At 40.2% G+C, this 72,089-nt stretch overlaps 1 protein-coding gene and 1 pseudogene across 1 annotated transcript; both read left to right on the top strand.

Moving 5' to 3' along the window:
* The first annotated feature begins 11,245 nt into the window (after positions 1-11,245).
* LOC147444312 (uncharacterized) lies at positions 11,246-19,786 on the top strand. The gene is made up of 11 exons (XM_086528095.1): positions 11,246-11,525; positions 16,717-16,916; positions 17,945-18,235; positions 18,315-18,404; positions 18,476-18,574; positions 18,669-18,737; positions 18,848-18,952; positions 19,034-19,114; positions 19,202-19,276; positions 19,352-19,414; positions 19,514-19,786. The coding sequence occupies exons 1-11, from the start codon at positions 11,246-11,248 to the stop codon at positions 19,784-19,786; spliced, it is 1,626 nt and encodes a 541-aa protein (XP_086384221.1).
* A 26,356-nt stretch (positions 19,787-46,142) lies between these two features.
* Positions 46,143-46,992, top strand: LOC147444311 (uncharacterized; annotated as a pseudogene).
* The last annotated feature ends 25,097 nt before the right edge of the window (positions 46,993-72,089 follow it).

Genomic DNA, 72,089 nt, shown 5'->3' with positions numbered 1-72,089 from the left:
CCTCCGTAGGCCTACTACTAGGCTTGGCCTCGTCGTCGTGCGACACTCTAGCTCTTTTAGGAACACTACCCTCATCATCAGATGTAGGATTTTCTTGAGTCCTTTTGGGTGCCATAACTTCTTATTCTTATTAAAAAGGACGCCTAATCATTAGGTAAATTATCAAGAAGCTAGACCTAACCTTTGTATTCAATCGTAACCCAATCAAGGTTAAATTTGTAGCCTTAATTAGTAAATTCTTGACCTAATAATTTTTTATTTGCCTATACAGATATGATAACGTTTTCCAGAGCTTCCCTAAGGGTTTTCTAAGCTCTCTTAATTTTCTATATCTTTTTCCTAATTTTCCCATCGAATTTTAAGCTTGGAATCTGCTTATTTTGAGCTTAATATTTATTCTATTTATTTTCTCTTAAACATTTCATTTCTTCAGCTTTATATCACTGCTTTACACTTACTCTAATTTTCTTAAAAACTCTTGACCGCAAAGTCTATTTATTTTAATTAATCTTTTGCTAAAAATAGGACTCTTAGTCAATTATAATTTTCTAAACTACCTAGTTAAGTATGATATAATTACCACAAGTAGATAATAATATTTTTTATCTCTAGTCATTATCTTATAATATTTCAACTTAATTATCTAATTTTCTTCTTTAATTTTCAGCTAGAAGTAGTATAGTTTGACTTAGATAAATAGCTATATTTATTTTCTAACCTTAAGAGAATTATCACGCCTTTTTTATCATGTAAAATAACTCTAAAAAATAGCACCTGATTATATAACATGATTTACTAATTTTCTTGTTTAAGTTTTAGCTAGAATTAGTGCAATTTGACTTAGACAGATATCTATATTAATTTTCTAACCTTAAGAGAATTATCATAGATTCTTTACTATATAAACTAACTCTGATAAACAACACCTAATTATCTAGCATGATTTACTAATTTTCTTCTTTAATTTTTAGCTAGAATTAGTATAATTGACTTAAATAAATATCTTTATTAATTTTCTAACCTTAAGAGAATTATCACGGATTTTTTATCATGTAATATAACTCTGATAATAGCATGTAATTATCTAACATGATTTACTATTTTCCCCCTTTAATCTTCAGCTAGAATTAGTATAATTTGACTTAGATAAATATCTGTATTGATTTTCTAACCTTGAGATAATTATCACGGCTTCTTTATCATGTAATATAACTCTGATAAATAGCATCTAGTTATATAACATCATTTACTAATTTCCACCTTTAATTTTCACATAGAACTAGTATAATTTGACTTAGATAAATATCTATACTAATTTTGTAACTTTAAAATAATTCTCATGACTTGTTTATCATGTAATCTAACTCTGATAAATAGCATGTAATAATCTAACATGATATACTAATTTCCCCCTTTAATTTCTAGCTAGAATTATTATAATTTGACTTAGATAAATATCTATACTAATTTTCTAACCTTAAGATAATCATCATGACTTTTTTATGATGTAATCTAACTTTGATAACTAGAACCTAATTATCTAACATGATTAACTAATTTCCCCTTTTACTTTTCAGCTTGAATTGGACTAATTTGACTTAGATAAATAGCTATGTTAATTTTCTAACCTTAAGATAATTGTCACGACTTCCTAATGCTGTTTTTCATATTTGCTAATTTCTCTTTCCAATTTATAGTCAAAATAAAAAAATGTTAGCTAAGATAATTAGCTCAACTGATTATCTGTGCTTAAGTAATTATCCCAACTTGCTAATGCTGTTTTCCATCTCTAGTAATTACTATGTCATTATATAAATTGATTTAATAATTTTTTTTTCTAATTTATAGTCAAAGTCAAACGATACTAGCTAAGATAATTAGCTAAATTAATTATCTAAGCATGACCTATTTATCTCAGTTTCCTAACAATCATTTTTACCTCTGATAATTACTATATAACTATTTAAGTAGTTTATTTGACATTTTTGATTTAATTAATTTGATAAACTAATTTTGTGCGCATGCTCTAATTATCCTGCTTCCTAACATTGATTTTTTTCTTTGATAATTACTGTATAATTATCTAATTAATTTAACTAATTTTCTCTTTTAATTTATGCTAAATATATATATATTTTGAGCATGTCTAATTAATTTGATAAACTAGTTTTATAGGCATGCCCTAATTATCCCAGCTTGCTAACATTGATTCCTATCTTTGATAATTATTGTATAATTATCTAAGTAAGTTAACAAATTACTCCTTTTATTTATGATAAAAAACAAACAATTTTAGTCTAATTAATTACTTAGATTAATTATTTAGTAATGAAAAATTTATTCGATGTTTTTGATAGTGTTTCTTAACTATGATAATTAACTTAAGAATTTTTGAGCTAATTAAGTAGATTTTCCATCAATGTTTTGATTAAAAACAACTAATTTTTGCCTAATTAATTACAAAAACTAATAAAAAACTAAAAGATAATTTTTTTAGTATCTTGACAGTCTAATCTAACTCTGATATTTTTCTTATAATAATCTATGTTTAATTAATATAATTACTCTTAATTTATGATTAAAAAAATTTATTTTCATCCTAATATGGCTTAATAATTAATTATATTAATATCTCTAATCTTAATCTAAGTAATCAAAAAAATATTAATAATTAAGAGAGTAATTTAGAATTTAAATAAGTTTAATCTTCTTAATTAATTAGATTAATTAAAAAGATATAGGTAAATTAGCATAATTTTGCTAACTAAAAAGGGATTAGGCTAATTATCGTGGATAATCAGCTTGAGGTTTGCTCTCTGATGGGTAGAGTTTCTCTCTATGTGAGAGAGAAAGGGCCAGGACTCCGAGTCTGAGTTTTTCTTGTGAAGAGAGGGAGCCTATTTATAGGTTTTTAGGATTCATAGGCTCCTTTTAGCAGTTACTTGCACTTCAAGGTAGCCCCTAGCCTTCCCCTAGTGCCACTTGCTGCTAAAATTGGCTTGGGTAGGTTCATGACTGCTCCACACAGCCCCCAGATGCACCAAATCAATTTTTTGCTATTGTCTGACCCTTTTCATGTGATTAATTTTGAAAATATCTGCAAATAAGTAGGCATTTTATGACAAAAGTCGTTTGTAGTAATGATTACCAACACCTTACAATTTATTTCATTAATTTAATTAACAATGTAAACTTCCAGGGCCCATAACTATGACAGTTTTTATCAAATTTCAATTTTGAAAATTTCAAACCATAGTAAAGTCATGATTACGGTTCCAAAAATAACAATATTTTCCAGGGTTGGACAATTCTACATTGCTTTCTTAACAAACAGATCAATTTGATTAGGCTTTATACAATTTCTAAGGTTTCAAGAACTGGAAACCTTATAGAAATGATATCTGGTTGTTGGTAAAAAAATTGTAAATCATTAATACTAAAGAAAGCAGTTTGCATCATACTACCATATCACACACAATTCAAATAGCTTTTTAAGAATAGGCTCCCTTACCATAGAGCTAATCAATGCTCTTCGTTCTTAGATCATAAGTTAATGGATGAAACATCTTTCCTGCTTAATCATTTATTTATTTGTGGACTTGAAAAATCGTCTCAAACTTTTGTATTTATTTGCAAAACATGAGTTTCCTCTTCTGAATTCCAAGTATCGAACCACTTAGAGGAAGGGACTTATTTGTGGACTTGACAAATTGTCTCAAAACTCCTATATTTATTTGCAAAACAGGAGTTTTCTCTTCTGAATTCCAAGTATTGAGCCACTCAGATCATGAGTTAATCGATAAAACATCTTTCTTGCTTAATATTTATTTATTTGTGGACTTGACAGATCGTCTCAAACTCCTATATTTTTTTGCACATAACAAGATGTCCTCTTTTGCATTCCAAGTATTGAACCACTCAGAGGAAGAGATTATGAGTCATGCGATTCAGTTCTCGCTTGAAAATGATACGTCGGGACCTACTAGAGACACATTCCCATACCTTATGGGGAATTAAAAAATCCATAAAAAGGAATTGTGTTGGATAACCAAGGCACATGACTGTATATTTCCCCCCTAGCGCGTGATACTCAATTCATCCATTATGAAAGCTCTAGATATTGGCTCCATTGAATACACAGAAGGACTACATTAGGAACTACATACATTTTCTAAAGTTAATACTAACTGTAATTGAGAACGAAAGCTTCTTCGACAGCGACAACAACACGGACCACCTATGAAAATTAATGCCATTCAAATATAGACTTTGACATAGAGAACATGTAGGATCTCAAAATTACTCTCAAACTAGGACACAATCAAGTGGAGGTGACGACAATGCATTATTCGGGTGCTCAAGGTAACCTGATCTCTTACAGCCTATACAAGAAACTTCAATTTGACACTCAATTACAGGAGACAAAACAAAAATTCCACAGCTATTTAGAACACTCGATCAAGATAATGGGATGGACAGTGCTCATGGTACAAGTTAACCAATATGTCCACTATCTGCACAAACTTTATGTGGTAGAAGATAAGCACACACAACATGCCTTATTGCTAGGACAACCTTGGCAGCGAAGGTGTAATGTACATATTTACTAGAGCTACAATACAATTAATATTCAATCCGCTTCAGAAAAACAACAAGTTCCTTTTGCTACAATAGCCACAGATAAACCATCAGTAATGCACCTGATAGATAAAGGTAAGCATGAAGTGCGTGAACGAGAGCGTGTATGAGAGTGTGCAGTAATGGAGAAGAGAGGAGAAGAGGAGACCTTGTGTTTTTAGGGGCTAAAACTCACCCTCTACATGTGTGAGCCCCCTTATTCTATTATGTACATAATGAATAAGTATAGTGGGCGGACACCTAGCCTAACCGGCCACATGGGGCTTTACCCCAACAACCTCCCACGTAAAGGCCAATGTGGCCATGAGAGAGAAAAGAAAACCGTACAAAATCTGTACAAGGTCATCACAAGTATGACCTTAGACAACACCCACTGGCCCACTGAATCTGTGTGCATCCAGCTCTAATTGTAGAGAAAGTATAGAGCGATCGACACCATACTCCTCACCAAAGCCGCACACATCTTGCAGGTATCTCACCATACGTTGCAAAGTACCCCTATGATCAAGGCCAACATCAGTCACTGCATGACTAACTGCTCCCACTACAAATGCAACTACTACAAATGCAATCTCGGGTCTCAAGATCAATATCTCGTACATGAGACTCCCAAATGCTGATGCAATCCTAGAAATATCTGCTAATTCAACCATCTATGTCAAATATGGCTCAGAACTCCACTCATGGAAATCACCCTGACACCCGAACTCCGATCCTTGGAATCCATCCTTATGTCCATCGCATGTCACATGCGCACCAAGAGCATCTGTCTGTCCTAAACCCTATGTGGTAAGAGCAATGCCTAGCTTTAACTCACACACATCAGCCTCTGGCCTAAGCATATCCATGAATGAGTTGAATCACAGCTGAATCCTCAGCACTCAAGTCATCCATATCCGTCGTATCCACGAATGACATGCCCTGCTGTACAACTATTTGCACAACTGTCTCAACATGCTCACAAACTAGAGCATCATGCAACCTATCCGCAAAGGAGACATGACTCATCTCTCTGCATGCCTACGTACTCACAAAGACTGTGCCGTCTCGTACGTGACATACTTGCATTGCATGAATCGTGTCAACACTAGCACCTCTCGCTATGACTAGATGTCCAGGATGCAATCTGAAACTATGCTTGTCCAACACTACTTGGCATCCACTATCTCATAACTGACTCACAGAGATCAAGCTCTGCATCAAACCTAGCACATGGCGTACATCTCGCAACACGTACGATGCACCACTCGGCAACAATAGTCTGACATCTCCTACACCAACTATGTCATGCACTGAACCATCAGCTAGACACACACGTCCAAGCATACGACTAGCATATGTGCTAAAACACTCACGAGTCGGCCTGACATGAAATCTAGCACTCACATCTAGTATCCAATGCGAAGGTAATGTGTCGTCAAAACCCGACATAAGAAAGTCAAGAGTAAACATGGAAGTAAAGGTGAAATCTCCATCATGCATAGCCACATATGCTACATCTACTCCCACATCATCCAAAGTGATAACATCCCTCTTGTGATGTGTCTTGCGCTGTCTCATCCATTGAAAACAATGCCTACGTCCATGCCCTGTATGGCCACAATGCCAACACACAACATCTCTATGTTTGCAAGATCGTCCTTTGATTGTAGACATCTCTCTAGACTCATTTGTTCCAAAAGCATTGCACAATATTTGTCATAACTCTCTAGCTGTACAGGCATCCAAACCAATGCGATAGTTAGACTCAACAAGGTGTAACATGATCGTTGAATGTGAAAGCTCATCCAAGTCATCCCACTCATTGTCAGTCATAGAATCTGACCTAGCATCCATGCCCTATAGTGGCAACAGTTGGCCCAACTGAGTCAATGCATCATGCATACCTTCTTTCCAATGCTCAAAGTTTGAACCATTAAACTTTGTATGGAAAAGCATAGATCTTGATAATGATGTACATGCCAAATCCATGGCGATAACTTGTGAGAAGATCGAGCACAAATCAATCAACTGACAATAGCCAAAGCGTGGCTAACTCATACACCAAGTACTGTGAAAATATAACATAAGCTGGCATAAGTTGTCTAAGAGAAGTGTCAACAAATATGGCAATCAATGTAACAAACAAGTGAGCAAAACCACTCAAATGATGCCAAAACACCCGCTCTAATCCAAGAGCACTATGTGGTAATCGATGAAACTATCATCAACAATCTCCCTCCTGAAGAGATTACCACATATATGTCAAATGACATAATCCAGTGAGTAAACACTCTCACGATATGATGCCAAAACACTATGGCAAAGCAACCACTGAGTGTCAAATGCAATCAAAACACAATTGCAAACCATGCACATAAACAAATAAACTCGCAGGAAATTCGTTAGTATTTGGCTATCTAACCATAATGACCATACATGCCATAAACATGCTCAAAACCATGAGAAAATCATGCGCAAAATCCGCACTCAAGCATACATGAGCTGCCCCAAAGTCTCAACTCCGTAAACTTGAAAAACAATCCTGTCCCCCGAAACACAAAGTGCATCGACCGCACTCTACAAGCGAGGCATATACTAGCATAAAATTGGATACAACCCAACCAAAATATGGCACAGATTGATGCTCAAAATGACTGAAAATCAGCCTACATATACCATTGCAAGGCGAAGAATACCATCCGCCGAAAACGCACATCATGTGCATCCGCATAGCAATATAAACGAACATCAAGCCTATACCAAATGTGTATCAAAGAGCATCGAAATCAGCGGAAAATTCAGGTCACAATCATTCTAAAAATTCTTGCAAATCTCTCTGCAAACTCATGCACCACACTTTGTGAATCTGCTCAATCGCATAAGTCATTGCACATAACATGTGATGAAGCCACTCTCGAATCGTGAGAGTCCATAAGAATGCATACATCCACAAAGTGTTCTCAAAGTATGCGCATAAATGTGTTGAAAATATCAACCTACATTCTCCTTCACTGAGAGAAAAATATCAATGTGAAAAACAAGAGAATGACAAAAGCTCAATTCGAGCTCTTCGAATGTAGCAAATCACCACAATAGGCATACATAATCTTCAACTTTTCGAATACCCTACAGCCTGTCAGCCCATATCTTCCAAACCGTTCAGAATTTGCAAAAACTTCCTTTTGCAAAGTTGTAGACCACATGAAAACGGTTGTGAGTAGCGAGAATGTACTGTTTTTACAGGTGGAAACAGATCTGTAAAAATCTACACCTGTGTACCCTAGACGTGCAGGCAGTTTGAGTGACATATTTCAAAATTGGTGAAGATTTTGAGAAAATTTTCTTATGCAAAGTTGAAGAGGAAAAAAATAGATCAAGAATCGTGGAAATCGGCTTGAATGAAGACGTTTTGGTAGGCCAAAATAGATCTGCAAAACCATGCTGTAGTTCTTGCTGCTTCTCTGCCTGCCTCTCCACTGAGCTCCAATGGTGCTCCCAATCCCTGAGCTCTGATACCAGTTGAAGTGCGCATGCGAGAGTGTGTGTGTGTGTGTGTGTGTGTGTAGCAATGGAGAAGAGAGAAGAAGAGAGGAGACACAGGTTTGGGTGGACTCCAAACACAATAGGGTTAGGGTTATGAGTCCTTATTCTTTTATGTAGAATGAATGGTCAGTGTTAGTTCCCGATAGTCTCTGGCCACCCAACACTTAGGCGCGGCACATTGGGCTTTACCATCCCAACAAAGAAGCCCTTACAAACCACCATTGTTCAACAATGGGTTCCAAAGAGACCTTTTATGTAGGAAAAGCAAGTCAATATGGCAAATACTCTTACCCACGACGTGAGTTCGACGAGTCATAAGCAATCAATGGGAATTCATGAAAGCGTACCATGATGAACCCAACCTATTTTGTCCAACAAAGCTACCAAACAGATATGGATCAGAAAGGATCAGGTTGCAAAGTTTGAGAAGAGTCAATTCTCAAATACCTATCCATAGAACTCCACTACAAACAACAAGCTGAAATCGAAGTTCCGCCACAAACAGATATGGGTACCAAAGCAATTACTTATGGCTCAAAGTAATCATGCAAAAATCTGGATTTGAAAACAACAACCTTAGGAACTACCTCAAGTACACTTCTCCAACAAACAACCAAAAACATGTTCCAGTCCAACAATACCCACAATTCAGATTTGGATACCTAAACAACAAACAACCAAAGATACATAGGTGATGAACAACCACATGGTTTCACCAACTCTGTTGTCTATCAAAGAAAGAACAAAAATACTGGAGAGCTTATTGTTTCACCAAGATCAATATTTCACAAGGAGCTTCAACATCGAATGCCAATAAGCATCATGCTTATATCTTCCTCTTGCACAACATTAATTTTTCCATTCATTGCTTGAGTATGCATATAGGGCCGCATTACATGGCCATCATTAGCACCTTCTTGATTTCCATACACAACACATACCCTCGGGAAATACACCGTTGTCCAGGAGGACTTCAACTAGGAAGCGGGGAGGCATTCTCAATGCGGAACCGACACACTACAAGCGTTAAAAAAAGGACACTTTTTTGAAGACTTTACGGATTTTTTGTGTTTGATTGCAAGAACTTTGGTTAAACCGAGTATATATGCCTTTAATTAATGTGTTATAAACAGGAGACAAAGGACAAACACCAAGATGAGTCTCTAGGTGTTTGTATATATGTAAAAATCACAGTTTTGATGCTAAAAAAGTGAGAAAACGGAGAATTCTGGCCAAAAATACTACGAATAGATGTACATAGTGGTTTATTATGCTATTATCTAATTATCTTGATTTTTGGATATTTTTTGGTTCAAGTTAGCTATTTTTCTTCTATTTTTGTTAATTTTTGAAAACATATATAGAAAAAAGTAGGTGAAATAGTGACATGGGGAAAAAAGAAAAATATGGGAGTGATTAGTAAGTGAACGACAGCTTCTGGTGAAGACAGGGTACAAATATGAGAAAAGTTGCAGAAAGCCGATTTGGCCAGTTTTTGGATGAAATGACAAATTTTATGAGAACAGAGCAAACAGAGTCCAAATGGAGAATTTTTTGAGCCTGAAGTACATTTTACAACAACATAGGACCACATGTCAAATTTGGTAAAAAGTGGTCCGGGAAATCCCGATATAAGTTTATTTGGGCCACTTATTAGCTCTTTTTCACTGTTCACAAGTGAGAGAGAGCTTGAGAGACCTAGAGCGCGTGGACCTTCTACGACTTCCTACAACACACATGACACACTGACCGATGCCAGATATGAGAGGTAGACTTGTTACCATGTGCTCTTCTTGTTCTATACTCTCTTCCGTGAAAAAATCCAAAAAACGGCAATGTGGCAACGCGGGAAAGAAACCGAAATGGGGTTGTAGCGAACCATTGACCTGGTAGCTACAAGACTTGATAGGGGGTTAACCCTAACCTAATAAAACACCTCTATGACCTCCAATGTGGGTTTAGGTCAATAAGAAAAACCCTAACATCCTCGGGCACGACAAAAGTAGATCGGGAAGGGATCGTTGAAATGACGCAAAACTTAATGAGAAGTTATGTCTCAAGCATGTCTATAAGCCAAGGTAACCTACTCCCAAATATGTCATCAAAAAGTGGACCAAAACATTGAGTTAAGTTTTGGGCATTATACGAGGGCGTATCTTGCTGAGGTGCTAAAGCCTACAGACCAGATGATGGAGAGAAGCGAATTACAAGCTACCCCACATGGTGGCACGAATGCAGTGGATGCAACAAATAAGCCTACTAAAAATCTTGGCAAGGCAGAGGGTGGTCAAAATAAATTCAACTCAAATAAAGATGTGGAGAAACAAGATCATGGCAACCGGGGTAAGGGCAAGACCACCCAAAGCTACCGCTTTTCATCCACTGCTCAGCAAAGAACGGCCACTCCAGTAATGCAGAAGATCGTGATGTCTCCAACTCATAGGTCAAAAGATGAGGGCTGGCAACAAATATCTCATATTTCATGTAAACGGTTCAAAGCGTAGGCTAGGGCCTTGGGACAAATCAAAGGTCTCCCGCCGGATTTCCCAAAGCTTCCTTTCCTATATGACAACTTATTCGAAGTTTCGGGGAAGACGAATCAAGAGGACCTTTTCACTTCTAAGCTGCTGGATACCATGCAGGTTCCAACAGAAAAGGAGCCAATGGAAGAGAAAAACTTGAATGGGAACTCTGGTGAAGAGTTCTTAGAGGCAGAAGAATTTGTCCCCCTTTCCCAATGATGAATACTCTCTCTATTCAATCTTGGAACGTGAAGGGATTAAAAACCCGGAAGAAGGGCACTCTCTTCTGGGAAGAAGTGAAGAAAGAGAAGGCAGTCAATTGCTGGGCCATCCAAGAGCACCATTTGGATCCTCGTAGCAAGAGAAAACAGGCTGTAGGAAAAAAACTTATCTTTTATGGGGAAGGAAGTGACGGTTTTAGTGGTGTCTTGTTCATCGCTGACAGAGATTTGGAGCCAAAGATGGTTCTAAACCACCCCTCCGGAAGATTCCTTGGTGTTAGAATTAGATGGGATGATCAACCTATCACCATAGTAAATGTTTACGGCCCTTGCAACACAATGGATAGAGCTAAACTGTGGATGCAGCTCAGGAATACTCCGATCAAAGGGGAGCGGCTGATAGTTGGAGATTTCAATATGGTCAAGAAAAGCAAGGAAAAAATAGGCTCCGCCAGTATACAGGCTGTCTCAAAAAAGAAGTGGGCTATGATTGACTTGTGGGAAGTGGGACATGGAACATCATGCCTGGATTCACCTATACAAGCCTTCCGTATGTCCGCACTGCCTCCCGGTTGGACAGATTCTTTTGCTCTCATCAAGCTGACTGGATCTCATCGACGTTAGAGATTAAGGTAGTCTCAACAAAAAGCCTCTCCGATCACATGCCATTACACTTATAGCTCAAGAAAGATAAAGGAGGGGGGGGGGCAATCCCCGAGAGGGGAGAAAAAGATTCTGGTTACAGGGACACACCTGTTCAAAGACCCTCTTTTCAGAAGCATCACCAAGAAAGCATTGGGAAAGCTCAAGAAAGATGTGGGGATGAATAAACCTAGTGCTTGGAATCTATTTGTTCAGAGTGTACAAAAAGCTATCAAAACTTCGGGTCCTTGGGTTAAAAAAGCCAATGAGCCACATATCAAACATCTCACAGAGGAGGTAGCACAATTAGCCTCTAGGAAGGCTGCCGGACTGGCTATCAAGGATGAGCACAAGCGATGGCTTGAAGCTAAATCTCACCTGGCCAACGAGCAGCTGGAGGAAATCAAGAAGGCAAGATTGCTCTCTAGGGAAACTTTTCTTCAACTAGAGCCTTCAAACCAAGCACATTTTTTTAGGACTCTGAAAGTGAGGAAGAGTCGAGGCCGCGTGCAAGTGCTCGATGATGAGAAAGGGAATTCAATTCAAAACCAAAATGAGATGGCTGGACTTATGCTCAGTTATCTCAGCCAGATTATTGGCCACCCAGAGACACAATCTCAAGAAGTGGAAGAAGACCGAGCGTCTTTACTTGGGAGTGTGGAAAAGAAGGTTCCCCAGGAGGAAGCCAACCGCATGGAAATGGCCTTCTCTGAGGAGGAATGCTCAGCGGCACTAAAAGCTCTTGGCAATGAAAAGTCCCCCAGTTGGGATAAACTGAAGGCTGAATTCTTCAGGGAATTTTGGGATGATCTCAAGGGTCCAGTCACACGGATGGCCAATCAAGTTGTTTTCGAAGAGTCGTTGTATGCAAGTGTTAAGAGAGGGCTTATCAAGCCCATCCCCAAACAGATCTGCTGCTCTCAACTTAAACATTGGCGTCCCATTACGATGATGTCAGTAGCATACAAAATTATTGCCAAGGCGATAGATCTCAGACTTGCCCCCCTCCTGAGTTGGATCATTCCTCCCCATCAACATGGGTTCGTTAAAGGGAGATCTATACATGACAATATCTTGGCAGCAATAGTAGGAATAGAGTATGCATCCTTCTCCAAGCAAGAGTGCATCTTTCTGCAGCTGGACCTCGACAAAGCCTATGATAGAATAGAATGGTCCTTTATAGAAGAAGTCATGGGAGCTCTAGGCTTTGGGCCTCGCCTTTGTCGCCTCATACGCACACTAGGCATTGGTAGCCAATCAGAGCTCCTGTTTAATGACAGAATTGTGGGCTCTTTTGAGGTTAAAAGGTCTATTAAGCAAGGATGTCCCCTGGTCCCCTTGCTTTTCGCCCCCCATCGGGTTGCATCCTCTCATTACGATGCTCAAAGCCAGTGTTGCACGGGGAGAGATTCAAGGTCTGGCATTACCGGGCAACGACCAGCTATTGGCCAAAATGTTCGTAGATGGTTCGCTCCTATTCTTGAAGGCGTGCCCTCAAGTTTTCAGGATAGGTCTAGAGATTGTGCAAACATTTTTCATGGCCTCGAGATCCAAGTGCAATATAGAGAAGTCAAGACTTATCTCCCTGTAGAAGAACGACTCTTTTGACCCTGCAATCTGGACATGAGAGATTATCTCAAAAGGGAGTGTATTCAGACACCTAAGAGCCCCCGTAGGGGTGGACGTAACCCACAGGCAAAGATTTCAATGGGTCCTTGAAAAAATAAGCTCAAAAATGAGAAGATGGGAGTTTGTTCAGCTCCCCTTCCAAAGCCGGATTAGAGTAATTAATGCTTTTATGATCCCGTATATTGCTTTCCTCAGCCCCGTGCTCAAGATGGCTAAGTGTAACTGGAAAGAATTCTTAAAACCAGTGAAAAGGTTTCTTTGGAAGAACAACACAAAAACCTCCCGACCATGGCAATGGGTTAGATGGGAGATAGTTGCTCGCCCGGTAGACCAAGCAGCCAGATACTTTAAGAACTCCATATTACACTGGTCCCCTTGGCTCTCTAAAATATTGGAGCCTCCACAAAGCCCTTATTGGATAGAAATAGCCAGGAATGTGAATAATAAGGGGCTCGTTCAACTAGAGCAATTTTGGGATGGCAACAATAATTGCTGGAAAACTCTTGACTTTTTAGCCATCCAATTTCAACTGAATGGCGTTGAGATCTTACTAGTCTACAGGGTGATGAAAGAGCTTGATAAGGTGGTGATTCCAACTTTGAATGGGATGCTTGGAAATGGCCCAGGAGTAGCCTCTTTTGGAAACCACATTCTAAAGGCAATTACCATGCATTAATGCACGAGGAGAATTGGTGTAGCCCCCTCAACAAATTATGGAAGAGGCATTGGATGGAAAAACGGTGGGAGGGAGTCATGGAGAACATCTGGAAGCCAAGGTGGCCTCAGTATATGAAGATATTTCTATGGAAAGTGATGTGGGGTGCTCTGCTGATAGGCGTAAAGATACAAGAAAGATGAATCGGGTCTGATCGTTGTTCAGGGTGCAGAATAGATAGTGAAGACCTAGCCCACCTTTTCATGGGATGCCAGGAAATCAGTGGCATGGCTGGGAAAGTATGCAAGTGGATTCAAAGGACATGGCAAATGAAGTTCTTCAAGACTGATCTGTTCTTTGGTAGTAGAAGGTTGGGAAGTCCTGCTTTTCTTGTCTACACTCAAATAATCAGGTACTACTTCTTTCACCATATTTGGCAAGTAAGAAACTGCCACGTGTTTGAGGGGGATATGGCTGTGGCAAGCTTTTGTGAAATCATACGAGAGAGCAGATTGAAAATCCACATGATCGAAGGCAAACAAGCCTCAGAGGACTGGTCTAGAACAATACATGTCATGATGACATCTCGTAATAAGTAAAGCCTTGGACTAGTTGTGGTTTCCCTGTCAAGGCTCAGTCTAACTCGAGGTTGGTGTATATTTCTGATGTTCTTAATACTATCCACTCACAATTGTGAGTTTTGCAAAAAAAAAAAAAGTTTCGGACATGCAAAGCGTCATTTGGTCCTCACAGCCAAGCAAGGTGTCCGTTTGCTGCCAAACTTCACATGCAAAAACCAACATGTAAGGTCAAAAATCAAGAAAAATTGTTGCTGACCATCTCCTCATCAAAAGACGCTTTTTGAGCGACAAATCACCAAAAAGGGTATCTGTGAGTTCAAATGATACATCAAATAAAGAAATATATTTCGAAGATTAAAATTCCAAACAGGGAGTTTCTAAGCTGAACATTTGACTTTTTGAGTTGAAAACAAGCTAGTAGGGATGGGGGACACAAGCACAAGACAACCCAAGGCATCAAAATCACTTTTTATCAATAGAGACATCATACACATATGATGTCTCACAGTCAGGTTTTCCACAAAAATCACTCGACTTCACCAACCCATTTTGCATACCCTAAACATGGAGCGCATAAGATTTCATGAGATTTGGAGCCAAATAGAGTACTCAAGACCCAAAAAATGCAAAGTCTCATCCTAATCCCATTATTTGACTTTGGACTTATCAAAAGTGCTTCAAATCAAGTGAAATTTTACACACAACATGTACATAGACTATACATCATATGCCTATGCTCAGAAATACATTTTTCAAAAGTAGACATTATATGTGTATAAAGTCTATACCTGTCACAAAGGAATTTTGCCAGCAATTTGAACATCCAAAATTGTGAAGCATATCACATATAGCCCCTACACCAACTTTGGGCATGTTTTGATCACCACTCACATCAATTTCTAAATCAAAGTGTTATAAATTGTTCTATGACCTTGAGCTCATGAGCACTAGTCCAATTTCAAATTTTCACCTATCAGAGCCATGCACACATCAAGAGCTACCTCTATCACAAGTTTAAGCCAAAAATTCCAAAGTAGACATTATACGCATATAATGTCTAAAAGTCTTGAATCGATAGGATGTTGTGGTTTTGAAAACTCTAACTATTTATACACATCATTATGAGCTCCTTAACACATTTTCATCACAATTGGATGTACGTCTTTTGACCTTCAATCATTCAAAAGAGCGGAATTCTGTGTGCAAAAACCTCTTGAAGCTCTTTGACACCAATTGACAAGCGCAAATTCAAATAAGTGATCATGGACATCTTGCAAGCCATACACAGCCTACCTATGGAATCTCAAGCTATTTTGTATCAAAAGACTTTATACGCGAATAATGTCTAATCTCTTATACAGATGCCAAAATCCACATTTTTCATCAAAAGCATGTTCACCATATTGTATAAAAGCCATGCATTCAATTTTGGACAAATTTGGGCAAGGTTATGACCACTTGGAGCCCAAAATCAGAAAATCCTGGCAAAAAGAATGCTCTATGCCCCCAAACACATGACTCATATCCAAATCAAAATATGAGATGATCAAAGGATTCCCAATCACATGGGGGTGCTACAAATAAAGTCTGGGCCAAAAATATCAAAAGAGACATTATATGCGTATGATGTCTCCAAAGGGCCAAATGATACTTATGGCGAGATTTCTTACTTCCAATGTCTTTATCCCATTAATATTAACCCAAAGCCCAAGTATCATCAAATTTTGTATTTGTATACCCATCTTAACCCAAGCATCGGAATCCAAAGCTCTATGATTGAGTATTGGCGCGCTCCAAGCACATGAGGAGAAACCCAAATCAACTTCTAATATCACAGGAGGCTATGCCATGCTAATGCCCACTTACACTTTAGGTTTGAGCCATTTTTGACAAAGTAGACATTATACGCGTATGATGTCTCACTAGCCAAAAAATGAATCTAAAGACTTACTTGAACCCCTCTTAGACTTTACAACATGATTATGAGAGCATCTACCTAGTTTCACCCCATCTGAGCCTCATTTACTCAAAACTAAGCCAAAATCCAGCTTCAAAGCTTGTAGGGAGTTGTAATGGTCATAACTTGTCCAAATAACATCCAAATTGAAATTCATGCATATACCCATGATGTACATGATAAGAGCTATGCACATGTGAAATATCACTCAATTTTGAGCACATGAATATTATACGCGTATAATGTCTCACAACATAAATCTGTACCTAAAATGCAATTATGACCACATGAATTGAACCCTTAGGCCCTAATTAGCTTGTGTTTCAATTTTGAAGTCCTATTGCAGAAGTAAAGGCGTATGACAAGGTTCTCTTCAGAGGGGAAATATACAAAGTTGTCTCTGATGTGGTGGTGAAGGTTGATGATATAAATCAACAAGTAGAGGAAAGGGGCCATTGGAAAGCTTGTATAACTTCTTTTTTCTCTATGCAGCATCAAGGAAAGTCCATGCTTTTCTTTGCAGGGAGATACTATAAGCAATGCATTGTAGGTGATACTCATTCAGAACGATTACTTATTGATACAGTTACAGGAATGAGTGTCCTTGAAAAGATACCGTTGCCCTTCACTTGGGATTGTATTCGCCCAATCTCATCTTTGCTACATAAGTTTATTCCAATGCCATTATCGCGAGGACATAAGTTCATAGCTTATGAAGTGAAAGACTTAAAGAGAAGGGATAGATTGCTAGAGGAAGGACAATGTGGAAATGTTCCTTTATGGCTCCAAGAGCATGATATAGTAAAAGTATGCATCGAAAATGGAGGTGTGGAACAATTGAAGCATGCCGTGGTTAGGGAAATAAACTGTGAGGAACAAATGGCAAAGCTTGCTATACTAAAGCCTCCTATGCATCAAAGCAATATTTGGAAAGTTCAAATAGAGGAGAATGAATGGAGAAGTTGGGATAGTTGTCTGTTTCTGCTCGAAGGTTGGGTTGTAGTGAAGAAGAAAAAGATCACTAAGCTAGGGGAGCTTGATCATTGGGTACCTATTATATGGCGCTCCAATGAATGATTATATTTTGTAATTCACTATTTGAACATGTCTAAAATGTGTCAAGTTTACATTTAATTTTGTACCCCACTATTTGAGCATGTATACAATGTGTCAAGTCTATATTTAATTTTGTAACCCACTACTTAGATATGTCTATATTGACTTAAGTCTCTTTTTTTTAAAGTGATTTAACTTTTTTTTATTGGTGGTTGTTAATTATTTTTATATGTGTGTGCTTGTTTGACTTTGTTAGGGTAAATATGAGTTGTCCGCAATCTATTTTAGCTGCATTGCTTTCGAAACCTCATGATGAAGCTCTCAAAGAGTTGAGTGTATGGAGAGCCAATTATGCTGGGAACAAAAGAATTTTAGGAAATCCTACTAGCATTACTACACATGGGGATCCACCTTGTGCAACTAAATATGATCCAAAGATATATGACCAGGTGTTTAGACCTCCACCTCCCACACATAGAGATGCAGGGAAGCTTTATGGTAGAAATTTTCTTTTGAAGTATCATCCGGATCAATATAGAGTGTTTTACTCTAACTATGGGGAGGTGGGAAAATGGTTTGCAAAAGTTGACTCTATTGGTGACCTTCGAAACAATCTTGAACGAAAGAGTCAAGTTATGAGCATCATTGAAGACAACATAGGCAAACTCAAAGACATTGTCATAGATGGAGCTTCTTATCCTTGGAAGGAGGAGGATATTTATTTATGGTGTATCAAGTCTCTTGCCGCTAAGCGCAAGTATACCAAACGAAAGGCCCACCAATCAACGTCTTCCTCGAGTGGATCTACGGTATGGTTATTTAATGCATTAATAAAGATATGTTTTTTGTGTGTTTTATACTTACAAGATATTTTTAATGCAAATATAGGCCATAAATAATGATTTACATGATAAGGATGTTGGGATGCAACATGGAGAATCCAATGACTTGGATAAAGATGATTCTCCTAACAAAATGGTAAGATAGTTAGCATGAATACTTAGTGGCTTATTTGATGCTTTTTTTTATCTACATTTTATTTTCAATAGGTAGAGAATGCTCACGATGACAATGCTTTGGCAAAGCTTACTGACATGGATACTATTGTGGTAATTGAAAACAAGATGGAAAAGGAGGCACCAGCTAATGTGAGTCATTGGTTACTACACACTATTCATCTTGAGCTTCTAAATGTGTGTTCTTAAAGTTAAATTTGTTTATGGTTTATTTATGAAAACTTAGGAAGATGTAGAAGTATATATTCCAGAAATTCCTTGGCAAAATAATGATGAAGAAAATGATGCTTATGAGGTATGTTCAAAAGTACTCTCTCTCTCTCTCTCTCTCTCTCTATCTATCTATCTATCTATATATATATATATATATATATTTCACTTAAATTATGATTATTTTTTATTTAGGAGTATCAAAGATTTATATCAGATGGGAGCTTTGGGGTTGCTTTGGAAGAAAAAAAATCTTATGAGAGTTCACATGGTGTTGATCATAACCATGTAGAGAACAAGGTTTGAGTTTGAAGTTATGTTGTTTGATGCATAAAATACATTTTTTGTATTGCTTGATTATTGTGATTGTTTGGTATATAGAAAATGAAAGATAACACTTCAAGTGAATTTTGCGATTCAAATGTAGATCTGCTCCCTAGAAAAAGTGTGCGAAAAAGAAAGGTATGCTAGTAATATATTTGTGTTGAGTAGCTTGATCGATATTGGATTTTACTTTCTTTTATTAGTTGTTGTGTGTCGTGTTTTTAGGCTACGAGTAAGCTTCAGGAGCTTCTCAAAAAAAAGGAGAAAGCTTCAAAGGTTTCCAATAACAAAAAGAAAAAGGTAAATTGGTTAAGTTAAGCTATATAAATGAAATCTTGGTAACTAGGATTAAAACTATATTGTTTTCATGTTTAGGAACTATCAAGTGGATCCAGAGAAGAGAGTATTATTGATGAAAGATCTGTTTTAGAAAAAAAGGTGTGTATTTTGTTAGGTGTACTACTTGCACTATACTTTGACTAATACACATAGAGTTTAACTAGATGATGACTGATACTCTTTGTTATTTTTTTGTAGGCACGAGAGTTATGTGTAAGTGATAAAGAAGCCATTCTAATGAAATGGCTTGGTACTAAGAAGGTTGAAGACATTTATCATCTTGTAAAACCTACTTATACTGCTCTCAAAAAAACACATTCCTTCTTCAAGAGGAAGGCGGGTGACACCAATTCTTTTACCATGTGTGAGGATTTAGTGACTTGGCTCTTAGTGAAGAGCATAGTTTGTATCAATTTTGATAAGGTAGGAGCTTTGTCACTCAAAGATGTGGAGTTGGAAAATGAAGATTGAGATTTGTATCTTTGAAACTTCTATGTGTTTGAAAGTGACATTATCTTATTGAACTTTCATATTTGGTTACATGTACCTCTCTTGTTAAGTTGATTAAATCATTTCCTGAATCACTTAAAGATTTGACTTAGCATACATTCTACTAGTTTAGATTTTCTATATGTCTACCTAGTTTAATAAATTTTCTAGGTCATTAACTAGTTTAGATTTACTTGGTGACTTATTAGTTTGGATTTGCTAGATGATTAACTAGTTTGACACAGTAAGGTCAAACTAGCAAGTGGGAAGAGTTTCTAGTTAGATCTAGCAACTTAGCTACTATATGGTAGTACCATTTTCCATATAGTAACAAAATTACTAGATTGACCAACTAGAAACTGTCTCACAGTTGCTAGTTTGCACTTTTACTAGTTGTGTGTATTCAAACTAGTGAATCATCTAGCAAATTTATATTTTTTTCTATATGGTAACATGTCAAAATCTCCTTGTGCTTCCCCTACCGTGGCCGATGCTCCCCTGCACCTCCTTGTAATCTGCACCCTCCTCTTGTTTTTTCAGCCCCCCTCCTTGCCAGTTGCAGCCCCGGCTCTCCCCTTTCAAACTTTTGCACCGCCACCCTTGGTTGCTTGCTGGCAAGCCCTGGTCGCTCCCCTTTATGATCTTGCCGAGCCTGACTTCAAAAGCTCTCTCTCGGCCATAATTAGCTGCCCATGCTCATCCCCCTTCTGGAGTTCCTCTCAGACCTGGCGGTGTCCACGTGATGAAGCCCATCTCGCCATCATTTCTCCATCTAGTAGGGTTGAAACCCACCTTCGACCTCCCAAATGCCACACTTTGCATCCATACCTTGGCGGCGCCTGCTTTATCTTGCATCATGTACTTGCACAAGGACTCTGCCATAACCTTGGTAAAGTTCACATACATGAATTTGGTTTATCGATGGGTCGACTGGATCTGGCTGCACTAGTGTGTCCTATGTGTCTCGTGACATTTCAAACGCGTTTGGTCTAGTTTTGGATAGCATGAGCATCGTAGGTTGAGTTGCTTTCACTAGTGCATAGAACATTTATATTTAAATTCCTTGAGTAGAGATTGTCTTAGAAGGTCGAGAAGGTGCTTGAAATCCATCTTCTTGTTTCCATGCACCTACGGGTTAAGTTTCATTTTTGGCTGACATAGAGTTGTTGGTTTTGTTCTTGCTATGCTAGCGTCCGCTCATGGCATATTTGCCAACAAAAAGAGAAGGGGAAATCAACACCAAGAAGCGACAATGATGGCTTCACTCTGTTAGAGAATACCATGTACAACAAGATCCATTAGTAGCATGGCCTTGAAGAGCACAAAAAACACGACCCGACAGCCCTCGTTTGCACCTCCTCTATTGGAGCTCTCCTCCTTGTTCTTCTTGTCGAGAACCTAAGAAACCTCCTCCCTGGAGCTCACATTCACCAAAAAAAATCCCCAAATGCAAAAAAATTGGCCCTTTAAGGGCGTGTGAGCATCTTGCTATCTGTTACCAATCTTTCCATTCTTAGTTTGGCTTTGCATGTGATCAACCCCTTTTTTCTATTTTCGGATCACTTGGAGCTCTTGGTATGCATGAGCCTACCCTTGATTGTCATGACGTTGAAAAGGGGGAAGGGGGTACACTCCTGTAACAAAAAATGTGCGCCTCTCTACAGCCAAGGTAAACACAACATCGCAATCCACTAGGATTCATCTTCAAAATCCACTAGGATTCACCTTCAAAATCCACATTATCTCACCTACAAATGCTCCTTTTGACACACCAATGCACGCACATGCTTCACAAGAAGTTCTACCACATATCACACACCCAACACCTCTATTCTAGAATCCACATTGCCGACACACACAAACCCGTCTCTCTCTCTCTCTCTCTCTCTCTCTCTCTCTCTCTCTCTCTCTCCATACACGGACCTCAGTTCGGGGTTGCACTCAACCACACTGCAATCGACAACACAAGAAAAGTACACGAGCAAAAGAGGGAGGGGGAGCGGGGAATCCACACCCATTAGAAAATTTCGGAGGTCATTTGGAGGGCCTTGTAAGAAATTGTGTTTCTCTCTCTAGAAAATTTTTTTAAAATGCACTTGCACCTTGTGAGTACGTCCAAAAGGACAACCAGACACTCTAAAAAGTAGATTTATATTCTCAATCGTCCTTGAAAACGGTCACTTTTTTATTTAATGTGAGCGTCTTTTTCAGGAGGCAGGTACGATGCATTCAATGTAGCTTACGTCATCATTGGAACTTGAAAAGTCACAAACTGGGAAATAGTGATAGATTTTGAGGCTTTTGACACCACCACTGTGTTCGGAACGCCAAAATACCCTAAAAACGAATGTCTACTTGTCTCATTCCGACATCCAGAGAGGCAAAAAATGTCAAAACACCCCAAAAAATGGGCTTTTTACTTAAGGCGCGCGAGGAGGCATTCTAAAATTCTAGAATGCTCCCCTGCGGGCTGTTAATAAAAATCTCTTTTTAGTGGTTTTTGGACACTTATCTTTCAAGAAAGCCCCTTTTTAGAGGTTTTTTGACATTTTCCTCTCAAAAAAGCTTCCTAAAAGAGGAAGAAAGGGGCTTTTTACTAACGGCGCGCGAGGAGGCATTCCACAATTTTGGAATGCCCCCTCGCGCGCCGTTAGTAAAATGATCTTTTAGGGGTTTTTGACATTTTTTGCCTCTTTGGATGTCGGAGCGAGGCAATTGGACATTCATTTCTAGGATATTTGGGCGTTCCGAACGCATTGACAGTATCAAAAGTTTCAAAATTTTCCACCACTTGATAGTTTTGTGACTTTTTGACTTCTAGTGATGACATAAGCCGTATCAAATGCATCGCATTTACCTTCTGAAAAAGGTGCTCGCATTAAATGAAAGAGAGTGATCGTCTTCAAGGACCACTAGATTATTAAATAAGGAGAGGGACACCTTTTATATTTTTATTAATATCAATCTATTTTTCTACGTAACGCAAGCTCTTCTCTCATTGGAGGAGCTTATTTTCCTCTCTCTTCCAAAAGGCCCTCCAAAAGACCTCCAAAATCTCCTAATGAAGAGGGGGGGAGGGGAGGGGAAGGCAAACTTCTCCTTGAAGAAGCTTACAAAGACGCCATAGCTTACATAGAGCAAAGATCCTCTTTACTTGTTACAAAAAACTGCTTGGCAAGAAAAAAAGCACTCTTCACTTTTCAATAATCCCTCTTATAGAAAGGCTTCTGTTAGCGGGTCGCAGCGACGGATGTCTGCAGCATAGCTCTTTTGTACTAACATAATGTCAATATGCAAGGAAGCGACTTGGGATGCGACACAGACTTAATGAGAGTGTCAATCTCACCAAAGTGAACTCAGGGGCTACTCGTTCTATGACAAAAGCAAATCAACCACTTCCTAGTCAAACAAATTAGTATGCGTCCAATCTCACCACTCTAGGTCATCACGCCTTTCGGCATCTAAATGAACTTGGAACGCCATGAAACTTAAGGAGAGGTATCACAACACTTAAGGGCTCAATCCTACCAAGTTTAATCACTTTTGCTATCATTTTAGATGCTTCCTTCTTGTTATCTTCTAACTTCAGCTCTCTTAGATTATAAAGAGCCCTTTGACATTGAAATTTTAGCTTGATCTGCTCTAAGTGAGCGTCAATGTCAAAGGATTTGACTATCTCCACTCCTTCTTCCATGGCCGCTTGTGAGCGTGGCGATCGTGGCCTATGCTGGCCTTTTTGGCCCTGATCTGATTGTTCAGCCACCTCAGCTTGCTTTTCTATTTCCTTCGAATCTTCTAGAGCATTAGAGGTTGTGGCAAGCTTTCTCCGTTTCTTGATCCGTTTTGTGTTTTGCTTGCTTTCCCTCCACCCCTTGCTTTGGCAGTCATGCAGTTTCTTCTTTCTTTTTTTTCAAAGTCTCTGGATGTGGCTCAGCATCCTTGGGAGGAACAAGGTCTTGACCTTGTTAGTCCTGTATGTCATGCTATTCCTCTCCTTGCGAGTGACTTTCCTCTTTTTTGCTTTTACTAGATTCATCAAATGATTTGAGATCATCGACGCGTGGATTCTTTGATTCTTCTCTTTGCCTTTGCTCCATCTTTCGCTTGAGCTCATTGTGAATGTGTTGCTGCATGGCACTGGCAATCTCCCGTTTTTCTTCAGCTTCCTACCTCTTCTGTTGCTTGATCCTTTCCAAAGTCTCTGTTTGCCTGCGTAGTAGCTGAATATTCTCGGCTTCATCCTCTTCTTGCTCATCATCCGCTTTTGTACCTTGGGTTTGTTTCTGATCTTGCTTTTGTTGGCGGAGACTTTCCCTTAATGCATGATCTTCTTCCATTGTTCTCTTGGCCTGTGTAATGGGAATAGCTTCTGCCACATGTATAGCTTTCTTCCACAAGCGTGTATATCCCAATGTGTATGGGCTATCATGATCCTCCTCTGAAGACTGGTACTCCGAAGGAGTGTGTCTTGGGTGGGACCCTTCTTCCTGGCTACTCCGAGCATCTGACTCGGTCTTCTCGCTGTCAGAATCCTTTAACATTGCTCTTTGCCTCGTTTTGTTTGACTTCTAGTTTTGGCCTTGTAGAGGGTCCTGCCATTTGTCTTACAGCTCTTTTAGATCTGTGGATCAGATCTATCTGTGCTTCTGCAGGTGGTCGATCCTCAATCATCCCCAGTGCCTGATAGGCTATACATGTAAGCATTGGTCCCCCGTTCATGTAGGCTTTACTTCTTTGACTCCCCTTCAGGTTTGTCTCCACAATAGTGTCAAGAAGATAGTTGCCAAAGTCACAACTGACCACCCTGCCTTCAGCCAAACCCATTAACGGCCATGTGCAACAAAGGTTATGTATATCTAGGTGGCTTTTGCAGCTTGAAATGTTGCAATATAAGGCGCAATGGCAGTTCAGTTTTTGAGTAGATGAGGTCTTGATACGTCAGCTTGTGGCCTCGTTGCTTCAAAAAAGATTTATCATTGTCTATTGCCTTTGTCTTTTGCAAGAGATTGTGCGTCCCTTGCGACAGGTGGAGGGCTTCATTGATAATTTCCACTGTGACCTTTACCTTGATGACTGCCCCATCCTTGTCTGTTAGAGTTGCTTCCTCATTGTACTGAATTGAACTGATGAGCTCGTGAGCTCGTCTGAAGTCCATTCCCCAAGGAGGCAGTCGAAGGAAGTTGTCTAGCTGTAGACACTTGCCCCCTGATTGCACTTCTGGTTTTTGGTGCAAAGTTCACATTTCCTGTGGAAAGATTCTGGCCTTTACAATTTTTCCGTCTGCTACTTGAAACCTTCCGATGAAGATGTTCACTAAAACTGCTTCGAGTACCTGTTCGGTGATGTGAGCTTTCTCATTCCATGAGATATCGGTTATCTCATAGGGTGCCACATTCCACTCCCTTTGTGCTTTCCTTCAAGGCATTCGGTTGCCAATTTTAGCATGTGAAAATAGGTTTTAGCCATTGATCAAAGTTGTTAGAAAGTGTAAACTTGACCATAGAATGCAAAAATGACCATAACTTTGTCAAAACTACTCCAAATTTGACCAAATTTCATCAGTGCATCTAGGATTACTATAGGCACAAGACTATAATGCAACATATGAATTTTGGCAAAAAGGAACATGGATCACAATCCATGTTGGGATGCATTTGAAAATTCTAACTTTGGGAAGTCATTCCTGGGCATATGGAGATGCTACTGAGCAATTTTCTCTGGATTTAGGGTTGAAGGTACATGGATCGCGATCCATGTTGGGCAACATTTTGGAAATGTGATGATACCATCTGGTAGGGTTCATCTAGATTATGCCTTGGTCCAAAAATTTTGGAATTTGGATCAATGGTTTGACACTTGGGCTAAATTTGGAAACCACTTGCAGATTTAGAGATTTTTAGCATTTTGAAGTGGATTTTGGGATTCAAATGGTTTGAAACTTCATGGCTTGGCTTTCTTGAACATACTAAATCAGATGGCATGGTTTTTACTTATATTGGGCAAAAAGGTACATGGATCGCTATCCATGTTGGACATAGTTTTGATACAAATCTTGTGCACATTTGTTCCCATAGGTTTTCCTAGTACACTGGTGAAAATTTTTCAACTTTGGACACATTTTTCCTTAGTTTGCCCCCTTTTTCAGTTTATGGCCATGTTTTTTTCCGTTTTGACCATGTCTATTTCTGGCAATCATTTTTTGGACTCATGTTTTGCATGAGATCTTTCATTGTTTTGATTTCTGATGATTTAGGTCTATAGTTCATAGCTTTGCGTGTTTCCTTGGCAAATTCCGCCAGACATTGAATTCTTTTGAGAAGACAAACTGAATCCTGTAATTTTCACCATTTTGCAAGTAAACTTTTGCTTAGTTTTGATCCTACCAACATCCTTAGGTTACAATTGCTTGTTGATAGGCTCCGAGGAGAGTGTGAAGTCTCCCAATTGACTTTAGCAGTAATTTGAAAATTTTTCAGGACTCTATCTTTATTCTTTAGGTCTTGTTGGCATCCCAACATCTGCCCTCTCCTGAGTTTTTCCTTGGGATTCCACGTCTTTTCCTGTGAAAATGACCAAAAGACCATTTCCAGAATGAAAGTAGCAATCCAGGAGGGTTTGATGATCTTTAGAGCACTTTTTGTGATCATTTTGCAACACTAGTACTATTTGTACATTGTCCAGCTAGTGAGCCACTTTTATCCTGATTTTGACAAAAAAGGGGGTATGGATCGCGATCCATGCTGTTGAGATGTAGAGAGAAAGAGAGAGAAACGAGACAAGAGACACACCATATACGCTCCCAAAGACTGATTCATATTGAGGACAAGATACAAATATATAGGTGAGACCAAGTTGAGTAGAGTGAGCCATATATAGCTCCAACAAAGGTCTCTAACTTTGGATAAAAAAACCCTTGGGGAGTTCAAGGGAAAAACCCAAGCCCCTATACAATGTGAAAATATGAACCAGCGATGATGATGTGAAAGTGAATTGTGCATCTATGTACAAATATTCAAGTGACTTAGAGATCACAATGTGCAAATGTGGAGTGTGCATAGTGCATGGTACCTAAAAGATTACAATGTCATATGTACAAAGCTATTACAATAGCAAAGAAGCTAATCTAGAAAGAGTGAGGTCGAAGCAACTCCAAGCTCCGAGCGCAAGAGGATGAAACGTGACTCGTTGAGGCCTTTGGTCAAAATGTCTGCAATCATCTGGTCACTTGGACAGTGTTCAACCATAATGGTTCCTTTACGTACTTCATACCTGACATAATGATAATGGACAGCAATGTGCTTTGACTTATTATGTTGAACATAGTCTTTTGCAAGACTAATAGCACTTTGGTTGTCACACCGCAAGGGTGTGCTAGAAAGAGGAGAGTGACAAATATCAACCAGCATTTGTCGAAGCCAAATCAAGTCACGAGCTGCAAGTGATGCCGCAACATATTCTGACTCAGTCGTAGAAACTGCAACACAACGTTGTTTCTTGCTGGTCCAAGAAACAAGACAACCATTTATAAAGAAGCAATTTCCACTAGTAGATCGCATAGATAAATGTGAGCTTGCCCAGTCTGCATCTCTGTAACCCAAAAGAGAAAGAGATTGCATAGAATCCGATGTGAGTTGTCGTCGATAGACTAAACCAAAATCTGTAGTGCCTTTCAAGTATTTCAACACACGCTTTGCAGCAGACCAATGCTTAAGAGAAGGACATGCAAGATGTTGTCCAAGATAATTAGCAGCAAACAGAATATCAGGACGAGTGTTCATGCCAACAAACTGAAGACATCCAATCAAGTTAGCATAAGGTTGATTTGTGACAAGTTGACCGCCATTGTCAGAAGTGTTCTTCGTAGAGCTCGCAAGACAAGGTGTGTTGGCTGAATGTGCAGATTCCATACCAAATTTTTGAATAGTATCTGCAATAAACTTTGACTGTCGAAGGAATAAAATACCTTTTGTACGGTTCCGTTGGATTTGCATGCCAAGACACGAGTGAATCTCTCCAAGATCTACCATATCAAATGCAGAAGACAATAACTTTTTCACTTGCTGAAGAAATCCCAAATCATTGGAAACAAGGATGGTATCATCCACATAAAGAGCAAGAATCACAAAACTGCTACCTTGGCGTTTTATGTATAAGTTGGGGTCTGACGAGCAAGAGATGAATCCTTTAGAGGTGAGAAAAAGATCAAATTTTGTATACTAGGCTCGCGAAGCTTGTTTGAGACCATATAGTGCCTTATGGAGTTGAGCAAAAAGGTCTTCTTTACCTGGAATAACAAACCCTTCTGGTTGTTCCATATAAATTTCCTTGATCTTCCAAGTCACCATTAAGAAAAGAAGTTCGCACATCCATTTGATGAGCTTCTAAATCAAATTGAACAACAAATGCCAATAAAACTCGAACACTTGTAATGCGAACAACTGGTGAAAAAGTCTCTTGATAATCAACACTAGCTACTTGGAAGTAACCTTTTGCAACTAAACGTGCCTTGAACTTGTCAAAAGATCCATCTGCTTTTACTTTTTTCTTATACACCCACTTACATTTAATAGCTGTAAGACCAAGAGGTAATTCAGTTAGTATCCATGTACCTTTAGAGATAAGAGAATCATACTCTGCTTCCATAGCCTCTTGCCATTGATCCTTTTGTGGTGAAGAGATAGCTTCATAATAAGTAATGGGATCTTCGGAAGTAGAAAAAGCATTATCAGCAATATCGTCATCATAAACATGACATGAGCCATGTTCCAAAATCAATAGGCAGATCAACAAAAATATCAATATCATCATTGGCAACATTTGGAATGGGTGGTTGTGAAGAGGAAAGTTTCTCTATAGGAAGAGTTTCATCTTCTGAAAGAAATGGAAAAGCCTGAAGCAATGATTTAGTATCATCAGAATCATCCATGGACCATGAGCCTCCCATAAGCTGTTCGTTAAAAGTAGCATCACGATTCACAATTACTTTCTTGGAGGAAGGGTCATAGAATTTGTAGCCTTTGGAAGTGTCAGAATATCCAATAAAAATAACTTTAAGACCAGGAGCATCAAGCTTTGTTCTTGTTTCTTTGGGAACATGAATATAAGCAATACATCCAAAGGTTCGAAAATGAGATACAGAAGGAATGTCACCTGTCCATGCTGTGATGGGTATCTTACCAGAGGGTGCAGTAGTAGGAAGATGATTCTGAATAAATACTGCTTTCAAAGTAGCTTCAGCCCAGAAAACACGAGATAAGCCAGAATGAATCAGCATACATCTTACAGCATTGAGAATAGTGCGGTTCTTTCGTTCAACAACACTGTTCGGTTGAGGCGAATATGGAATAGTGTGTTCATGATGAATTCCACTGTCAGCACAGTAACTCACAAACTCTCGAGAAACATATTCGCCTCCATTGTCACTACGAAGCTTCTTAAGGCGACGACCAGTTTGAAGTTTCGCAGCCTTGTGGAATTGTTTGAAAATAGATAAGGCTTCAGATTTTTGTCTAAGTAGAAATACAGTCGTATACCTTGAAAAATCATCAATGAAAGTAATGAAGTAATGATATTGTGATCTCGAAGAAGGTAGAGGTCCACCTATATCAGTATGAACAAGATCCAATATGTCATGAGAATGAGCTGTATTTGAAAGAGGAAAGGGTTTGCGATTGTGTTTCCCAAGAGCACAAAATTCACAAATTCCCATATGGGGATGGGCTTAAAGATCCATGCCATGAACAAGATCACGACGTTGAAGATCAAGGAATTTTGAGAAATCATCATGAACGAAACGGTGATGCCATACTTTGCAATCATGATCACCTGGAGCAGTGACAACATATTGAATCTTTCAAATCTATTATTAATCAACTTGCTACTGCCGGTGATCCTATTCCACAAAAGCAATTGATTACACTTCTCCTTGATACGGTGAAGGACTCTTCTTATGATAACATTGTTACTATTCTCTCTAATAAAGATGGTCTTGATTTCGACCAAGCCTGCATGTCTTTAATTGAATACTCTCAACGTCAAGAACGTCGTAATGCTGGTCATGATGCAACTATGATTTCACAAGAGGAGACTGAGTCACAACAAATGGGACGGGCTTTTTATGCTTGAAGGCGTGCATTTCAACGAGGAAACCGCAGAGGTGGCCGTCGTGGTAATATTTTCTCTCGTCTCAAATTTCCTAATAAGCAATGTTCTTACTGCAACAGAAATGGCCATACTGAAGATGATTGTTGGGCACGTCAATATGAAGAAGAACACAATATTACCACAAAACAACCACGTTTATCTAGAGACTCTTCTTCTTCTTCTTGTGAATATTGTGGACGATCTGATCATCCCACTCATATGTGCTATAAGCGTTGATTCGACATAGATCGGAATAGAGCATATGCTATTGAACATCGAAACAACATTGTACTAGAAACAAGCTGCGTCCTATGTTCAGTTGCTCCAGATAGAATACTTCATGTACGCGATGGATCACTTTTTATTGTCGATTGTGGTGCTACAGAAAATATGACATATCAGTCTAAGTGGCTCCATAACTATCATCCACTGCCAGTTCAACGTGTTGTTTATCTTCCTGATGATACTACTTGTCAAGTAAAGGGTATTGGAGACTTATATCTTGGTACCTTATCTTCTTCCACTCGAATTTTGCGAGGAGTATTACATGTACCAGATCTTCAACGTAATCTTCTTTCAGTTGCTAGACTTGTTGATCTTGGTCTGTTTGTTGGATTTGATCATACCAAATGGAGAATTGAGAAAGATGGACAGACTATAGCCACTGCTCCTCGAAATGGTAATTTGTTTGAACTCTCTCTCAACGATGCTGTAGCAAATGTTGTCACTGCTCCAGGTGATCATGATTGCAAAGTATGGCATCACCATTTTGTTCATGCTGATTTCTCAAAACTCCTTGATCTTCAACGTCGTGATCTTGTTCATGGAATGGATCTTAAAGCCCATCCCCATATGGGAATTTGTGAATTTTGTGCTCTTGGGAAACTCAATCGCAAACCCTTTTCTCTTTCAAATACAACTCATTCTCATGACATATTGGATCTTGTTCATACTGATATATGTGGACCTCTACCTTCTTCGAGATCACAATATATATCACTACTTCATTACTTTCATTGATGATTTTTCAAGGTATACGACTGTATTTCTACTTAGAAAAAAATCTGAAGCCTTATCTGTTTTCAAACAATTCCACAAGGCTGCGGAACTTCAAACTGGTCGTCACCTTAAGAATCTTTGTAGTGACAATGGAGGCGAATATGTTTCTCGAGAGTTTGTGAGTTACTGTGCTGACAGTGGAATTCATCATGAACACACTATTCCATATTCGCCTCAACCGAACGGTGTTGTTGAACGAAAGAACCGCACTATTCTCAATGCTGTAAGATGTATGCTGATTCATTCTGGCTTATCTCGTGTTTTCTGGGCTGAAGCTACTTTGAAAGCAGTATTTATTCAGAATCATCTTCCTACTACTGCACCCTCTGGTAAGATACCCATCACAGCATGGACAGGTGACATTCCTTCTGTATCTCATTTTCGAACCTTTGGATGTATTGCTTATATTCATGTTCCCAAAGAAACACGAACAAAGCTTGATGCTCCTGGTCTTAAAGTTATTTTTATTGGATATTCTGACACTTCCAAAGGCTACAAATTCTATGACCCTTCCTCCAAGAAATTAATTGTGAATCGTGATGCTACTTTTAACGAACAGCTTATGGGAGGCTCATGATCCATGGATGATTCTGATGATACTAAATCATTGGTTCAGGCTTTTCCATTTCTTTCAGAAGATGAAACTCTTCCTATAGAGAAACTTTCCTCTTCACAACCACCCATTCCAAATGTTGCCAATGATGATATTGATATTTTTGTTGATCTGCCTATTGATTTTGAACATGGCTCATGTCATGTTTATGATGACGATATTGCTGATAATGCTTTTTCTACTTCCGAAGATCCCATTACTTATGTGGTATGAGTAATTTGGCTTTTTATTAGCCTTAAAACGCCTGTGTACACGGAGGCGGTTTGCACAAAGAGAGAGCTTTGTCTATGGCGGCGGTGACTGGCGCAGGCCTCCCTAAAAAAGAGTATCTACCTTCAGCGTTTTTTTTATAGAAAGTTGCGTCAACAATGGTCGTGCCGAGCTTACTGATGACGAAAGCCAGAAACGCATAACTAATTGCGTGCAGTTGTAAAAGTTTTGGCTATTACTCTAGGATAGTCTCCAATTGTAAAAAAGCGACCGTTGTTTCTGTCTTAGGGACTTTCTCAGTAGTAGGCATCGTCGGCCAGCAAGACCTGCACACTGCATCGCCGCAACTCCTTGCGACACAGTCAAAGCAAACCTTGACCTGCAAGCTCTCAATGCAAAGATGGTATAGGCATCGACGTAGACTAGGAAAGCCGACTGCAGAAGGCGCATTCCTATATAGCAGCCAACACACACCTACATCCTCCAAACGTGATGCCGCTTGTATGTTGCCAAGCACACCACTCCTTTGCTGTTGAGAAGATCTCGTCTATGGTACTTGTGAAGATCAAAGAGATTGCTGAGGCTTTTCTTGGAAGTACAATGCAGCTGTCACTTTTCCTGCCTACTTCAAGGATTCTCAAAGGCAGGAAACCAAGGACGCAAGAGTTATCTTCGATTTGAATCCTGAGTGCAACTGTGCCGATTGTATCCATCTTAAGTCCTGACTGTAGAGAGCATTCATGGTTGCAAGAACTTATTTCACATGCTATTTTCAAGTTTTGTTTTTTTTTTCAGTACAACGAGCATGCATGACCACCTAGATATTATAATATTATGCCTAGCTGAGTTGACGTGCGCTATGGTATTACTTAGATCCTTTCTCAACAAGCACAATTTTCTTGCATCTTGACCTTTGCCTGATTATATTAGTGGATTGCAAGACCTACTGGAATTATTAGCTGAGCTGACAAGTCTATTATTAGCAGCTTATGAGACGTGCAGGCACTGGAAAAACAGAAACCACGAAGGACCTTGTTGAGACACACTCAAGGATACACTATTTTATGTAAGGTCCTTGACTCATTAGGTCGTAGCCTAGATGTGATGGCCGAAGACATCATTGCGGATAGTTTATGTCTAAGGTCTTGATGGGGAATAAGATGTAAATTGCAATTGGAATCAATAGAAGATTAGAGACCCATAGGCATCTAGGACATTGACCAGTGTGGTCTTTGAGTGATGTGATGCATGCTCTATGGTGGTAGCATTGTGTGTATGGATAATCAAAGAGCATGTTTGCACGATGTCAGTGTCTGTTCAGGTGATGACCGCCCATGGTTTATTGAGTAAGTTGATCTCTACTCTCACGAGAGTAACGTCTAGCTTCCATGGATTTGACATGAATGGTGATGAGGAATGTCATATTTGGTTTATTCATGAGTAAGTTGATCTAATTGGTGCTGACTGTAGGCTCTGCAATAAGTTTGTAAGAAGAGGTTGTAGTTTGCAAATCATATAGTTTCTTTCATTATATTTTGATTGAAATTATAGACTGAGATTTGATTGAGCAGGCCCTTGAAAATCATGTAGACAGAAAATTGTAGGGGTTACGTTCTTAAGGCTCCTTTGTCATATGTGAGGCTTATATTTCTAGCTGGACTTTATAAATTTGTCAACCATAGATTTTCTTTCATTATATCTTTGCACTACAAGAGGTTGTGTGCTCTTGTGACGCTGTTAGCGACGGAAATACACTGGGTTTTTATAACCCCCGGCGTCGCTAAAACCGTCACTACGAGAGCGTCGCTATATTGCGTCGCTCATAGCGACGGTTATAGCGACGTTTACACAGAAGTCTATAGCGACGCTCATAGCGACGCTACAGAGCCATAAATAGCGACGGTTATAGCGACGCCCGAGAGAATTTTTTTTTGGTGACAGGGCATTGAATGCCCTGCCACCCATCAACCATATTGTACTTGATTCACTTTTTAAAAAAAGTGCAAGGGTAGATAATAGACCCAAAATAGTCACCCACAAGACGCATTGTTTGCAAAATTGACAAGCGTAAAATTGACAATTGTACACATCATAGGCAAAATGAATTGATTGGCAAATGTAATAATGACAATTGTACAACATCATAGGCATAAAGAATTGATTGGCAAAATGAACTCCGGTGACAAATGTAATAATATACATGGTTCAAAAAGACGTATAAAATCCGTCTCATGATACATAAGCTATGAGAAACCCTAAACTAATGCTATCTAGCTACGGCTAAATTGACGTCGTCTAGTCAGACGTCTCATCGCGTCCAAACGGCGTATCTGTCGGATTCTGCAAAAAAAGACAATAAGACAGCTTTCAGTAAGTATAAACATATAACAACATTTATAAAACAATACAAAAAATAGAAAAGAGTAAACCCTAATACTAACCATGCCGCCGCGAGAACTGAGAATGTCCATCAGGGCGTTTAAGCCCTTCCTGCCTGCGTACTCGCGCTCGTACGGTGTGGGATCACGTCCTGTCATCGACCACTGTCAAAACATACAAAGATTTCATTATGTTAGAATTAAAAAACTCATAAACCCTAAACTATCGAACATAAAGAGCAATGCGAAAACACTTACAAAATCGGCCTCAAATGATGCCCATCCACCGCTGCCCAAGTGGTGCGAGCTCCCTGCCTCTACTCGCGCTCTGGCTGCATCCTTTTGTTGCTTCCACTTGTCGGGATTCTCGCGTGCTGCTTTCTTCGCATTCTTCCAATCTTCTTTGGCTAGCCAATCTGGCCTGTTTCACCCATGCTTGATTGCTTTTTGCACTTCGGAACGCTTGTGTTTGCAGTATTCGCGCATTCGAATCTTCATCAGGTCTTCATTGAAGCGCTGATCCCGTGTTGGAACGGGAAACTCATCATGAAGTATGCTGATGACTCTGGCTTTTAAATCACTTGGTACTTCACTCCATTTGTTTAGTATGTAGTGTCTAAACAACTGAAAGCAAAGACCACGCATGCGCGAGATCACCTTCTTGCCGTCATCATCCATGATGATGCCGTCGCTGAAGTCGACGGAGTAAGGTAAGCCCTCTGGCCGGTGATGCGTGAACCTGGATGTCCCGGCAGGGGTCTCTAGCAGCGTGTCGATGGGGGTACGGACGTCAGGTGTCTCCACCGACGTCTGGGCCCCGAAGCGAGAAGTGTCGAGTGGGGTGGCTCCTGGCGGAGTAGGTAGAGGTGTGTAGCTGCTAGGAACAGTCAGCCGCGCAAAACCTGGCTTAGATGGCGATGCTGTGACTAGTGTGGGGGAGGGCAAAGAAGGGGAGGGTAAAGAGCCTCGTCGAACACAAGGCGGTGTGGAGGCATCGGCGGCGGAATCCCCACAACAACCACCACCGCCACCACTAGAGCGCCGGTGTCTAGACGAGTGTGAAGATCGTCTCGTCGACACCAAAGCTTTGGAGCGTACCGAATGCTCCGAAAGAGAGGGAGATGCGGATGGAGTAGGAACGCGCGATGATGCACCAGAGCGATGACGCTCCACGTACCACTGTCTCTGCTGCGGTGACAAAGAAGAAGGAAACTCCTCATCATCCATACCTGCATTAAACACACGAATATTTAAACTTAATATTGAATGAATAGAGTAGACAATGACGCAAAGACCATTAAATACAATGACGTAATGACGCATATAAATACAATGACGCAATGAATTGAGTGATAGAAGAGGCAAGTCGAAAACTCAGAATTTTCAATCAAAAGATGTGAGCGCGAGTAGAAAAGAGCGTTATACACCATGGAAGGTACTTAGAGAGCCAGAGCTTTTACAACACGGAGAAAAATTGTTCAAATACAATATTTGTGGCTTTAAGAGATCTCTCTCTCATCCTCGCATAACTTAGCATAACTTCCTATATCTATATAGAGCTCTCCGTTTAAGCACATATCCTCTGTTTCATTTTGTAGCTCCTCTGCATGCACCCCATATAGAGTAGTAGCATCTTGATGCTCGTCTGGCACCACCGCAGCGGCTTTTGATTGAGCATCTTCTCTGATCTCCTCCATTGATGCCGTTGTGATTGGCACATGGTAGCCTTCATATGTCCTTGCACTACGAGGGGCTACCTCTATGACGTACCACCAGTTTGATGTAGACTTTGTAGGATGAAATATTACCTGCCAGAGCCACATAACTTACATGAGAGCTTTCAAGCACATAACTTGTAAAAGGGGGATGTTAACTATTTACATACTTACTTGTTCACAATGCTCGGGTAGTACGAAAGTGTCTCTTAGGTCATTCCATTTCTTAGTAGAATCCACCTCAAGAAAACCAGACTCTCCTCTACGCACAGTAGCGTTGCGACCCTCCATGATTATCTTGAACCATTGCGCGTCGAACAAGTCGACAAAAAATCCTCTGTAATCGATCCTCAAAATCTCTTGTAGCGTGCCGAAGTAAGTGAGTTCCGCCACCACAGGATCTGCATCAGAGGAACGTCGTCGACTAGACTGTTCAAAATTTGCCATGATTCCACAATCTTGAGTAAAACGCTTTTTGTCGATCCGTTCCACCCTAAAATGTCGACCTTTACACCATGCTGCTGTGTATGACTTATACTACAACGAACAAAGATTATGAGTGGCTGTTCAAACGTTTAGAAATAAAGTCACTAGCTAGTCGTACATTGCAAACTTACCTTGGTCGCACAACCCCGAGAGTACTCCCACTCTTCCTCAGTCACTTCGTCACCGCATTGTTGTGCGCTTTTCAATTGGTTGTGCAACCATCTTAAGCTCATGAATGTTGGTAGGCTCTCCAGACCCGTCGGATAGTGCATCGGTGGTCGTCTTCCCCATCTACACTCGATTCGTGCCCTTTGTCGCTATTGCTTTGCATCCTCATATTGTGAAATCCACTTTTGCATCACTGGATTGTGAAGCATGCAAAATCAGTTGATTTTAGCCTCTAGATCTTCCGTCATCTTCTTCTCAACACCGAGATTGCACATGACAATCCTAGATATGCGCTCATCATCTATGGTTCGCCATAGCGTGTCCCGGGCTTTATCAAATCCGTCTAGCCACTCTCCAATGTACACTAGGGACTCTAATACCAACCAACCTTCTGCCATGCTACCCTCTGGACGTGCCTTTTGACGCACATATCCCTTAAGCGTTTTCATGAAACGTTCTAAGAAGAACATCCATCTGGAATGAACTGTGCCAGCTATTTCCACCTCATCAACTATGTGAACAAGAAGATGCACCTGAATGGTTAGCATGGTAGTAGGAAAATGTTTCTCAAACATGCACACAAGCTCCGCAGCATTTAGTTTGGTGAATGGTATGGAGTCTACGTTGATCTCCTTTTGTGAGATCCATTGCACCAGCTTTGCAAGTTTGTAGATTGTGTTACGGATGTCGAGAGACAAACATCCCTCAATGGCAACCGGTAAAATAAACTGTAAAGTATGCGCAGCAATGATATTAAAGTCCACATTTTATGCAATGATATTAAAGTCCACTATAAACGTACCTGACACATTTTATGCCAATCGTGTGACTTCAAACCGGTAAGCTTTCCTTCTTTAGTAAAACACGTTCGGAGCGAGTGCATTACGCCAGTGGGGGTCCGCAAAGATCGAATGGTCTCTTTTACTTTGCGTTCTTGGGCTCCTGTGAAAATCCATGGTGCTTTAGGGAGTTTTATCGATCCATCAGATGCTGTTTGCGGCCAATATTGCTCCATACGATCCACATTTCTAAGGTCAACTCTGGCTCCCAAAGTATCTTTCTTGCCGGTCAGATGGTCCCATAGTAGATTACCCACATTCTTGAATATGTGCATTGGATCGAGCAAGTGATTGATCATGAGTCGGGGCCAGTATGGTAACTCGTACCATAGAGATAGTCTCTTCATCCCTGAAGGCAATCCATCATCGCACATCTCCTTCTGCTCTAACCATGCTTGTGCAGACATCCTTGGTGGCTCTCTTCCCAAAAAGCTCTCGCGTAACACATGATTCTCTGGAAGATACGCTTGATGACCTTCGTAGATTTGCTTCTTCAGTGAGGGCGCCCTACGTGCATTCAGTCTAGGTCCACATGTGACACATGCTCTGTATCCGCTTGTTTGAAGCCCTGCATGTATACACATGATAATAGATCAACTATGGGAAAAAACAAGATTTATAGTGTCTGAGTGAGGAGTGTCAATAGATCACCTGAGCATTCTGTTAGCCCGGGATAGTCATGCATGGTCCACATTAGAATGCCTCTGATCAAAGCATTCCGTTGTCTTGTGTGTCGGCTCATATCCACCACCTCTATGCCAATCCACAATTGTTGTAGCTCTTCCAATAGCGGACGAAGATACACATCCATATTCTCCACTTTATATCGCCCTGACACAATCAAGCTTAGCCATAGGTGCCCCTTCTTCGTAGTCAACCACGAGGGAATGTTGTAGTTGACGATGACAATGGGCCATACACTGTAAGATGTTGATCTTTGACCAAATGGATTTACGCCATCCATAGCCAGGCCTAAGCGCAAATTTCGAGCTTCCCTGGCAAAATCCGACCATGTTCCATCTATATGTTTCCAGGCTGCGCAATCTGCAGGAATTCGTAGCACACCATCCGAAGATTTATTCTCCTCATGCCATGATGCTAGGGCGGCCATGGACTTACATTCGAAGAAATGCTTGATGCGAGGAAGCAGAGGAAAATGTCGCAAAACCTTTTGTGGAATTTTTGTCCTGTGGAGATCTACTCGATATCTTTCGGAATCACATTTCGGACACTTCTCCATGTCTATGTATTCCCCTTTGAAAAGAATGCAGTCATTAGGACAAGCGTGGATAGAATTGTAATCCATCCCCAAGTTTCGCAAAATCTTTCTTGCTTCATCTCGGGAATCTGGCATCACATTGTCAACTGGTAGTATGTGCTCTTTAAGCAATCTACACAACATAAAAATACGATACAGTCGTGTAAAAATCTATCAGATCATTATACATTTAGAGTTTTATTAAAGTAAACTAATTGTAATAGATCACCTGAAAAGCGCTGTGACGCTAGTGTCACTCCATCCAAACTTTGCCTGCATGTTGAGAAGAACCAGGAGTGCTTTCAATCTAGACATACGTGCTCCATTATACAATGGCGTATCGGCTTCACTTTTCATATCATCATAGATAAGCCTTTCTGAATCCATGATCGTCTTGATCATTTCATCAATCTCAGGCTCAAACATTGCCTCGTTGGGAATGTGCTCTGCATGATCATCCCCCGAGCTGTCAGAGGCTACATCTTGTGGCCTCACATATGCTGCTTGACCAAAGCGCCTGCGAACACGTCTATTGGATTGCAAGATTGATGCTTGTTGGCCAGCATCAGAGTCCGACGAGTTATAATTGACAACAACTCGATCTATAATAGATGGATCGAACTCGCCAAATTCGCGAACATGATGCAAAGAAACACGTCTTGTCCGTCGCACAACATGCTTGCATTGATTACAAGGACATAAGACCCTAGTTGAGAGATAGGTGTTTCGGTTGAACGGTCCCACATCCTCGTCACTACTCATAATGAGGATAAAAATCTTATAACATAGACAACAAATTTAATATTCTATTGGTATTCTTCGTCTTATCTCTCTCTCTCTCTCTCTCTCTCTCTCTCTCTCTCTCTCTCTCTCTCTCTCTCTCTCTCTCTCTTTACCTCACATTCTCTAGTCATGTCCAATCCCCGCACACCTCGGTCTAGAGGTGCACGGAGATCAGAACCACCGGGTTATAATCTCGTCTTTATTGGTCAATACCTATATTTGTGGGTACAAGAAATCTACAGACCCACGTCTACATGATACTGCATGTAGTGGACAAAACCCCTTTGCCTCTTCTCCAGCTGTAGCACTTCATAACATCTTAACATCTTTTCACAGTAGATCTTTTCACTGTTCGTCTAACTCTAAACCCTAAACCGTAAGTAATTCTTGCGTGGACTCGATCTAACGTAAATAAGCGTAAATCTAACTAAAAATAAACCTAAATTTAATTTAACGTAAGTCTACATCTAACCTAATCTTTAACGTCTTTTGGGATAGTTTCCTACGACGTTAAAACTCTCTTCTTCTTGTGTGTGTGTGTGTGGGTAAACCTAAATAAACCTAAATAAACCTAAGTCTAATCTAATATAACATAAATCTAAATCTAACGTAAATTATGTTATATTAAAAACAAAGAACTAAACTAACAGGGATTATAAGAACCTTAAAACTGATTTAACACATAATTTTTCACATAACTCGGCAAGAGTTGGCATTCTCATCACTAAAGATGTGAGAGTTAACTTCCGGTGGTGACGCTGCCTCATCTCCATCCACATCTGACGACAGCAATTGGCCCTTTGGACCATTCTTGCTCTTGTTACTAACTTTGAAGTTGCTGTTGAATGACTAGAGGTTGTCTAGATGGTCATTGTCGGGGATGTAGTGACGTTAAATTAGTTTCTCTCTCTTTCTCTCTCAATGTGTGTGCGTTTTTTTGTTTATGCATGTTTTCTCTCTCTTTTCCTCTCTCAATGTGTGCGTTTTTTGTTTATGCATGTTCTCTCTCTCTTTTCCTCTCTCAATGTGTGCATTTTTTGTTTATGCATGCTCTCTCTCTCTTTTCCTCTCTCAATGTGTGTGTGCATTCTTTGTTTATGTATGTGTGTGTGCATTTTTGTTTATGTTTGTACTCTTTCTCTCTCTCTCTCTCTCTCTCTCTCTCTCTCTCTCTCAAAAACACTATGTGTGTGTGTGTGTGTATGTGTGAGAGAGAGAGAGGGAGAGAGAAAGAGGGGTAGGGAACATGAGAGTGAGGAGAGGGAAGGAGCATACCTGGCTCTCCTTCCTCTCCTCGTGTGTGTGTGTGTGTGTTTGTGTGGAGAAGAAAGAGAGAGAGAGAGAGAGAGAGAGAGAGAGAGAGAGAGAGAGAGAGAGAGGGAGAGCGTTACCTGCTCTTTGCTTGAGGACGCCGAAAAACTCAGATCTGAGATTTGAGTTTTTGGGCGCTCTCTGTTATTTTTTTTAGCCCAGCCGGCGTCGCTATGAGCGTCGCAAATTTACTTGTAAATTTGCGACGCTCATAGCGACGCCGGGATTTTTTTTTTTGAGCGTCGCTGTGTGAGTGTCACTAATATGAATAGCCTCTTGTAGTGTTGATTGACATTGTAGAATTAGATTGACTGAACAGACCCTTAAAAATCACGTGGACAAAATTGTTGGCGTGGGTTATGTTCTTAGAGCTCTTATGACGTACGTGAGGCTTATGTTTCTAAGTAGACTTTGTGTCATATTTTACCACTGAATTCATTCAACAGAGAGGAATTTGATATCAACTGACTTTGATCCCATGGAATATTATGCCCATGGATTTAAGTATTACTGCTTCATATGATGATTTGCTAGACGATGTGTTGAATATTTTAACTTCAATTTATGATGCTCCAAGGATTTGAGCATTAGTGCTTGGTATGATGGTCTACTAGACATTGTGTTGAATATTTTAACTTCAATATATGATGCTCATGTAGATACATGACAAATATTGGAGAGTTTGATGCTCTATCACTCGTAAAGAAATTTATATAATTTACAATGAATTATTACTAAAATTCTTGATGAAGTAATTTACTTGATTTTGTGCCTTGATGATCATTCTATAGAGTTGAATGCGTCATCTTGCCACCTAAAAACTTATTGTTATGGAAATCACTTATGAATATCATCTCAAACATCGTCATTGTCATGCCATTATTGTTATGCCCATTGGTATGAATATCGTCTCGGACATCGTCATCGTCATGCCATCATTACTATGGTCATTGTTATGAATATCTTCTTGGACATCATCTTGTGTCATGTATTTATGTGCACACATACATTCTTATTTTGTTATACATACATATGTGCTATCTAGCTGATCATCATGCCATCATTGTTATGGCCATTGTCTTGAATATCATCTTAGACATCTTCATCCTCAAGTCATCATTACTATGGTCATTGCTATGAATATCGTCGTGGACATTATCAATCGTCATGCCATCATTATTATGGCCATTGTTATGAATATCGTCTTGGACATCGTCATCGTCATGCCATCATTGTTGTGGCCATTGTTATGAATTTCGTCTCGGACATCGTCATCGTCATGCCATCATTACTATGGTGATTGTTAAGAATATCTTCTCGAAAATATACTTGTGTCATGCATTTATGTGCACACATACATTCTTATTTTGTTATACATACATATGTGCTATCTGATCATCGTGAAATCATTGTTATGGCCATTCTTATGAATGTCAGCTCGGAAATCTTCATCGTCATGCCATCATTGTTGTGGCATTTTTCTTTGAATATCGTCGCGGACATTATCAATCGGCATGCCATCATTGTTATGGCCATTGTTATGAATATCGTCTCGGAAATCGTCATCGTCATGCCATCATTACTATGGTCATTGTTATGAATACCTGCTCGGACATCATCTTGTGTCATGTATTTATGTGCACACATACATTCTTATTTTGTTATACATACATATGAGCTATCTTATCGTCATGCCATCATTGTTATGAATATCGTCGCGGACATTATCAATCGGCATGCCATCATTGTTGTGGACATTCTCTTGAATATCATATGGAGATCATCTCGTTATATATACATATGTACGCACCTATACTTTTGTTTTGTTATACATGCATATGTGTTATTTGATCGTCATGTCATCATTGCTATAGCCATTTTCTTGAATATTGTATGGACATCATCTCATGTCATGTATTTATGTACTATCCATTGATATGTTACAAAAAAGGACAACATTGCAAACCGTCTCTTATGACATTTTGACTATGATTATTTTCATTGACATTGCTAAGATTTTATCGATTGTATTTCTTGAGTTTATGATATTTGCAGGTATGACCAACAGTTAAAGTTTATCAAGACATTTTCTAGTGAAGAGATTATGGCAGAATAATGAAGTTTATGAAGACATTTTTGGTGAGCAGATGTTGGCAGTCTACACAAAGATATCTCTCTCTTGAGCCTTTTAAGGCCATTGTTGTACTTGATAGGAGTGATGTAGCTCCTCATAAGCATCCATTGTAAATTCAATGATATTATTAATATAATGGTAGGTGTATATAGAGCTGTGGGTTTTTCCCTTGAGCCCCCAAGGGTTTTTTCATCCACAGTTAGGGACCCTTATTTGAGTGGGGGTGTTGAGCTCTAGCTTCTTAACACAAAACAACCACAGTTAACAAGAATCAATGCTCAAAAATAAAATTTGTAGCAATTTTTGAATCTTACATGCAAATCGCATACACATATTGTTTTGTCACCATGAATTGAATCGGCACGTGATCGTTACTGCTCTGATACCATGTTGAGATGTAGAGAGAAAGAGAGAGAGACGAGACAAGAGACACACCATATACACTCCCAAAGACTGATTCATATTGAGGACAAGATACAAATATATAGGTGAGACCAAGTTGAGTAGAGTGAGCCATATATAGCTCCAACACATGCCAGTCATAGGAGTTTGTTCCTGGCCCTCTATTGTTGCTCCTGTAGAAATTTCCATGATTTTAGGGTTTGGGGAACATGGATTGCATCCATGTGCCACCACTTTTTTCTGTTGTTTTACCTTGGCTGATTCTGTCAGCTAGTTGGGGTCTACTGATGAAATATTTCTGGTCTACTGATGGACTTTCCCATTAGCCCTGTTAGTTTGCCAATTTTGTGACCTTGTACTGCTTTGATCTGTTGTTTTAGCACTGTTGATGCAGTATGGGACACACACACATGCTCTTGCAAGGTTAATGATCATGCCTGTCAAATCTGGTGTAGTAAGATCCACTGAGGTGGTCGTAGTGGGCAGAAGCAACTCCGAAAACTCTATGCTGGTGTGGCTCTCTCTCTCTCTCTCTCTCTCTCTCTCTCTCTCTCTCTCTCTCTCTCTCTCTCTCTCTCTCTCTCTCTCTCTCTCTCTCTCAATGAAAATGATCTTATGTTGCCCCATTTGACTATATGTTCCCAGTCTACCCGGAGTTCTCCATTTATACTTACCTCCATTGATCATATCTTGTTGTTCATATCACCTGTGGGTCGAACCGTTCGTCATTCAGAGACTCGGTTTTCAAATGACGTTCGATCTGCAGTTTTGATCCTTCAGAAGTTGGCTCAAAATTCATGTTGTGTCGAATTTTTCCATATTTACCATCTTCGAAGTCCTTGCTTTGAAGTTTCGGTGCTTGCTTTCAAAAGTCAATTTTGACTTTCCTGGCTCGGCTTATCAATTTTTTGTTGATTATCTGTCGTTTGTTGCTTTTTTGTAAAAGAAAATTATTTACAATGATTATTAGTTGGCCAAAAATTAGCCAAAATTAGTGTCGCCTCCCTTATATACATACTCTTATTTTGGTATTAGATGGTGACGGTATGGCTCATGATTATGTCAACTAAGATTCTGTCAGGCTCTGAAAAACTTGTGTGTTTTTTAAAGAAAAAGAAAAAGAAAGGAAAGGAAAATAAAAAAATAAGTAAGATGATAATAATAGTATATACAAATGATAGTCCCGACGCATTTCCCCCATTTCTACAGTGAGTCGTCCCCGACGAACATGTGTCAGAGTGCTTGGGAACAAAGCGCGTGTCTATGCATAGCCGCATAGTGTGGCTCTATGATGCTAATTGAGGATATGCATGGGGAAACAAAATGCTGTGCAAGAGAGAGGTGTTGAACAATATGTTCAGTGGCTATTGGTAGCGAGGTTCCCTAGAAGCTACGTGGTCCAAACAATAGTAATTGGAGAAGACGCGCTCTGTGTTTGACTGTGACCTTAAAAAGTTTTGATGCTGATGGTTGGGTTGCTTTTTGGATTTGTTTGGGTTGCCACCGAAAGTGCTTGGGTTTGGATTCGCTAGAAGAGGTATTGTGAAAGAGAGGTTGTTTTGGTTGCCATACCCATTTGACAGTGTTTGGATGTCGAAGATAGTGGTCCATTGGGTTAGGTCGTGGGACAACAACGGTGTGCAATTTGTGGTGGTTTAATTTTTGTGTAGGCAATGTAGGCTCACGTGTATTGGTTTGTCATTTAGGTATCCACAATTGTCTAGGATTGGTTTCCATGATTGATTTTCTGACCCATATTTTCTTAACCATGGTGGTGGAGTATCGTTGAGCTGGTGCATGTGGCGATGGTAGAGGTTCCCATACATGGTCCGTTTGTATGAATGGCGTGGCAAAAGATTGGCCCTCGTGTTCGAGGAGTAAGGTATTGTCCTGCCAATTTGGCGTAGCTTGATAAGTGCGCATCCATGGCACTCCTAGAATAACGTCTTTGTTAAGATGTTGATCTTTGACTACATGAAATTGATGCAGATAAAGAGGTTCCAACAATGGTGATTAGTAAATTTATGTGGCCCAAACTGTCCATAGTGCCTTTGTTTGCTACTTTGAACCCCATAGTGTTGGGCATTAGAGGTTCCTACGTGATTTTTTCGAAAGTGGAGTAGTAAACCACATTAGCTCTGGCCCCTGTGTCCACTAAGGCTCTTTTGGTGGTGCCGTTGGCAAGTTATAAATGAATGCATAGATCCATTCCTCCTCACCATGTAGCTGCTGTTTGTATGGATGCTATCGGAGCATTCTCAAAAGAAACGTCCTGTTATGCTTTCCTCTAGAAATTTGCTTGTTCTTTGCGTTTTAATATTTTGAGTTTGGCTTCCTGCTGTGCTTGTTCCCGAATATCCTGTGCTTGACGTCTGCGCTGAGCTGCTGCATCGAGTGTTGCAAGTTCTTTTGGTGTTAGCGGAAGAAGATATTTCTTTAATCTACTACCACTTGTCCAATTAAGCATTTTCTCTCCTACTAATGTTGTAAGCTTGATGGCGCCACTTTGCAATATATCATGTATTACAAAAGGCCCCATTCCTTGCTTTTTGAGTTTTTTGGAGTGCTGTTTGAGGGTATACATGAGAACATAATCCCCTTTTTTGAACTCCTTTCCAATCACGTGTTGATCATGGAAAGCTTTCATTTTTTTTTTGGAGCATATTTCCCAGCTATCGCTCTAGGTATGGTTTCATCTAATTGTTCTAGGGTGTCTAGTCTCTCTGATAGCTCATGGCCCGTCCATCCTAATTATGTTGCCACTCCTAGGTATTTGATTAGGAATTCCAATGGTAAATTTGCATTAATCCCGAATACTAGGTTAAAGGGAGTCGTTCCAATGGAAGTGTTAAAAGCTACCTGGTAATCCCATAAGGCTGTGTGTAGCTTTTGATCCCAATCATTTTGTGAGTCATTGACTATCTTGGTGAGCACGATGCATAGGATTTTGTTGGTACTCTCTGCCTGCCCATTATCTTGCGGGTGATAGGGTGCCAATTTGTGATGGAGCACCATAAAATCGTCAAGGAGGCTTTCAATGACGTCGTTCAAAAAGTGTGTTCCCCTATCGCTCACTATTTTGATTGGTAGTCCATATCGCGTAAAGAAGTTGGTACAACTGAAGACGGTCGACCTATGGAAGTGTAAGAAGCCCAGGCATGGCAGTTTGCAGGCAAATGAAGGGAACATTGGACAGGTATTTGATGCAACCAGGAGATAGGTACACAGGGATGGAGAACTCTCTAGTCGGAGCTGCAATTGTTTCTTCCTATCACTGGTGACAGGAGCAGGTGTTTATATCATAAGGTTGTGAGCGAGACAAGAAGTGCTGGATACAGGTGTTGTGGGGTTTATGATATAGGATTTGGAGCGAGATGTTTGAAGGAGACTCTACTTGTTGGGATGTGTATGTCAAATGTGGCATTTGGTAGGCCATTCATGGATTTTTAGCTCTACTTAGTGCAAGGTTGCTGACGCTTGTGAGGTTGGTGCTCTTTCCGGTATGGTATGCGACATTGGCTATGGTTCATTTGTGTGACCATCTAGCTATCCACACTATGATGACTTCGATGAAGTGTGTTATGATGCGATGGAGGCTCGCAGTCGAAGGCATGTGGAGAAAGGAATTGAGGGGCGCCAAATTTTTGGCATCGACAGTCGAACACAATCAAGGGTGTGGAAGTTTTTAATTGTCGACAGCTGAAGTCATACTGGAACGTGGGAAACAAGACCAAGATGGAGTTTTTTGTTTTTCAAAAACCGGAAGCTAAAATTAGCAAAAAGACTAAAAAATGGAATGAATTACATAGGGAGTCTCCATGGGCGTCACTGCAGAGGACATAAGGTCTTGGGAAGCCTGGAATTACATGCACAAGAGGTGGGGCCACTTGGGGCCATGCATGAGGGGCGGCAGCTAGTTACGTGGAGGAGGAGGCCACAAGGGCCATGAGTAGGTGCAGGTTGGCAGAAGGGCCGCTAGAGGTGGGCCTGGCCAGTATTCGACGAGGGGCTGCAGCTGGAGGAGAAGGCCGAGGGGTAGCCGATTTGAATGGAGCTCGGTGGTGATCAAGAGGGCGGACATCTGTGGAGTGTCAGGACTGCATAAGAAGGGAAGGTCAGTTTGCATGGGGAGAACCTTGAGCTGAGTTGGGCGGGAGCAAGCCAGTGCCGCCAGAAGGCTGACCTAGAGCGGTGAATGAGGGCTGCAGTGCAGCGCCATCAGAGAGAGAAAAGGAGCGACCAACAGAGGAGGAGGTAGTGCCTGCAATAGTCACTACAGAAGTGCAAGATGATGGGTCAAGGCAAGACATGAGGCAAGTGGTAGATTTAATGAAGAATCTCAGCCTAAACATGCTAGGTCAAGTGGGAAATAATCGAGGTCGAGGGAGGTTTGCAAATCAGCCAGGAGGTGAAGAAAGACCTAGGAATGGTGTTGGACAAAGCAATGGTAGGTTCTTGATTATGGCATCGAAATTAAGGGAGAAGAAGGAACCAGTGGATTAACCCAGGAGGAAAAGGGAAAGACAAAAGTGATAAATGTAGTAACCTTGGAGAAGGCATCAGAGCTAGAGGATACATTAGTGATGGCTATTGGGAAGAGGACCACAGAGGACAAGGAAGGAAGAAGTGCCCCAGGTCCTAGTAAGAAGAAGGAAAAGTGCCATGAAGGCGAGGATGTCAAGGCCAAGAGAAAAAGAAGGGCTCATCGCAAGTTTCATGTTTCCGATTTTCCACTAGGGGATGGGCAATTAAGCTATGACTTGAAGGAGGATCTGACAAGCAGGAAGGTAGATGTTACTTTTGGGTAGCTTATAGAAATGGTGCCTAAACTAAAGAGACAGTGGAAGAGAATGGTTAACCCAATGGAGGAAGAACCAGAGAGAGGTTTAGTAAAGGTGTTGGCAATGGACGAGCTACCAGATATTTTTTCAATAGTAGATGTGTGGCATAAAAGAAAAAATCCGGGACAAGGTTATGTGGATGGTGGAGCCCAAATATATGTCATAACACACTCATGCGTTGAGAAGATGGGTCTTACAGTGACTGGGGTGTCAGGCTTCCGGATTAGATTGGCAAACCATCAAAAAGTAAAATGTTTGGGTGTTGTAAAGAGCTTAGAAGTGGAGGCGTATGATGCAAAGGCGGTGGTTGATTTTCATGTGATGCCAGCGGGCTTGGGAGCATATCCTATTATATTGGACAGACCATGGTTACGTGCAGTGGGAGCGGTTCAAGATTGGAGACGTGGTACAATTAGTCTCTATGGAAAGACAGGTGCCAAGAAGCTATACAATATGGACGCAAGGAAACGATTGGAGGAACTTTATGAAGATGAGGATGAGTCTACTGATGAAGACTATTCCACAGTGTCTGACGAGGACAGTGATAGTACTACCAGCAATGATGTGGATGATGATGTTGCATTTCTTTTGATGGACAAAGAAATCCAGGAGTCTGGTTTAGTTGCATTTGGAAATGAGGTTGAAGATGAAAGTGAAGGGACTTATGAAGTGATTGAAGGGCTGATGCAAACCAAGATTGAATTGTCAAAGAAGAAGGAATTGATGACACAAATGATCATTGGAGACCTCTCAGCTATGGAGAAGGAGATGTATTTGCACATGCTGGCTAGTTTTCCTGATTTGTTCATTACTTCATATGAAGAGATTAGAGGGTTCAAGGGAGAAGAGATGCATATAGAGATGAAAGAAGGTGCTAAGCCAGTGCGACAAAGGCTAAGAAGGATGGGCCAAGAGAAAATGGAAGCCTTGTGGGAAGAGGTGGACAAGTTATTGAAGGCAGGGTTCATAGTCCCTATGGAAACCACAGAATGGGTGAGTCCAGTAGTAGTCAGTCCAAAGAAGGATGGGAAGTGGAGGATTTTTGTAGATTTTAAACCCTTAAATGCAGCCACTAAGAAGAACCCATATCCTCTTCCATTTATTGATCAGATCTTGGAGTCAGTGGCGCAGGTTATGAGAGGTACAGTGTGTGTGTTGGTTTTTCAGGCTATTTTCAATTGAAGATTTCTCTCGAAGACCAAACAAAGACAACTTTCATTACGCCATGGGGCTGCTATTGCTACATGGTATTGCCATTTGGATTGACAAATGGACCTTCCTTCTATCAAGAAAGAGCAAATTGGACATTGGAACCATTCATTGGTAGTTGTGTTAAAGCTTTTATGGATGACTTCTGTGTGTACAGCAGTAGGGCTGAGCATCATGAGAAGCTACAGATGGTATTGGCTCGATATGATGAATGTGGAGGACAACTTAATCCAAATAAATGTCATCTAGCACAACCAAGGGTGAAGTTATTGGGCCATGTGGTGTCAGAAAATGGCATTGAGGCTGATCCAGACAAGGTTAAGTATATTATTCTTCTTCCATCACCTATGACTACTAAGCAATTGGCAACCTTTATACACAAAGTGAAGTACATGGCGGGGTTTATTCCATTGTCTTCACAGCTCCTTTATCCATTACAACAAGTGGTGAAGCATGATCCATTGCAATGGGATGACAAGTGTGAAGAAGTGTTTCGAGGTGTTAGGGGGGTTGTCAGCCATGCAGGCTCCTGATTGGGAGAAAGTTTTTTATGTAAATCCATCAGTAGGGGATGATGCCATTGGAGCCATGCTATTGCAAAAGGGGAAGGGTAGCCATTATATGAGGCCAGTGTATTGTGAAAGTCATGTGAAGTTGGTAGCAGAGAGAAAGTTCTTGGAAGTAGAGCTAGTGATGGCCAGTGTACTATTTTCTTGTCAACGATTCCATCATTACTTGCTACCACGACCTTTTGTTTTCTTGACGAGTTATGCCTTTTTGCCATAGCTAATTAATGGCACTAACATGTCAAATGTGGTCAAGAAATGGGTTATTGAACTGCAAGAGTTTGAGTTCTCTTTTCTAGTGGAAGACAGTACAAGAGCTACACTAGCTGATTTGTTGACTTACAACGAGAATCCCCTTCTTGTTAAGGAAGAGGTGGTGAGAAAGGTAGTTGAAGAAGTGCCACAGATAAAAAATGCACATGTTTTGTTCTTTGTTGGCTCATACAGAAAGAGCCATGATGCAGCTTCAGGGGGTATAGCACTTTATGATCCAGAGGGGAAGCTAGTATGCAAGAGAGGATTCAAATTGGATGCACATAGGGAACAATGAGGCTGAATATGCTACTTTGGAAGCCGGAGTACACATTTGTTTGAAGCATGGGATTAGAAGGTTGAGCATAAAAGGTGATGCCTTGTTAGTTGTGAAGTAAGTGTTGGGCGTGTGGAAGAGCAAGAACACCTCATTGAAGGAAATCTGTTTCAAAATTAAAGGCCTGTTAAAAAATTTCGAAGCATGGTGCATCAGACACATTGAACGTGCTCTAAATGGAGAGGCACACGAAGCAGCTCAAAGCATGATTGGGGAGCTATTTGTGTTGAGGACCAATTTACCTCTTTATCATGGCCGGGAAAGCTTGGCTCAAGAAGAGGAGTTTTTGCTAACAGGAATCATTCCAAAGGACATTTAGAAGTCTAAGAAGTATGGCTTTGTGCATAGAGCATACATGTACAAATTGATTGGTGATGTCTTGTACATGAAAGAGGCTGATCTCGTGTTGAGACGTGTACCTTGGCGGGAGGAGCTTTATAGAGTGTTGGAAGAGAATCATGAAGGTGCATGTGGTGGACATTTTGCTCTAAAGATCACCTTGCATAAGATCTTGCAAGAGGGGTATGTATGGCCTAGTTTGCACAAGGATGTTCACCATTGGTGTAGGTCTTGCAATAGGTGTCAAGCATTTGGGAAGAGAGTGTTGAAGCCAGAGCTACAAAAAACAATTATGGCGTTTGATGTGTTTGAAAAGTGGAGGATTGATGCAATAGGCCCATTACCTATCACAAGCAGGGGCAAAAGCTATATTTTGACTGCAGTGGACTATGTCTCTAGATGGGAAGAGGCTATAGCAGTAAAACAGATCACTGCAAAGGATGTGGCAAAATTTGTGTATGATGAAATATGCTGCAAGTTTGGGGTGCCACTAGAGCTACTTTTAGATAAGGGGCCAAGATTTAGAGCTAAACTGCCAGGTTTTTTATGCGCAAAGATGAAGATTAGGCACCATCATACCACTCCTTATTACCCGCAGTGTAATGGCTTAAATGAAAGATTCAATGGTGAGTTGGTACAAATTCTTTCGAAAGTGACAGAGCACCAAGGAAAGAATTGGGATTTGGAATTGCCTAGTGCATTATGGGCTTACCGTACTTCAGTGAAGACATGCACAGGGTTTGCTCCATTTCATTTGGTATATGGAAAGGAAGCACTATTGCTTGTGGAGGTAGAGTTGTCCGTGGTCAAGATGCTAGAAAAGTTGCTTGGGCCGCCTAGTGATGCATTCAAAGAGAGGATCTTACAATTACAAGAGGTTCAGCTGGATAGGATGAGTGAATCGGAACATTACGAACAGATGCAAGACAAGGCTTTAGCAAAGATCAATGAAAATATTGAAAGTAAGGGTATCAAGAAGTATGACTTGGTTTTGCTCTACAACAGTAAGCTGGAAAACACCTTCCAAAAGAAGTTTCAAATTAAGTGGGAAGGCCCTTTCAAGGTAGTGGAGTGTTTTCCGAATGGTACATATCAGCTGGCTAACCTGGATGGTGTTCTACATAAGTCAAGGGTAAATGGATTGCGTCTTAAATTATATCATGCCAGGTTAATGATGGTGGAGCAAGATGAGCTGTTTGTGGATCAAGCAGTGTTGGTGAAGGATGAGGAGACTTGTGACGCTGCGAGCCTCATATCGCTTTTTGTTGCTGCTAATCATGAATGATCTAGCAGGCTAGGGGATGGGCAAATTATGTCAGGAGTTTTTTGGAGCAAGCTAGGGACTGCGCATATGTACATACACATGCATGGTGCATCAAATAAAGGATTGCCCATTTTCCAGAGCCAGGTGGTTACGTGGGGCCCACATGTGTACAGGTAGGACAACATGTACATAGTGCATTGATTTTCACTATTACCAGTACCAGTGTGTTTTTTCTATAATAATGAGGAGTTGAAAGTGCGTAAAACTTCTCATGGAAGCTATCCGCGGGCCGACGACATGAGGTAAGCAGGTGCGTCAGATGGAATCCAATGGCGTCAAGAGGTCGAATGGGGTCAATACTTGCACGTGGATAAGTACGGACACGACGTGGGTGTTTTCTTGTGCTAATTATGCAAAAAGTTCATGATGAGGACCATCTTTTGGGGCCACTTCACGTGGTGGCGGGATGCATTATTGGAAAAAGTTGAGCGCTAGGTGTGCGGATGGATGCAAAAAGGTGACACCTATGCACTGCGAGGTCAGTTTTTGGCCTGTTTGGGATCCGTTTGAGGTCAACTAAAAGGCCAAGGGTGACCAAGTGATAAAGCTAAGTGTGGAAACTAAAAAAACTGAGAGAAGACTAGAAAAAGAGTGGATAGAAGAGGAGGAACAGCCGCAACTATGTTTTTGTTGTTTTTGGAGCCTGTTTTGGCCGTAAACTGTTCATCCGAGGTCGGATTTGAGCACTTTGACATTGTAGACTGGGGTTTTGGGCCATTCCGGACATGATGTCATTGTCTATTTTTCCAAATTACTCACTGGTTTTCTGCTATTTTGGCTGTGTAAGTTTCTCCTATGAGCGAAGCTTCTGCTCCAATTTGTGATTGTATCTGGCATATTTTACCTATATTGTGTGAGCTATTTGCCCCATTGGTGTTGGCCTAAGATCAATTGTATCTAAATCATGCATTATCCTCTTTTGAGTTGAGCTTTTTGGGTGTGTGTGTGTGTGTGTGTCTCTCTCTGTGTGGAGTGGGTAAGTGGATAGTCTCTCTCCTCTCACTCCATAGGTGTGCTCCCTGTCTCGGCCAGGTAGGTTGTATAAGCCGAGTGGTGCCCCATAGTGTGTGTGTGTGTGTGTATCATCCCAAGAGTTTGTGTCAGGGCATTATAGAGACATTGTGTGTGTTTCCATCCCGCTCACAACGTGTGCGTGTGGCATATCCTGTAGCACTTGGTTAACTCGTTCAATTTGACCATCCGTTTTTGGATGATCTGTTGCACTGAGGTTGAGTTGTGTACCCAATCGTTTAGACACAGCCCTCCAAAAATGATTGTTAAACTTGGGATCACGATCACTCACAATGTTACTTGGAAAGCCATATAACTTGTACAGGTTGTTTACAAATAACTTAGCTAATTTCTGGAGTCTTTATGGTCGACTTGGCTGGAATAAACTTGCATAGTTTAGTCAACCAATCTACGACCATCGATACTGAGTCATGACCTCGTAGAGTGGTTGGTAAACCCACAATAAAATCCATAGAGATACTTTCCCATTTCCCATGGGGAATCTCCAAAGCATATAAGAGTCCTCCTGCCTTCAGGCACTCTGCTTTATTAAATTAACATTTTTGGCAATGCAAGACATAGTCTTGAACAAAGCCATGTAAACCTAGCCGGTAAAACGGTCTTCGTACCAGAGTATAAGTCTTTTTAATACCCGGGTGCCCTACACTTGGACTGTCATGACATTCATAAAGAATTTGGTGCCGAATGTCTGTGTCCATCGGTACACAAACTCTCCCCTCGTGGAGTAGGTACCCATTATCGATGGAAAAATTCTTCCATCACTATAGTTCATCATTCAACGGAGGAGAACTGCGTGTGGAGGTTAACGACACACTACCAACATTGGAGTGAGAAGGATCCCTCATTTGCACATGGCTCCACACTTTGGAGTATGCGTCATCATGCTCATATTGGCCCTTTAGAGAATCCAAAAACTCACTTCAAAGTTTCGTGAACAAAAGAGAACTTATCTCATGTATACGACTAAGAGCATGAGCCACCACATTGTATCATCCTTTACGATACCGGAGTCTTGTGTCATACTCCTGAAGGATCTTAGCCCAGCTGGCCTTTTGACCCTTCAAGTTTGTTTGTTGTGTAAACCATTTTATGCTTTTGTGGTCAAACACAATCTCAAATTGAGCTCCGTACAAATAATGCTACCATGTCTTTAAGGCAAACACTATTGCATAGAGTTCACGTTCATAAGCAAAATAATTTTGATGCACTGAATCAAGCTTCTTGATTTCAAATGATATTGGCCTCCCCTCCTATATAAGGACTACTCCAATTGCACGGTTATTGGCATCCATTTCCAAAACGAATGGCTGCAAAGGATCCACAATAGCTAGAATAGGAGTTGTAGCTAATGCATCCTTGAGTGTAGCAAAATTGTGTTGTTGAGTGGCTCCCCAGTACTGGAAGGTTTTTTCTTTGCCTTTCAGTTGGTTCGTCATTGGAACAACAATATTAGCATAGTTTTTAACGAACCTTCGATAAAAACCTGCATATCCCAAGAAAATCTGTAACTCTTCCAGATTTTTAGGAGAAGGCCACCTCCGAATGGCATCCACTTTGGATTGATCCATGTGCAGCCCAAAAGCTGACATAACATGCCCTAGATAGTGGATTTTCTCCTTGAGAAAGTCACACTTTGATTATTTGGCATATAAATTATTTACTTCTAACAATTCAAACACCTACCTCAGATGTTGCAAGTGCTCTTCCTCAGAAGAACTATATACGAGAATGTCATTGAGAAAAATGATAACAAATTTGACCAAGTACAGTCTCAAGACACTATCCATGAGTGTCATGAATGTTGCGGACGAATTGGTTAACCCAAAAGACATAACCAAAAACTCGTAATGTCCAAACCTTGTTCGGAATGTAGTTTTGGGTATATCAGCAAGTTGAATACATACTTGGTGATAGCCTGACCGCAAGTCTATCTTCGTAAAAATACGAGCATGAGTGATCTTGTCGAACAACTCATCCACGCGTGGTAATGGGTACTTGTTCTTAACAGTGACCGTATTTAATCCACGGTAGTCTCCGCACATGCGCTAATAGGATAGGAGAAGCCCATGGTGAAGAACTTGGTTGAATAAACCCTTTGCTAAGATAGTCAGCAAGCTGATGTTCCACCTCAGCAGCTTCAGAATAAATTATTTTGTAGGGTGGTGTACTGACTGGTTTAATGCCTACAACCACATCGATGCCATGTTGCACAAATCATGTCAGCGGTAATATGATGGAAGATCTTTAGGAAAAACATCGTGAATTCCGTCAATAATTTTTTTAACTGACTAGCAACCTTTGCTTGTTGAGAAGTAGCCATTGTTGGAAGAGATGAGAGAGAAGAATGCGGCGTTCAGGAATTTTCAATAGATCCAACATTGGAAAGAAAATGACACGATGAGTACCACAAGAAAACTTCTTCTATTTCATTATCAGAAGTGAGCTTCATAAGCTCTGTTGTACATATCAGTGGGTGAGAGGAAGGCACATCCTTCTCTCCTAACAACAACACATGTGCGCCATGGGATTCAGACATCAGAATGTTGTGTTCGTAGCTATGCGTCAATGATGGTCCTAGGATGCAACCATTCTCTACCAAGTACCACATTTGCCCACTCCATTTTCATAACCTGGAAATACAAGGATGTGGAATAGCCTTGAATTTCCAATGGTACAGCTCTGACATGAGTATCCCATACTTTGACATCATAACCGTTCATCATTGCTACCCTGTAGCGGTGGGAACTCGGAGTTTGGGGCAACTTGAGTTTTTCACTAATCCATAGTTAATGAAATTGTGAGTAGCACCGTCATCTACCAAGATATGCACCTTGTGCCCTTGAAGAGATTCGTGCATACACACTAATTCATGAGGACCGAAGGTGTGTTGCCACATGGAAGCTGTGATATAACATTCATGCACCACCTCGGTGTGTGTTATCTCTACTTGGAGAAACACGAGGAAGACTCAAGAGATAGCAACTACACCATGTGCACTGCTTTCTCGTTATTTTGAGCAGCAGATTTCCCTTTGGGACAATCCTTTTTGCCATGGCCGCTTCCCAATCATAGAAAGCATAAATTCTCTTTTTTAGCCTTTTCAAATTCCTCAGAAGAGAGAGGCCCACAAGACCCCTTTGATTTTTAGCTCCATCAAAATTGGCTACTAGAAATATCCTTTTATTGTGCCCATGCTGTGAGAGTGTATTACCATGTGTATTAGCAGGCACATGATTATTATGTGATTTCTTTTCATCTAGATCATCATGAATGTGGGCTTTCACTATGGCCTCCTCAAGTGTTTTAGGGTCCTGAGTCTTGACGTGCTTCTTAATCTCTGGCGTCAGACCATGAATAAACCCACATACTTGTTGAAAGATGTCTAGCCCTTCCAACTTGAGGATAACATCCCAATAGTGAGAGATATATTCAAGAAATGATGGGTGTTGGAGCATGGAACACGTGTCCCAGCCCGTCCAATTTCTATCTGCTCTAAAGTGGATAATTTACTAACATTTTCATTTCAGGATGCAAAATTAGTTTCCATTACTCATATGCGTACTTGAAGTGCTCAAAATTCTTGGATATCGAGCAATTCATAAGCGTCATCTCCTCTTGTAGCTTCGCGGGTACCCTCCGTGAGAGTATTTGGCTGTGAACTGCCATCATTGGGAGGATCATGCGTATTGTGCTCGAAATCAAAAGTCATATTGCTATCCGAATCCATGGAGACTATGCAGTTCTAGAAAAATAAAGTTCCAAAAACAACCTCGCAGCCGTAGTATGCACCACCGATGTCGGTAGGTGACCGCGCTAATGATACCCGCAACCATATGGTCGTCGAAAGTTGCAAATTCGGGATCATGAAATCACCTTGTTTGATTTGCAATACAAACACACTCTATCGAGCTTTTCTTTAAAAAAAATTGATGCTCAAGCCTTAAATAGTACTGCTCACGACTGTGCAAGTAGAAGTTTGTGAAAAACCGCATGACCAATAACCGCCAAATCTCTATAATTTCCAAAGCTCTACAATTTCAGCGGCGGTTGTCGAATGTGCCAAGATGCGACACCTTGCCAAGGTTGGCAACTGTTATCACCTTGTCCGGGTTGCAGCCGTGGCCACCTGCCCTAAGGAGAGGCACTCTTTAATATTCCCTAAGACCAAGGGCCTTTAAGCGTCGCGTGTGAAAGAAAGAGCTCACCAAAATAGCTATGGCGTAGCAAGCAGTCGAGGGGGTAAAGGTGCACACCATGCGCAGTGAAGTGCTCCTCGGTGTGAGCTACAATGTTGGATTATCCTCCTCGTGGCCTTGTGCACCCGTCAAGCCCCACAATGCAAGGTTTGGAGCCGATCAACACGCCACCTCCCCTTGCCTCAAGAAGCCCTACACACGGGTCACCCTCTTTGTCTTCGTCCTCGGCTAGACAAGAGATGAATTACATGGATCCCTTGCACGCACATGCAAAAAGTAGAAGACCATGCCCTTGTGTCGCTAATTTTAACTCTGATACCACTATGAAGCCCTGGGAACTACCTACTTGGATTCATCTCCCAACCTCTCGTATATATAGCCCTTGACCTGAATCCCCAGTCCACACCTGTAGCCGACCACTTGGCCCGGGTCCGTGACCCCCCCTGGGATGCCCTTGGCCTGACATTAAGACCCATGTATCAGCACTTGATTTCTGCATACCACAATCACAATAATGCATATAGGCCTGACAAGGCACCATTAGGCAATGCATAAAATCAAAATTTGGTGGAATGATTTGGTTCTCAATGAATGGAATGGAATACAATGATTGGACTTGATTGGTACATTGGTTGGCTTTTATGGAATTGATTCTAGCACATGTTAGCCTTAACAAGGCAGGTCTTTTTGTTATACTAGTTGTTCTTGAACTTATTGTTGTTACTTACATGTGTATTAGAGTTCCTACGCCTAGTGAGGCATGACTCTCTGTGACATTTACATGTGGAACTTGCCCACCACATATTACTTTGCTATTGTAATGTACAACTGAGGTCAGTTGCTTTTGTTACCCCAGGGTATGTTATGAAATGGATTATGAGAAGGTTGACACTAACATTTTTGGTCATGTGTGCGTGATGTAGTAGGTCAAGGCAGCTGAGTCATGGGCAAGTGGATGACAACAACTAGTAAGACATGGAATAATATAATAAGACATAGGGTTTTTAGTTAGTTCAATAAAGTTCCTTTATCCCCAAAGTGGAGTGTAAATAGCCTCATTTATGAGCTGACCCTTTTTATCAATTAATATAAATACATGCCTAGAGGAAGCCATCTCACTCTAGGCATGGGGGGATGATTGTACCCAATGCCCCCACCCCCCCCCCCCCCCCCCCCCCCCCCCCCTCTCTCTCTCTCTCTCTCTCTCTCTCTCTCTCTCTCTCTCTCTCTCTCTCTCTCTCTCTCTCTCTCTCTCTCTCTCTCTCTCTCTCTCTCTCTCTCTCTCTCTCTCTCTCTCTCTCTCTCTCTCTCTCTCTCGCTATGCATGGTACCCTCAGTCTAGAGGGACGTGCATGCGAGTACGAGATGTATTTTTGCCATCACAATATCCGTATTTGCAAAAACATTCCTACATGGACTACCACAACCTTGATTTTTTTCACCTCTTTGTTGCCGCTTTCAACGGGAAGTCACTTCCTTCTCTTAGCCATTTGCAGTGATTCTTGGACGGTGGGGTATCAAAAATAAGCACTTTTGCATGTGACAGCATTTAGTCTCATTAGAGCAATATTCTTCTCGCCACCTCTCAAGTTCATGCATACATAAAAAGCCAGCAATGGCATGTTGTGGAACGTGTGCAACCACACAATTGTAACGTTTGCTTTTCACTACAATCGCAATTTTGATATCTAATTGCTTAGAACTAGACCTCCCTACTCTATCTTCACAAGCAGGATACACACCAAGGTACTTCTACAACTCCTAGCTTTTTGCCATACCGTTTTTTGAGATCTTATAGCCAACCATAGTGTCCTATCATGACCATTTGATCTTGTTGTAGATGCTCCCACTCGTAAGTGCTCAACACAAACTGCACCCTCCTACGAGAGGCTTTTCTTCCACAAGTTTCGTGCATGGTTTACGACCCCCCCCCCCCCCCCCCCCCCCCCCGTCCAAGAATACTATCAGGTATTTTGTCTATGGCTTCTTATGCTTCAAAGGAATTGTGAAGGCAAGGGTCCTACGATGGCTACAAGAGCAAGGCCTACCAAGTGACAGGCATGCTAGTAACCTCCCAACCATGCTCTTCTATAGACCCCCACCTAGCATGCATGAACCAAAGAGCCATAACCTAAGAACATACAAGGTTGTCTCCTAAACTAGGCCTACAGGGCTCCAAGATTGAGAAGATAGACAAGACCAAAGCTAGTTTCTACAATGCTTCAACACATGTCCAAGGCAAACAAGGTGAATTCTTCCAATTTTTTAATCAAGGGCTCAACGATAATTGATGCATGTAAATAAGGTTGCTTGGCATGCAAGGTTTGTGAATGACCATGAATATCCAAGCAAGGGCTTGATTCCAACACAACGGTGTCTTCCTCTGCAATAAGGCTACTGTTACATTTGCATAAGGACGCATGGTTCCAAGGCTCTCTCAAGGAGGAGAACATAAATCGGGAGGGAAATTTCAAGTTTGAAAGAGCATAGCTCTATATACGAGGTGTGATGCCGTATGCAGTCATGAGGAAAGGCCAGTTTGGTAGGCTTAACTCCACACAAAAAGGGTCTTATATACTCTTTCCACTACGATGTACAACATTTGAAAAATTGGATTTTGATTAAGATTTGCAAGGCATGCAGAATGATGCAGAGGATTAATAATTGGCATTTATTTTTACTTGTACACATTTTCTATTATGGAGCTTTTTATCAAGGAATTTATTTTTCCTTATGGATAAGTAGTGACTCATTTATTATTGATTCTTATCATTTTTTGATATTCACGCAATAGATGAATCTTTTTCTTATCAATGAATGTGGTTATAAACCATAGCAAACAACTCACGTTTCTTTTACCGATTCTGGCATGGTATTTTCCTATAAATATGATTTTATGACATACCAAAGGCCCCATGTCAAGACCTACGTGATGATTTATGTTGTGGATAGGGGCCCTAGATCATGAAACAAGTTCTATCTAATACACTAACAATGTTTATGTATTATTCATGTTACACTCATGGTAAGTTTTTGGGGGATAAAGAGTGTAGGTACACTCATCTTGCTGTAACCTACTAATAGTTTTCTTACGAATATTTCATCAAATAAAATGTTCAAGGATGTAGGTACTCTCATCTCAGTCTAGCCTACTGATCCTTATGGATATTTCATCAAATAGGATTTTCAAGGAGTGCAAGTTAACCTATTGATGATTTCTTTATGGATATTTCATCAAATAGGATGTTCATTTTTTTATAAGATTAGATTACAAAGATCCCATGACTACAAGCATAGAGATCTAATCTATGGCACTTGTGATGCAGGACATGCAATAGGAAACTTTCTAGTCTGCTGAAATGAATTTTAACGTAGAATTGCAAACCAACTTTTACGTCATGTTGAGTGTCCAACCATCGATTGGATGATTTTCTAGGTATGTGCACATTCAATAGGCAGGTGGACAAGCAGTTAGAATGCACGTGCATGTTACCAAGGTTTTCAACTAGCTAAATTACCAATTGTGTGGGTGCATGTGCGCTCACTATCTATGTCACACTTGATCGGAGGTCATCTCTACAACAAAAAAAAGTGCAAAGGGCCAAAAGAACACACATGCACGAGAGAATGGCATGTGCATACCTTTAATCATGATCGTCTGCATGACTACTCAAATCAATGTATGCATGGTAATGAACAGAGAGTGGGAACCCAATCTCCTTTTGAAAAAAAGTTGTGCTTTGAATTTCTATCTATGCATGTTGTTCTTCTCGTTTGGATTGCTTCAATCACGTATGCAGCATGAATTCACTTTTCTCCAACTTAAGTAGTTCCTCTTGAGGTCAAGAATTAGGGGTGTGGTTAAAAATTGATAATACATATCTCTTAACCATGCAATAGAGAATCTAATTCTAAATTTAATTTTCTTAATTAAGCTATAGTTTAGCAAATTTTAACTAGGCAAAATTAATCTAGTCAATACTTTTTCTAAGTATAAGTACATATAATACGTAATAAATAAAACAATGATGCATTATGCTCAACGAGAGCTTAATAATCATTCTTACTTACTAAATTAGGTTTAACAATGCATAATCTACTAATAATGATTAATATAATCACTCTTGTTTAGCAAACAATTAGATGAGTAATTAATAGATATTCTAGCATATAGAAAGACTTAGCATAATTGCATAAAGATTCTTAAGAAAAATTAGGACAATAACACTTAATACACTTGAGTTTTGGATCAGAACCTTGAGAAGGATGGTTTCAAAAAACACAAAGGATTGGGATAGTTTGCTGGATTCTCCATTGTCAACATTCAATACAACATACATATTCAGTACAGGGATGATATCATTCAAGATGGTAATTGGTCTAGAGGCAATTGTGCTAATGGAATTTATTGTACCTAGCCGTAGAGTTTCAGTTCAATACAAACTCTCAAGTGTTAAGTCAGTAGTATTCATGCAACAAAAATGTAAGAAATTTATTCTTGTTAAAAATTAAGTTAAATTTAATTTCCTTAAAGCTTTAGAATACTGTAAATAGCAATGGTACAATTATGCTGCCCGATTTTTTACTTTCTAAAAAATTTAGTTAGTTTTAAACGTTTTAATATATAGAAAATTACAATAATTATTCATATGATCTTTACAAACAAAACGCTTATAACCAAAGGTGTATTTTGATCTTAATTTTTTTTGGTAATTTTCCAAAACTTCTAAAGTTTTTTATTATCAATTTTTGCCATTTATAGTTGAAATAATAACAGAATTAGATTTAAAAATTTAAAAAATAGGTAAAAATATAGATTTGATCAAATTTCATTATAATAATTAGAGATGATTAGGACAATCCTAAAAACCTAACTATATAATTATTATTAGTAAAATTATATTTTTCACACATAAATTGGATAAAAAATTACAATGATATTTTAGTTAATTATGAGATAATTATCGTAGATAGACCTTATCTATATCTATCTATAGTTATTATTAGAAAAATTAATTAATTTGTAAGAATTTATAAATCAAGTATTTATGATAAAGCTAGACATTAAATTAAGGAATTAAATAGAGAAAATTATCTAAGCTTTATGAGAATGCATCTAATAGCCTTAGTGCATTCTTGTCTACCCTTAGAACATACAAGAGACTCTACATTAATCTAAGTCTAGTAGCTATGGTACCTCACAAAAGAGATCGAGACCAAGCGATGGACAACCATGAGGCTGGTCCCTGCAACTTGGCAGCACCATGAGGCTAGTCCTTGCAACTTGGCAGCACCACACAGAGAATGAGGAGGTAGTACCGAATATACCTGCCACAAATGTTACACAAGTTAGCAATGTAATTAAAAACATGCATTCATTGCATGCATGACCATAGAAAGTTAATTAGAATCCATCTTAAGAAAATCATTGACCAAAACATAGGGTTCATCCCTCGAAACAAGGCATTTGGTCGTAAACTAGGATGAAAATGTTTGGGATAGAGTGATTGACTAGGAAAGAATGTTTTTCAAAACTTTTGGTATGGTTTCTCTTAGAATCTCTACTTACTAGCATTGATATCAAGTGGCAATTGTGTGGTGGGCTATTTAGGTTTCTTTAGTAAGCACATGTATACGCAGTGCAAGCTAGTGTAACGCCAGCTCTATCGGGTTATTGTAAGGACACATTAGTGTGTTTTTGGAAGTATAACTTGTACATAACTAAAATTCATATAAAAATATAAAAAAATTCATTCAATTATAAAACATTTGTAGGTCTTAGGTTGTTTTGTATTCTTCATGCTTTTGATGTAGTTTTTAACCCTCATTTAGCCTTTCTTATGTGTAGTCGTGCCATGGCAGCCTGTTGTTCGTACCAATTTTTCACATAGAGGTGCATAGATTTGAAATTTATGATCTTCAAATATTTTTTTTCAAAAAATGCAAAGAATTTTTGAGGCTTGAAATCATCTATTTTGGAGTTGTAGTTTGGGAGATACAATTTGTTTCCCGTCCCATAGGATACAGGATATGGAAACCCATAGTCAGTTTGGTGTAGAGTAAGTTGTGAACGCCTACATATTGTGTGATGTATGTATGATTTAAAATTGTGGTTGTAAAGAGAATATTGGTGAATGAGCAAGCTCTTTTACTCAAGTGCATTGGTTGGCGTGTGCTGTAATTCCATGCCAAGGTAGGTGCTTCCTAGTTTCCACCATGGTTGTCTTTTGGGTGGACATATTCTTGTAAATTCCCAAGGTATTGCTTAACTTTGAGTTGTGGTGTTGTGGGAGTTCTTTGGATAGGGTTTGTGGTGCCAAATTTGTGTCTTAAGTGCTATTGTGAGACATTGCTATAGAGGTGCCCCTTGTTCCTATTTTACCAACAGTGTTTTGGTGCTCGCCACTAAGGATCTTCTTCAAGTGACCTTCAATTGACAACTTTGATGGCTATGATGTCAGAGTTTCCAAAGTTTATGTTCATGTATGTGAAGATTCTAATGACTTCATTGAGAAATTTGAGTGCTCTTGTTTTATTGCCAATAAAAATGATGCAATGTTCATGCTGAAAATTTTGTTCTTTTGCTTGAAACAGGATGCAAGGACATGGTATGATGATTACCACGGATTTCATTGACGTGATCACAATCATGTGATTACGTTAATAACTCTAGTAATTACACAGAAAAACAAGTGATCACGTTAATTGTTAACGCGATTTTGATGATGACATGCGAGGTAAAAGAATATTCCATGCGGGACCCGTTGGGTTTTTTTATTTTTTTGGCGGGCCCGTTGGGTAAAAGGCGTGGACCGGTGGGCCCTCTAGGAAAATAAAAAACCCTGGCGGGCATAATTATATAAAGTAAACAACGTGCTTACCTTGGTTCTTTGACTAGGCAAATCCCTGGGGAGTGTATCTGAGTGCCGGGTATTGTCATCTCCTTGTGAATTGACCTAAGGTTACAGAGTCACAGGTCCTTTCTTTTTGGGCTGAACATGATTCTTAATTTGGTAACCATTTCTAAGAATATTTAATTCCTTTACCGAACATAAAGGTACGAAACCAAAACAATTGAAAATGTGGAGAGTCATGTTCACTGCAATGAAGAAGAAACCTTGGCTAAGGTATAAAAGCCAATTTTTGTAAGTATTTTGTAGGTTTTGCATAATAGAAACACAGAAAGAGCTAACGACACTCACTTCTCTCCTTCTCATGCTTCCTACTCCCTCCACAATTGTCACATTGCAGTGCCATCTATTGCGTTGCAACCGCAGGTAAGAGCTTTACGCGTTGACGTAAACATTTTATGGTAATCCGTAGCTTTTGGCATCGCCGATCCGCAACCTAATATAATCATAAGTAGGAATTTAAGCTAAAAAATCATAAAAATAAGTATAAACGGGGTATTGGGACATCATTGCTAAGCATTAAGATGCATTCTGGGTCGAACGAAACTAGGTCAAAAACTCACTGTTGTTAATAATTGTGATTTTTGTACTTGACCTAAAGCGAGACTTGAGACCATAAGCATGTGTGCTAAGGTCTTATAAACATGTCCTAGAAGTTTCATAACGTTTGGATGCTGTTTGATGCTGTAACGATGTGAGGGCCATGCCCGGGGACCACCAACTGTACCATCTCCAAATGGATATACCATGACCTCCGACATCCCTCCCGCTTGAGACCGACACCAAGATGAGACTCCTCCTTCTCTTTAATGCCAACTCAAGGGGGTGATAACATTCACTTTCTCTCATATGGATCCCTTAGCCCTGAAGAATCTTTGCTTACCAATCAAACTTATTAATCGAAGTCATTAGACTAACTTGGAACTCAACCTTCCAGGTCAACTGGTGAGAGTTCTTTAATTCCCCCTTGGTTCAAGGTCATTGATGCTTTTTTCTCGATTATGACTGAGCACAACCGTCAATGTGTTCCCCTAAGGTGACTGTATTAATAGTCTATGCAAATCCCTCGATCCCAAGTTGTTTCCCCCTCCGTAGATCGGAATCCCGTTTCCCAGCAATATAAAATTGGGTTCAACTTTTCGGCCAACAATTAACCCTCTGGAATCCGCCCACCCACCAAACTGTTTGATAAATGTACCTTCACAAGGTAATACTATGATACTAGAAAACAATATTCCAATCATGTCGAACCAAGAATACATTTCAAGAATTTGAAAGCAGCATACAAACTGTTGCATACCCTTGCAAATGTGCATTTATTAGATCGTTCCCACTTTTTTCCTTTATAGAACATTTTTACTTCCTTTTTTCTTTAATATTAGTAAAATTATCTAGTTATCTTTCAAGCAATCACATATACTCCTCTAGGCATATCCATATCTTCGTCCCAGGACTTGAGTATCCTATCTCCTTTGCCACGTGTGGAGGCGGCGTCTTTACACAAATTTTGATTCTTATTTTTCTTTATCTTGTGTGGGAAAGGCTTCAAACATAATCTACTTTAGGTTTCCTTTAAATCAGTAATCCCGAGAAGAAGAGCAAAGGTCCGGTTGATGAGAAAAATTGCGGAGTAGCCCCTTTAGGTTCCTAGCCTTTCCAAGATTTCTTTTTACCAAACAATTTGAAGAGTTTCTCAATTAAATCACATCCTCCTCCCTTATCATGATCCCTCCATGGATCCTTTTTCCTTCCTTCTTTTCCCGTCGGCATCAGGCCTACGCGGACTAGGCCGATTTCCAAATGCATCCGTGGGTCCATTTCACCAGGCCGGGACACACTCCCATTCAATCCCATTTCTAGGGCAATGAATAAATCCAAGCCCAAAACATAGACCAACGGTTATTAGTCCTAGCCGAAAAGGACAATCCCCCGTTGTATCCCACATGTAAACACCTGTGCCGGTCTTTTTTCAAACACGAAGACAAGTTCATATTTAAATCTCTATGTTATGCTAGGGCTATCCACGTCAATCTTCTCGATAAAATTTTTAATCCTAGTTTAAATTTAGATTAATCTCCTTGAGTTATAATCCCTTAATTCCTATTTTCTTTTAATCTTCTATTCAAAGCAAGACCTTAAAAAAAAAACGAGTCTATTGGGAGTGTAAGGTTTTGTCTCGACGTAAGATTTGAGTAACCCCGACTTCGATGAATCCCATTTTGGTCCCTTCTTATCATTTCCATCCATGGGGGATCTCCGTGGAAGCAATGGGAGCTTTATGTTCAAGCAACACGGTCACGACATCCGTGAAGCTATCCCCTTACTCCTCCCTTCGAATTTGCAAAATAAACTTGAATGTAGAAAAACTTGAAATGAACAATGCATATGCTTTCTATAATGAGTTTTTCTTGGTGTGTCTATGTGTGGTACACAAAAAACTTTAAAATGCACCAACTTGCAATCTTGGACAATTAATCAGAAACTTTCTTTGAGTGCTTATGCAAGAGTGAAACCCTTCTATACATGGTAGTGTAAAAATTGTGAAGTTCCTCAGAGTGGACATGCTAGTGTATCATAAAATATGCATGTAATAGTGTATGAATGATTAACAAATTCTTCTTTAAGAAGGGATTTATGCATACCTTTACTACCGTGGAGAGGATTAATTATGTTGCTAGAAGAGGCTTATGGTTTCGGAACTTTCCATTTGGTGAGAGGGAAAAGAGGGGATGACTTATGGAATTTAAGTAAGCATGGAAGTACATCTCTTTCAAGAATGAAAAGTAACAAGATAACCTTACTTTAATGAGTATATAGTAGGATTTTCTCCTTGCTTTGGAAGAGCAACGATGAAGTGTATTGACGTCACCGAAAAAGCATGTAAGTCTGGCGGCAATGACCCCCCCTTGGGATAAAACAAGCCAAGATGTAAAGTGCCACTAAGGTAGCGGACAATCCTATTGACAGCCTGCCAATGCTTAGACCCTGGGCTATGCATAAATCTGCTGACCTGTGAGATTGCAAATTGAATATCCGGCCTCGTGTTGCATACATAAATGAGGCAGCCAACAACAGTTTGATAAAGAGTGACATCAGTAGGATCGCCAGCATCATGTAGACTCAACTTCAAAACTGTTTCCATGGGAGTGGCAATAGGTTTGCAATCCTCAAGTCCAAACTTACATAGTAATGTGTCTATGTAACTTTTCTGACACAAGGCAATACCACCATCACAGTGCTTAAACTGTATACCCAAATAATGATGCAACAACCCCAAATCTTTCATCTTGAAAGTAGCATTCAAATCAGCCTTAAATTCAGCAATATGTCTTTCATTTGGTCCGGTGATCAGTAAATCATCAACATAAAGAACCACAATGAGAAGTACATCATCCTCACGCTTTACATACAATGTGCTTTCTGTTGGACTATTACAAGAGCCTTGTTTGACCAAATGAGTGTTAGCTTTCTCATACCAAGCATGAGGAGATTGCTTCAACCCATACAAAACCTTGTTACATTTGCACACTTTGTCCTCTTGTCCTTTTATGACAAAACCGCGAGGCTGCGTTACATAAACTTCCTCAAATATGTCACCATTCAAGAAAGCACTAATAATGTTTGATTGATGTACATCCCAATCAAAATGAGTTGCCAATGCACATAGAAAACACACAGTAGTCATACGACAAGTGGGAGCAAAAGTCTCTTCATAATTTATGCCTTTTTGTTGTGCATAACCCTTTGCAACAAGTCGAGCCTTATGGCGATCGATCTCACCATCCGGCTTCCGTTTCAACTTGTAAACCCACTTCGTACCAATGGCCTTTTTTCCAGGAGGCAAATCACATAAAGTCCATGTGTCATTATCTATAAGTGCATCATATTCTGATTGCATGGCAGCCATCCAAGTTTCTGAATTGTGTGCTTCATCAAAAGACAGAGGCTCCTCAACATCATGTAAGCTAGACACAGCCAAAGCATAACAATCTGATGCATAAGATGCATGGCGAGAGCCTGAATGAGTACGACTAGACAAAGGTGCATCCAATTTACTATCACGCAAAGTGTGCACCAGCCATTTTGGCATACCTCTAGCATGTTGTTTTCAGCCCTTTCCTCATCAAGTACATCATGTACATCTGCATCAGTAATAGGCTGATCTAGAGCATTTTCAAAAACCCCCATAGGCTTTACATTTGCCTCATTGGAACTTACATTCGCATTTCCACCACTAAAAAGATGCAACAAAGTGTCATAAATGTCCTGTGAGGTTACATTACTGTCTCTAGTACATGACAACAAGGACCGAACAAAATCTTCCACAAACACTACATCCCGTGAAGCCGAAAACATGCATGTGCTGAATAGAAGGCTTTCTATCATGCCATGCTTCATATGGAGTAATAGACTGCAAAGATTTCGTAGGAAACCTGTTTAGTACATAAGTGGCACACATGATGGCCTCAAGCCAAAAAGAATGCGGCAAAGCTTGACTTTTGTGTTACCATATACATGTGGTAGTGATGTGTGTGAACACACTAGGACCGCCGGGGCATTTTTTCCCTCTTTAGGAGGTTTTTTCCCCCGTGCATTGTATATACGCCCATCACTCTAGGGCTATCTATCTTTCCAAAGCACACTAAGTAACACACTCTCTATTGTGTGCCTTGAGCTTCCTTCGTCTTCTCCAAGCTGTGTGTGTTTCTTTGCAACCCTAATTCCAACAATTGGTATCAGAGCAGGTCACGTCCTCCCGGGCTTAGTCGCCAATTTCTGCATAACAGGTGCCTTATAGTCTTCTACGGTTTGTGCTATATAGCACAGGTTGTTCTCGCTCCGTTTCTCCTATTAATCGGTAGTTTTCACATCAGGTGCAGCATTTACCATGGCTGACAACAACAACACAGATGTGTTCAAGATGTTTGCTGCCGCGGACAAGTTGGATGGGGACAACTACCCTATGTGGGCTTATATGATGCAACATGTTCTTGTGTCAAAGGGTGTCTGGAACATTGTGCAGGGCATTGATGTACGTCTTGGTTCTGAGGATGTAGGCGATGTTGAGGTTGTTGCAGGTCTTGCTGCAAGGATTGCAGCTGTTAGAGTTGTTTTTCCTATGGCAGAACAAGCTCGTTGGGATGTTAAGGACGCGCAGGCTTATGCATTGATTGTGTTGTCTGTGAAGCGCACCATTGTTCCTCACATCGGTTCAGCAAAATCTGCAAAACAGGCTTGGGATATTCTAGCAGGTCTTTATGCAAGCCGCAATGAGGCTAAAATTGCTTTGCTGCGTAAAGAGCTGGAGTCGAAGATTATGCATGAGGAAGATGATATGGAAACTTTCCTTGCTAGTGTCAAGGATATCAATGAGCAGCTTATTTCTGTAGGTGAAGTCATTTCAGACAGTTCCCTTGTGCAGACTGTTCTTGATGCCTTACCAGATTCCTACCAGACTTTTGCTAGTACTTGGAGACTGATGACCCAAGGAAATCCTGAAGTTGTCAAGTTTGATGCATTATGCACATTGCTGTTGCAAGAGTCACTTTCTAGAAAAAACAGGACTAGGCAGCGTGCAGTTGAACATGCCTTTATTGCTTCTCAAAGAAAGGGTGGTAACAGTAATGCAGCCACTTCTTATGGTTCTGCTGCGAGTAGCAAAAATTCTGTTCCTAATGCTTATGCTGGCAGTACTTCGTCTGGCAATTATAGTGATAAGGGCAAAAAGAAGATGCGTTGCCATTATTGTAAAGCCAATGATCACTTGATCAAGTCGTGTCCTAAGTTGAAGGCCAAAGAGGCTAAGAAGAAAGAGGGTGGTTCCACTGCAAATGCTGGTTCCACTACAAATGCATCCATTGTTGAGTCTTCTGTGAAAGGAGACTGTGTTGCTGATGTTGATGCCAAATGGGCTTTTAGCGTAGAGTGCACTTACAATCCTGCTGTCCATGATGCATGCTTGTCAGTTTCTGCAGATTCACATGTGTGGTATTTCGACAGTGGTGCTACAAAGCACATTACCTCACATCGTGAATTGTTTACCTCTCTCGAGGCTGTCCCTCATGGGAATTTAGTCACTTGTGCCAACAATGCCTCTTATCCAGTGCAGGGAGTTGGAAAGATTGTGCTCACTGCTGCTAATGGCAGTTCCTTCACACTTGTTGATGCACTTTATGTACTTGGGATCAAGAAGAATCTCTTGTCTGTATCCACACTTGCTAGACTTGGACTTGTAGTCAAATTTGTGGATGACAGATGTACAGTTCATGCTCTCAGTTTTGGTGATGAAATTGTTGCATCTAGGCTTTTGTGCCGTGGGCTGTATAAGCTCACTTTGTATGACAAGTGTGGAAAACATTTTGCAAATGTTGTTGCAGATTCAAGGGCTATTTCAGATGAAAAACTTTGGCATGCACGTTTTGGTCATCTAAATTTTGCTAGTTTGCTGCGTTTGCAGAAATCTGATATGGTTTCTTCTTTGCCACCTCTTGAAGCATCTGTCAAACATGTTTGTGAAGGCTGTATTTTGGGTAAGATGCAGCGTTCTAAATTTCCAAATGATGGTTCAGTTCGGGCCACATGCAGGTTGCAGCTTGTGCATAGTGATGTTTGTGGGCCCATGCAAACTCCATCCTTGGGAAATTACCTGTACTTCATGACTTTCATTGATGATTACTCCAGGCATGCATGGGTATTTCCGCTTAAAGCGAAGTCCGAATTTTTTATGTGCTTCAAACAATTTTTGGCTATGGCTGAAAATGTCTCGAAATGTACTATGGGCACCCTCTGTTTTGATCGAGGGGGGGATTATATGTCTCATGAATTTAATGCATTTCTTGCTAGTCGTGGGATAAAACACCAATGTACAGTGCCTTATACGCCTCAACAAAATGGTGTTGCTGAGAGGAAAAACAAGTCACTGACGGAAATGGCACGATGTATGGTCAAAATTCAAGCTTTACCTCATTCTTTTTGGCTTGAGGCCATCATGTGTGCCACTTATGTACTTAACAGGTGACCTACGAAAGCTTTGCAATCTATTACTCCATATGAAGCATGGCATGATAGAAAACCTTCTATTGAGCACATGTGTGTTTTTGGCTGTTTGGCATATGCTTTGGTGCCACAAGTGCAGCGCAGAAAATTGGATGATAAGGCTGTCAAATGTATTTTTGTTGGTTATAGTACTGAAAGAAAAGGTTACAGGTTGTATCATCCGCAAAAAAAACGTATTCTGGTTTCTCGGGATGTAGTGTTTGTGGAAGATTCTGTTCAGCCCTTATTGTCATGTACTAGAGACAGTAATGTAAGCTCACAGGACATTTATGACACTTTGTTACCTCTTTTCAGTGGTGGAAATACGAATGTAAGTTCCAATGAGGCAAATGTAAAGCCTATGGGGGTTTCTGAAAATGTTTTAGAGCAGCCTATTACTGATGCAAATGTACATGATTTACTTGATGAGAAAAGGGCTGAAAATGAGCAGGCTAGAGGTATGCCAAAATGGCTGGTGCACACTTTGCGTGACAATAAATTGGATGCACCTTTGTCTAGTCATACTTGTTCAGGCTCTCGCCATGCATCTTATGCATCAGATTGTTATGCTTTGGCTGTGTCTAGCTTACATGATGTTAAGGAGCCTTTGACTTTTGATGAAGCACAGAATTAAGAAAACTGGATGGCTGCCATGCAATCAGAATATGATGCACTTATAGAAAATGACACATGGAATTTATGTGATTTGCCTCCTGGCAAATAGGCCATTGGTACGAAGTGGGT

This window comes from Adiantum capillus-veneris, chromosome 13 (genome assembly GCF_014529385.1).
Source record: "Adiantum capillus-veneris isolate H3 chromosome 13, ASM1452938v2, whole genome shotgun sequence".
NCBI lineage: Eukaryota > Viridiplantae > Streptophyta > Polypodiopsida > Polypodiales > Pteridaceae > Adiantum > Adiantum capillus-veneris.
Note: the sequence above shows the minus strand (reverse complement) of the source record. Positions and strands in the feature narration are given on the sequence as shown.

Excerpts from the sequence above, each read along its gene's own strand:
- LOC147444312 (XM_086528095.1), top strand. The coding sequence starts at position 11,246 with ATGGATAGAGCTAAACTGTGGATGCAGCTCAGGAATACTCCGATCAAA. Across the intron at positions 19,115-19,201 it reads AAAGTGTGCGAAAAAGAAAG|GCTACGAGTAAGCTTCAGGA; the intron begins GTATGCTAGTAA and ends TCGTGTTTTTAG. Across the intron at positions 19,415-19,513 it reads GATCTGTTTTAGAAAAAAAG|GCACGAGAGTTATGTGTAAG; the intron begins GTGTGTATTTTG and ends ATTTTTTTGTAG.